The sequence below is a fragment of the Cryptomeria japonica genome, chromosome 9 (genome assembly GCF_030272615.1).
Source record: "Cryptomeria japonica chromosome 9, Sugi_1.0, whole genome shotgun sequence".
Lineage (NCBI taxonomy): Eukaryota > Viridiplantae > Streptophyta > Pinopsida > Cupressales > Cupressaceae > Cryptomeria > Cryptomeria japonica.
The window spans coordinates 727884385-727956473 of record NC_081413.1 but is presented as its reverse complement, the minus strand read 5'-3'; positions in this window follow the sequence as shown (position 1 = coordinate 727956473).

The following is a 72089-nucleotide window of genomic DNA, read 5'->3' as shown; positions in this document are numbered from 1 at the left end:
GACCCCTTAAAACATAATATGACCCATAAGGACACCAAAGGGGTCATACAGTGTCCTAAGGGGTCACAGGATACCATATGACTGCTAGGGACAACATATGTCCCATAACAACACCTTATGGTGTCGTAAGGGGTGATATGGTGTCCTAAGGGGTCATAGGACATAATATGACCCCTAACAACACCTAAGGGGTCATACGATGTCCTAAGGGGTTATAAGATACCATATGACCCCTAAAGACACCATACGAATCATAACGACACCATATGGTGTCCTAAGGGGTCATAGGACACAATATGACCCCTAACAACACCATATAACCCTAATGTGGTTCTTTAAGGGTTCATGTGGCATAAGGGGTCTCTCTCTCTCTCTCTCTCTCTCTCTCTCTCTCTCTCTCTCTCTCTCTCTCTCTCCCACATAACACCACATGACCTTTTAGGAGCATATGATGTCCTAAGGGGTCAAGATGGAAAGATGGCATTATGGTTTCATAAGGTGGCAAGATGAACCATTGTTACAATATAAAAAACAGTTTCAATACTACTTACAAGAATAACAAACCAACATTCTCACCCTCTCTCCCTTCCTCCATACCCCATCCCTCTCTCTCTCTCTTCTTCTCTCCCTCTCCACTCTTTCTCTCTCCCTACCCCCTTTATCTCTCTCTCTCTCTCTCTCTCTCTCTCTGGACCCCACATAACACCTAATGACATCATGTGACCCCTTAGCACACCACATGTGTTAATCTTATAGGATCCAGTTAATACTAAGAGTGTGGGTTAATCAGTATTAACAAAAAAATCAAATCTAAAACTCAACCTTATAAAACTTTCACCAAATCAAACAATAACCAACAACAAAACCACATACCAGTACTGGTATCTGCTCATAATCATTTGCTAATCTGATTTATCAAGTTTGCACATTAAGTGTGATGAATAATGATGAATAGAAAGTACTCAACAGATACTGAGGTGGGGGGGGGTGAATCATTATAGACAAAAAAATTTCTCAACAACTCAAACAACAGAGACTATACTAATCGGTAAATAGTATCACCGATCTAAATCAGGGTACTACCGGTAAAACACAGAATGACTATGAAAGACATAAACCAGTAACACTTAGATCTTCACCACACCTAATATCTCCTTTCCACTTCACCCATATGCATAAACAAGTAATACATCAGAAATATAAAAACCACTAGATCAACATGCATTTAACAGAGAATACTAATCATCACATGAAAAGGCATCACACATGACACACTAATTTTTCACGTGGAAACCCAACTGGGAAAAACCACAGTGGGGATGAATACCCACAAGTTGTTCTTTGAACTCTTTTGAAGTCTGCTATGTTAGGAGCCTAATCTGGTTAAGGACTTTACAATAGGTTCTGCAAGGAACCGATCCCACTAGGGATCACTCGGTTAAGGGATGGCTAAATACCTGGTTAAAGGTTACAACCTTCTTAAAGGTTAAGTCAAATTTCACATATACCGGTTCACATCTTCATACTGGTTCTCTTGCTAATTTGCTTACTTCAATATATTGGTTCATACTTCAGCATATTGACATCACTGACAACATACAATATCATCATGTCATCAAACTTCTGCACGTATGCCAACAATCTCCCCCTTTGGCATTGATGGAAATATACAAAGATATCTCTTTGCTTCACATCTTCTCTGCTTCATATCTTCTCCCCCTTTGACAATAATGCCAAAGTGGAGGCACAAACATCTATCATCCACTATGTTGCTCCCCCTAAGGAGTAGCATCCTTCAACACACCAACCTTGAAAATATTTGATAATGCAATACCTGACTGATGTGGAGCACAATCCTTTAGTTCACCTCTTGAAGGGGTAATACCCCTAATTCACCTCTCAAATAGGTAAATGTAGCCTTTGGTAGAGGCTTGGTGAATATATCTGCTAATTGCTCCTTATTGGAAACATGTTCCAATACAACTTCTTTGTTTTGAACCTTCTCCCTCAAGAAATGATACTTGAGCTCGAAGTGCTTGGTTCTAGCATGCAAAATCGGATTCTTGGAAATATTAAGTGCACTTGTGTTGTCACAAAATATACTCACCAATTCAAATATAGGGACTTTGAAACCACTTAATACATGCTTCATCCAAATTGTCTGAGTGCAGTTCATAAATGCTGCTACATATTCTTCTTCTGCTGTAGACTAAGAGATACAACTCTACTTCTTACTCATCCATGAAACTACTCTACCACCAAGAAAGAATGCACCACCGGTTGTGCTCTTCCGGTCATCCACATTACGAGCTCAGTCGGCATCTGTAAACACTTTGAGATTAAAATCATTGTTGTATGGATACCACAATCCATAGTCAATAGTAACCTTCACATATACAAGAATTCGCTTGACTGCTACCAAGTGAGATTCTCTTGGACTTTTCTGCAAATGTGCAGTTATGCCCACTGCATGTGCAATGCCTGGTTTGTTGTGTACTACATAGTGCAACTTACCAATCATTGATCGGTATTCCTTCTCATTCACCAATGCTGAGTCATCTTCTTTTGACAATTTACAACCGGTTTGTTGTCTTCGATGCCAAAGGTCTTCAACACCTCTTTGACATACTTGGACTGAGTGATAAAGATACCATCTTTCATTTGTTGAACCTGTAGTCTAATGAAGAACTTAATCTCTCCAATTAGTGACATTTCAAATTCCTTCTTCATCTCATCTGCAAATGCATAACTCATCTTGTCATCTCCACCAAAAATTATGTCATCAACAAACACTTCACAGATCAGGATATGATCTCCTTCTGACTTTAGATAGATATTGCTATCTTCACTTGTTCTTTCAAATCCAATCTTTAAAAGATGTGAGTGTAAGCATTCATACCATCCTCTAGGTGCCTGCTTCAATCCATACAAGGCTTTATGTAGCCTACACACCATATCACTATCTTTTGATAGGGCAAACCCATCTGTTTGTTCTATATACACTTCCTCTTCAAGTATTCCATTCAGAAATGCAGATTTTACATCCATTTGATACACTTTGAATCCCTTGAAGGCTGCATATGCAAGAAGCATTCAAACTCCTTCCAATCTGGCTATTGGAGAAAAGGTTTCTCCATAGTCTTCTCCTTCTTCTTGAGCATATCCCTTACACACCAGTCTGGCTTTGTTTCTTACCACTGTGCCATCTTCATTCAACTTTTTTCTGAAAACCCATTTGGCGCCAATAACATTTTTATGCTCAGGTTTGGGTACCAAAGACCATGTACCATTATTTTCTATTTGGTCAAGCTCCTCTTCCATATCCTTGATCCATTCTTCATCTTTATGTGCCTCTCTAAATGTTTTAGGCTCAAATTCAGAGATCATGCAAGAATTTTCTTTGACCTTACTTCTTGTAAGAACTCCTGCATCCTTATCTCCTATGATTTACTTTGGATCATGATTCAGATTTATATACCTAGGAATGATCTTAGCTATTTCCTCTTGCTTTTCCTCTTCATCCTCATTTTCATCAGCATCAACATCTATCGTTATAGGAGCACAGTTACCGGTACTAGGCTATTTTGCAACCGGTTCCCAGAAGGTTACAACCGGTTCATCTAACACTTGCTCACTGTCAATTTCCTTAGGTTTCTCAGAGGTTTCATCAACTCTGACATTGATGCTTTAAACAATTCTCGGAGTCCTATTGTTGAAACACTTGAGAGCTTTGCTCTTGGTGGAATATCCTAGGAATATTCCCTCATCACATTTTGCATCAAACTTGCTCTGGTGTTCACTCCTCTTGATATAACACTTGCTACCAAACACTCTAAAGTAGCTTACTATAGGAGTCTTACCAGTCCAGTACTCATAAGGTGTGTTATCCTTTCCTTTCTTGATGAGTACCTAGTTCATAGTGTAGACTGCAGTGCTCACCGCTTCTCTCCAAAAAGTGTGAGCAACCTTTCCTTGAATTAGCATTGTTCTCGCTACTTCAACTACAGTCAAGTTGTTCCTTTCTGCTAGGCCATTCTGCTGTGCAGTCTGGGGGGCAGACAGTTGCCTCTTAATGCCATTTTCTTCACAGTATTTACTGAATTCTCCAAAGGTGAACTCACCTCCTTGATTGGTTCTAAGGCATTTGATTCTCTTACCACTTTCTTTTTCAACAAGTGCTCTGAAGGCTTTAAACTTTCCAAAAGATTCACACTTGTCTTTCAAGAATGTGACCCACATCATTCTTGATAAATCATTAGTAAGAATCATAAAGTACCTATCTCCTTGAACACTACTAGTTTTCATAGGACCACACAAATCAATATGCCCAAGATCAAGTAAATTATCTACTAAGAAAGATTTACCTTTGAAGGTTGAGGAAGACATTTTCGCTAGTTGACATTCTCTGCACAAGGGATTCTCTAGTTTGTTTAGCATAGGAAATCCTCTAACTTCCTTGATCTAACTAGCCTTCACAATGTTATAAAAATTTACATGGTAGAGTCTCCTATGCCATATCCAACTGTCATCATACTTAGCCATTAGACATTGGTTGATATTTGCATTTAGCTGAAATAGGTTACCTTTGGTCTGCATACCGGTGGCCATCGGTTCACCATTCTTTCCCTTTATTTTGCATACTCCATCTTTGGATTCCAGAGTGAGTCCATTATCATTCAGCTGAGCAACACTCAAAAGGTTATTCTTGAGACCTTCTACCCAATACATATTATCAACACTGCTTTTTCCATTTAGAGAGATGGACCCTTTTCCTTTTACCATACAAGGTGCATCATTACCAAATCAGACTACACCTCCATCATACTCTTCCAAAGACAAAAACTTTCTTCGGTCACCAGTCATGTGGTGATAACAACCACTATCAATAATCCATTCATTAGAATTATCAAGGTGGGAGACAAGAGCCTTCTTGTCTGACACATCTTCCTTGACAGCTACAAATACTATGTCTTCACTTTCTTCATCTTCCGATTCATCATCAGTGACACCTTCATCAAATGCAACAAGACAGTTTCTCCTATTTCCTCCTTTGAACTTTTTGAACCTCTCTGGTTTGTCCTTGTTATCACTATTAGGATAGTTAATAGCAATGTGTCCTATCCTATTGCAAGAAAAGCATTTCAAAGGGAGCTTACCTCTGTATTTACCAATTCCCTTAGGAAGTCTCTTGGCTAGAAGAGCTTCAAATTTCATCAGGATTTCCTCATCATCCATATCTCTGCTTTGTCTAGGTTCACTACTGGTACTAACTTCTTTACCCTTTCTAGATAGTCTAGTAGATGCTTTAAAGATTGAATCAGTCTTCTAAACACTGCTATCATAACTGTTTACTTCATAAGCGGTCAACTTAACAATGATAGAATCAAGGGACACCTTTGTCTTGTCAATAGATCTCAACTCCTGAATAGCGGCAACCCTTATTGTATAGACCAATAACAAGGTTCCCAAAACTTTTCTATCAATGGTGGAATCATCCATTGTGCCTCCTGCACTCTTCATGTCTCCAACAATAGTTTTTATCCTTATCCCATATTTTTGAATGGTCTCTCCTTCAACCGTCTGCATGTCTTCAAACTTTCCTCTAAGGCTTTCTTCCTTAGCCTACTTCACAAGCTCATCATTGCCATAGATAGACTCCAAAGTATCCCATACATCTTTGGGATTGCTTTTTCTTTAACATCAATAAACTCAACATCACATAGGTTGCTAATAAGAGCTTCCATGACTTGTCCATTCTCCTAAATTTCTCTTCTTTGATCATTGGTGAGAGTATCAGTAAGGACAACATAAGTATTCTCAACATAGCTCCAGTATTCAGCACCCATGCTTTTAATGTATATCTTCATTCTATCCTTCCATATCTTAAAGTTATCTCTGTTAAACTTAGGACCTTCCCTCTTCATCATTAGAGTAGGATATTTTCCTCAAGTGGTTAAGCTTTCAACACAGAGGACCTAGAGGTTGCTCTGATACCAATTGATGAATAATGATGAATAGAAAGTAGTCAACAGATACTGAGAGGGGGGGTGAATTAGTACAGACAAAAACTTTTCTCAACAACTCAAACAATAGAGACTGCATTAACCGATAAACAATATCACCGATCTAAATTAGGGTAATACTGGTAAAACAAAAAATGATTATGAAAGACATAAACCAGTAACACTTAGATCTTCACCACACCTAATATCTCCTTTCTACTCCACCCATATGCATAAGCAAGTAATACATCAGAAATATAAAGACCACTGGATCAACATGCATTTAATAGAGAATACTAATCATCACATGAAAAGGCATCACACATGACACGCTGATTTTTCACGTGGAAACCCAACTAGGAAAAACCATGATGGGGATCAATACCCACAAGTTGTTCTTTGAACTCTTTTGAAGTCTGCTCTGTTAGGAGCCTAATTTGGTTAAAGACTTTACAATAGGTTCTACTAGGAACCAATCCTTCTAGGGATCACCCAGTTAAGGGATGGCTAAATACCCGGTTACAGGTTAGAACCCTGTTAAAGGTTACCTTGCAAGAGGATTTGAAGAACTCATTGAATTGAGTCACCCTGTTAATGGATTTGCACAAAGCCTATTAAAGCTACCCAGTTAAAGGATTTTCTAACTGCTGAAATGGTTAGAAGTCAATAGGTAATACACTAATCTGATAACAGCACTCAATGCCAAGGAAGATCCACTTTAGCTCCTTTACTTCTGTAATCACACTTTGTAGGTAAAACACACTTCTCCAGTCCAGCAAGAATCAAGTATCTCTTCACTTGGATACACACATAACATTTGCCAACAACTTCACAATGCAAATCATCATCGACCTTATAGAAAATAGATAGGCCGGTAGCATAAACCCTAAACCCTAAACATTTAGGTTATCAATTTATTCGGTCCAATCCTAACCATTCAAACACATTGCATTCAATAAAACAGTCTTGAACAAATCTCAAGACGTTCTCCATCGTTCATTCTTTGCCGCTTCTGGGAGCTAATAACCCATCACACACTCTCCACCATTTACTGAGACTTTGCACATTCCTGAGGTAGATAGGATCAATCTTCTTCATGAAAGATCCTCAAGGAAATCCTTCACGCGCATAAGGTTGACATGGCAACACGATCTAATCTCCATTTCAATGCTAACCCATCACAGGATATCGTCAATCGAGTCACACAAACTTGGAATGCATTAACCAGAAACCCCGATACAAACTTTCCATATACCAATTCACATACCAGTTAACTTTCTGCATATACTAGTTCATTCCATCAAACTGGTTCACACTTCATCATAACGCTTCACTTTTTCACATATACCGGTTCACATCTTCATACTGGTTCTCTTGCCAGTTTGCTTACTTTAATATACCGGTTCATACTTCAGCATATTGACATCAATGACAACATACAATATCATCATGTCATCAAACTTCTGCACATATGCCAACAAAGTGTTCATTAAACATGCATTAACTAAAAATAAAACATTCACCATATGAACATCATGTTTTTCACATGGAAACCCAAATAGGGAAAAAACATAGTGGGAATTGGTACCCACAAAAATTGTGTACTCTTTCAAAATGCACCTTGTTAGGAGCCTAGCCTGGTTAGGAGCTTACAAAGATGCCCTATTAGGAGCAGACCCTATTAGGAGTCACCTAGTTAAGGGATTTAGATGATTATCCATGTTAGGATCAACCTCGCAAGAGGATTTAACACTCAAATGTTGAGCTACCCAATTAAGGGATTTACAATGTAAGGCCTATTAGGACCTACTCGGTTAAGGGATTTTGACTATTGCAACTATTAGGGAGCAACACTGAATGATCTAGGTAGAGCACTTAATTTCTTGCTTGATCAGATCCAATTCTGCTCCAAATCTACTACATTCTAGAAGATCTCTCACACTCTGGTTCGGCTTCACACTCTTCTCAAAAACCACTAACACAACAAACATCAACTATACCAACCTAAATAACCTTTACAACTTACTATGTTACAAAACCCTAAGACTTACAACATAGATCATCACAGATCTTTACAACTCATTATTGATCATCACCTGGATCATTACTATCAATTACAGTTGTTGAATGATCACCGCACCTCGATCTGATACTCTTTCAAACCCTTAGCTCATTCCACTAAGCACTTTGCACATTCCCAAAAAATTTGCTCTTGATCATGCCAAAACATCATTCAAACACTTCACACAGTTCCAACCACGTCATCACCAACATTCAAACTTGATGTAGATCACCTCCAAACCAAAAATCATTACCAGTTAAGAGAATTCTTTACCAGTCCTTAAACCCTAGCAAAAATACAACAAAAATCATAAACATGACTTTTGATAACCAAAACATGATTCGGTTCTGGTCAAATACATATTACAATGATACAAACTCATATTCCAAACTGCAACACTTCAATCATCACCAATCGCCATATCTAATCAGAACATTTCCTCATTTACCAGTTAAGGTCCTAATTCCCAGTTTCATGTTTCTTTACCGATAAGATCTTTCTAGTAGACCAAAAAGACTAAGATGACAAAATACAACATAGTAAACATCAGTTGCCATCAATGACAACACAAATAACTGATCAAAGTCATCCAATCATGCAATCTCAATCTCTTCATCATAATCTCATTACAAACAGTCCTTTGTTGGTTCAGTCATCATTCTTAATCTGCATCAGTTATGCCAGTCATGCCAACAACATGACCCTTTAGGAGCATATGTTGTCCTAAGAGGTCATATGGTGTCCTAAGGTGGCAAGATTAACCATTATTAAAATATGGAAAAAAAAGTACCAATACTGCTTACAAAAATAACAAACCAACATGCTCCCCCTCTTACCCCATCCACACACAAATTCAACTTGGTAAACAACTTCTTTATATGAAAATTGGTTGTAAGCCTCGCAAGTTGTTTATAATTGGCAAAAATTTCATTATCACCCACTTTTCTTGTTAGAGAAAATTCATAAACACTTTCAATCTTTCTCCTCCCACCTCCTCCACTATCACTTCTACTCTTTCGTTGTCCATGAAATCCACAACCTGAAACACAATACTTTATCCTCCCACCTCTTTCATCACTATATTATGTTTACCCATCTCATTAAATACCACTCAAAACATAAAAATATTATCTCCCACCTCCATTATCACAATCGCTCCTTTCTTTTGAACCATCAGATCCCCTTCAAACATGGCCCAAAAAACATCTGACCTGTTCACCTGCCAATATATTATAAAATAAAAGACAATAGAATGTCCTTAATCTGAAATCTCTCTCTCTCTCCCACCCCTTTATCTCTCTCCCTTTCCCTCTCTCTCTCCCCCCTCTCTCTCTCCATCCCTCTCTCTCCCTCTCCCCCTTTCTCTCCCTCTCCCTCCCTCTCCCTCTCCCTCTCTCTCTCTCTCTCTCTCTCTCTCTCTCTCTCTCTCTCTCTCTCTCTCTCTCTCTCTCTCTCCATTTTCCTTCATTTTCTTTACTACAAGTAATGTGTACGAGGTTTTGATAAGTTAAAAGCATGTATAGGGTATTGGGAATATGGGCATTGCTCTGCTGAGAATTTTTAGAGACTAAAAGTGTGCACGGGGTTACTGAACATACTGCATACATGGTTCTTGGACATACTTTTACTTGCCCAACATCCTTAACCACCTCAAAAGAAGTTTTTGAGGTCGTTGAAGAACCCACTGCAACTGTTACTATGCTTTTGTGATAGTTTTATATGTAGAAGTATGTGAATTTTTTGTTTTGCATGATTTCAAATGATTGAATTGTTGTTCTTATTAGTTTGCTCAATGTTATTGTGATTGTTTAATAGTTTTGATTTTAAAAAATAACGATAATGCTCAATTTTATGGTTATTTGATTGTTTAAGAACTTTTGTTTACATATATATGTAATATGATTCTATTTAGGACAACCGGTATTAACGATGGGAAAGACAAGAGAGGAACGGTGGAACAATGAGAGGTTGAAAAGGAAAGACAAAGGCAGCATATGAATAAATTACGTGACATAAGAACAATGGGAAAAGAAGGTACGCCATCCTCAACATCTCAATTCGATTGACTAAATGAACATAATTCAATTGAAGAAGAGATCACAATGAATAATCAAACAAACGATAAAGATGCACCAACAAAATTTGATTTATCATATGAACCTAATGCATGCAATGATGAACATACACCAGCTCTATTTAATGTGATGAATATACCTAATACACTCAATGCACCAATTTTAACACCTCCTAGAATCATTTGTAGGAAACCAAAGTATCTAAATGACATCAATGAGAATATTTTGAAGCGAATGCCCGATAAAATGAATGAACAAACTTGTAGGAGAATGATTAAAAGAGTATGGCAAAACTATTTTGAAAATTTAAATCAAGCTAGAAGATGCCAATTAATTGTTGAAATGATTAAAAATTTGAATTTTAGAGAGACAATGAAAATTCTAGGCCTAAGATTATCTAAAAGGAATAGCGAAAGAGCTATTGTGACACATCTATTTGATGCATATCAAGCTATTGGTTTAAAATAACGTACTAAAGATTCTAATGTTACTCAAAGTGTTATTACATCAACCATAATGAGCAAGAAAATAAAAAAAGATTGTTTGATAAGAAAAACAAGTAAGTCATTAAACATAACTAGAACAACATTATGTAAGGCATTAGATAGGCGGGAGAAAATAGAGGATCCTAACAATAATTCTCTTTGGCCATTCTCGGGTAGACTACCACGCAAAGACAAGGTTGTTGTTGATGCACTAAGAACATTAATTGAAACTTTTTGGCATGAAAACTCAAGGATCTTGATGGTATGATGAAACAATAAGAATCCAATCAACTGCTGAGGAGGGGGTGAATCAGTAGATAGAAAAACTGATACAAACTTTACCAATCTCAAAATAAATCTCTCAAAGTAAACTTAGAACTATCAATGTAATACCACTGTCAAGATAAAAACTCATAAGATAAACTGGTTGACTGTTACAATAGATTAAGAGTACACAACTTCAAACTCATAAACATCCAAATGCTTTTTCACATGTCAACAAACTTCATTTCTCAATGCTTTCGATTAACATGACTTATCAAAGTAGTTAAGTAGTTAAGTAAATCAACCATAATAACATAACCACAAAAATATTTACCGCCTAACACAAATATTTTTGATGTGGAAACCCAAATGGGAAAAACCACGGTGAGATGAGACTCACAAGATAACTATCTGAACTCTTCTGAAGTTCACCTTGTTAGGAGCCTGGCCTGTTAAAGCTTTACAAAAGTCCTGTTAAGAATAGATCCTGTTAGGGACCATCTAGTTCAGGGATTGACTACAATGCCTTGTTAGAAGTAATACCCTATAAGGAGTAACCTCGGTTGAGAATTTTATAATCCAATCTAATGGATCACCTTATTAGAGGATTTGAATAGCACCAAGCTTGTTAGAGCTTACCCTGTTAGGGGATTTCAATTTTGTTGTAATTGTTAGAAAACAACATGAGTTTGTTGATCTATTTGAATAATACTACACTTGCTTGTTCAAATTCTTTTCATGCTCCCATCTTCCTTTACTCAAACTGTAGATACATCATCCAGTTCAACAACCACACACTCAACTGATCTTTGCCAACACTGAAACTAAACAACTTCATCGAACTTATAAATAAATCAATTAGGTCGGTAACACAACAAAAACCTAATTCTCATAGAGATTACAAACAAGTCGGTTCAAGTATGACCATTGGATTACATAGAAATCTCTACACATCAATCAAGAAAACCTCAATCGCTCCTTGATCACCACTTCAACAAACTTAGTAACTCATCATAGGCTTTGCATTATATGCAGTATACTTGCTTATTCCCTAGAGAAAAACCATTACATCAACATGCCAAAATCACTTGAAATTGTCTTCATACAATAATCATGCGTGTCATAATCATTACCGCTCATCATTAGATCATAAACCAATATAACCAATTCACCAAACTTAATCGGTTAGGGTTTATCAAAAAAAACAAGTAGGGTTTACCAGTTACCTATTCAACTCTCCAATTTATAGCAATACTAGTTCACTCCACAAATTCTTCCTACTGGTTATAGTTTCCTTCACTAGTTCATCCTACCGGTTACAAAATAATATTACAACAATATCATTACTGGTTAATTGACATCAATGACAACATAACATATCATTAATGCAATCTTCATGCAAATGCCAACAATCTCCCCCTTTGACATTGATAGCAATATAAATATCAATACCATTGATTGTTGATGTGATTGTGAATAGGAATCCTAGTTTACATTACCAAGTATTCACCATGCTCTTCATTTCTTCAGCTTGTCACTAGTTATTCTCCCCATAATCACATAATTTTTATCCCCCTTTGACAGCAATGCCAATTTGAAAGTAAAAACATGTAATGTCAAATTTCACTGTGCAGCATCAACAACCTGCAACTTGATGCTCCCCCTATGGAGTTACTCCACTTCTACACCAATCCTTCTGTAAAATTCTACAAGTAGCTCCAGGACTGGTGTAATCTACATCATTCTTAACTGACCTCATGAAGGGGTACAACCCCTAGTTGAATTCTAAGATACTCATAAGTAGTCTTAGGTAGAGGTTTAGTAAAGATATATGCAAGTTGCTCCTTGGTAGAAACATGCTCCAAGATCACATCTTTACTCTGCACTTTTTCCCTTAAGAAATGATACTTCAATTCAATATGCTTGGTTCATGCATGCAAAACAGGGTTCTTGAAAATATTTATAGCACTTGTATTATCACATAAGATCTTTACAGGTTCTGAAATCTTCATCTGAAAACCTTCCAAAATGTGCCTCATCTAGATAGCTTGAGTACAATTCATGTAAGTTGCAACATACTTAGCTTCAATAGTAGATTGTGATGTACAACTCTGCTTCTTACTACTCCATGAAACACGTCTTTCTCCAAGAAAAAATGCTCCACTGGTTGTGCTTTTCTGGTCATCAACATTTCTTGCCCAATCTGCATCTGTGTACACCTTTAAGTCAAAATTTCCTCCATATGGATATGATAATCCATAGTCAACAGTACCTTTCAAGTATCTAAAAATCCTCTTGGTTGCTATCATATGTGTTTCCTTAGGATTCTTCTGGAATCTAGCAACTATGCCAACTGCATGAACTATGTCCGGTTTGCTGTGAACAACATAGTGCAATTTTCCAATCATTGACCTGTATTCCTTCTCATCAACAGATGTGGATTCATATTCCTTAGAAAACTTACAACCTATAACCATTGGTGTCCCAACTGGTTTACAGTCACTCATACCAAATGTCTTCAAAACCTCTTTCACATACTTAGACTGTGTGATGAAAATAACAATCTTCATTTGCTATATTTGCAAGCCTATGAAAATTTTTATTTCTCCCACTAGAGACATTTCAAACTCATTGTTCATTTCATCTGCAAAATCATTGCTCATGTCATCATTACCTCCAAATATGATATCATCTACAAATACTTCACTGACTAGTATTTTATCTCATTCAAATTTGAGATATATGTTACTATCATCACTAGTTCTCTGAAAGCCTATCTTCATCAGATGTGTATGAAGCCTTTCATACCATGCTCTTAGTGCCTACTTTAATCCGTATAAAGCCTTATGCAATCTGCATACCATGTCTTTCTCATCAGTCAAAGCATAACCATCTGGCTGCTCAATGTATACTTCTTCTTCCAGTATCTCATTCAAAAATGTTGACTTAACATCCATCTAGTATACCTTGAATTTCTTATGTGCTACAACTGCAAGTAAAGTTTTGACACCTTCCATTCTTTCCACTAGTGCAAAAGTGTCACCATAATCTTCTCCTTCCTCTTGTGCATAACCTTTGCAAACCAACCTAGCTTTGTTATGAACTACAACACCATCTTCATTCAATATGTTCCTGAATACCCACTTAGTACCTATTACATTTTTATTTACTGTTCGAGGCACTAGGGTCCATATGTTGTTCTTCTCAATTTGATCTAATTCCTCCTCCATAGCTTTAACCCAATGATCATCACCAAATGCTTCCTTAGCAGTTCTGGTTCAACTCTAGCATCCTTATCCCCAATAATCTATTCAGGATTATGATTCAGTCTCACATATCTTGGAATAACATGAACATTATCTTCAGGTTCATCTTCTTCATTATCATCATCTTCTTCTGAATTTATTTGTTCCAGTTGAACTGGTACATCAGTATTTGCTCTGTCGGTTTCATATTTCATAGTTTTTGGCTCCAAAAACAAAATGCAAGGATCTTCATACTTTTTTTCCAAACTGGTTTCCTCTAAGACTTCAGGATATTCATCCACTCGAACATCAACACTCTAAATAATTCTCTATGTCCGGTTGTTAAAACACTTGTAGGCCTTACTCTTGGTGGAATAGCTAAGAAATATACCTTCATCACTTTTAGCCTCAAATTTGATAATATAATCACCTCTCTTAATAAAACATTTGCTACCAAATATCTTGAAATAACTAACATTAGGTGATCTTCCATACTAGTATTCATAAGGAGTCTTGTCCTTACCTCTCTTTACCAGAATCTGATTCATAGTGTAGATAGTTGTGCTGATAGCTTCTCTCCAAAAAAAAATCGCTACACCTCCTTGTATCAACATCATCCTAGAAGCTTCAACAACTGACCAATTGTTTCTCATTGCGATACCATTCTTCTGTGGTGTCCTCAGTGCAGAAAGATGTCATTTGATACCATTTTCTTCACAATACCTAGTGAATTCCTCAGAAGTAAATTCACCACCTTGATCTATCCTCAGACACTTTATCTTCTTATCACTCTCCTTCTCAGCTAAGGCCCTAAATGCCTTGAACTTACCAAAAGCTTCAGTCTTATCTTTCAAGAATGTGACCCACATCATCCTTGAGCAATCATCAATGAAGATCATAAAATATCTATCACCTTGAATACTTTTTATCCTTGTTGGTCTACAAAGATCTGTATGAACCAAATCTAACAAATGTTCTGCTGAAAAATATTTGCTCTTGAAAGTTGAGGATGTCATCTTTCCCAACTAACATTCCTCACATAGAGCATTAACCGGTTTGTCCAAATGAGGCAAACCTCTCATTGTCTTGGACTTACTCACTTTAATAATGTTATCAAAGTTTATATGATAAAATCTCATATGCCAAAGCCAACTATCATCTATCTTTGCAATTAAACAATTGTTGACTTTAGGATTAAGGTGAAACAAGTTACCTTTAGTTTTCTTCCCGGTTGCAATCAGTTCACCTTTGCTGCCATAGATTTTGCACATACCATTATTAAACGCCAATGGGTATCCTCTGTCATTGAGTTGTGCCACACTCAAAAGATTGTGCTTTAAACCTTCAACCCAATAGACATCATCTACACTGCTCTTTCCATTAAGATAAATAGTTCCCTTACCTTTCACCATGCAGGGTGAGTCATTACCAACTCTTACAACTCTGCCATCAAATTCCTTCAAAGAAAGAAATTTGCTCTGATCACCGGTCATGTGATGTGAACAACCACTATCAATTATCCAATCATTAGAGTTATCCATCCCAGATACTAATGTCTTCTGGTATGATATCTCTTCTTTAATAGCTACAAACACAATGTCTTCATTAGCATCACCATCAGATTCCTCATCAGTGATACCACCATCAACAGCAATAAGACAATCTCTTTTTCTTTTACCCTTATACTTCTTGAATTTCTCTCGTTTGTGCTCATTATCACCATTAGGACATTTAGCAGCTATGTGTCCAATCTTGTTGCATGCAAAACATTTCAAAGGTAATTTACCTCTATATTTACTAGTGCCTCCGGGCAACTACTTGGCCAACAATGCTTCAAGCTTAACTAAATTTTCTTCATCATCACCTTCTTTGTTGGATCTAGATTCATAACTGTGATTGGTGTCTCTACTTTTTCTCATAGATGGGTTAGAAACATAAGCTCTAAATGCAGACTCAAATTTATGTACACTACCATCATAACCATTTAATTCAAATGTAGTTTGCTTGCCAATGATGGAGTCAAGAGTTACCTTAGTTTTGTCAATATACTTTAGCTCCTGAATGACTACAACTCGGATAGCGTAGACTGGTAGCAAGGTTCTCAGTACCTTACTGATCACTATGGCATCTTCCACTTTACCTCCTGCACTCTTAATTTTACCGACTATCTCTTTTAAGCTTTGACAATACTGTTGGATATTCTCACCTTCAACCATCCGCATGTCATCAAACTTTCCTCTTAGACTCTCTTCTTTAGCAATCTTAACATGTTCATCACCGCTATAAATATCTTCAAGTTTTTTCCATACCTCATATGCAATCTCTAGACCATGAACGTCTACATACTTTGCATCAAACAAAGAACTTATAATAGCCTCTAATGCTTGATAATTTTCTTGTTGCTCTTTCTTCGATCATCACTCAAAATCCCAGTAGGTGTAACATATTGAGTATTGACACGTTCCCAATACTAGCTTCCCAGACTCTTGATATAAATTTTCATTTTGTCACTCCATATCCTATAGTTCTCTCTATTAAACTTCAGACCTTCCTTCTTCATCATGATTTGCAAGATCTTTACCTCAAGTTGTTAGGTTTAGACCTTAGAGCACCTGATAAGCTTTGATACCAATTGATGGTATGATGAAAGAATAAGAATCTAGTCAACTACTGAGAGGTGGGGTGAATCAGTAGATAGAAAAACTGATACAAACTTCACCAATCTCAAAATCAATCTCTCAAAGTAAACTTAGAACTATCAATGTAATACCACTATCAAGATAAAAAAAAATTAAGATAAACTTGTTGACTATTACAACAAATTAACAGTAAACAACTTCAAACTCATAAACATCCAAATGCTTTTTCATATGTCAACAGACTTCATTTCATAATGCTTCTATTTATCATGACTTATCAAAGTAGCTAAGTATTTAAGTAAATCAACCATAAGAACATAACCACAAAAACATTCAACACTTGACACAAATATTTTTGACATGGAAACCCAAATGGGAAAAACCACAGTGAGATGAGACTCACAAGATAACTATTTGAACTCTTATGAAGTTCGCCCTGTTAGGAGCCTAGCTTGTTAAAGATTTACAAAAGTCATATTAAGAACAAATCATGTTAGGGACCACCCGATTAAGGGATTGACTACAATGCCTTGTTAGAAACAATACCTTGTAAGGAGTAACGTCGGTAGAGGATTTGAAAATCCAAGCTAATGGTTCACCTTGTTAGAGGATTTGAATAGCACCAAGCTTGTTAGAGCTTACCCGGTTAGGGGATTTCAATTCTGCTGTAATTGTTAGAAAACAACAGGAGTTTGTTGATCTATTTCAATAGCACTACACTTTCTTCTTCAGATCCTTTTCATGCTCTTATCTGCCTTTACTCAAATTGCAAATACATCATCCAGTTTGGCAACTACACACTTAACTCATCTTTGCCAACACTAAAACTAAACAAATTCATCGACCTTATAAAAAAATCAATTAGGTTGATAACACAACAAAAAACTAATTCTCATAGAGATTACAAACAAGTCGGTTCAAGTATGACCATTGGATTACATAGAAATCTCTGCACATCAATCAAGAAAACCTCAATCACTCCTTGATCACCGCTTCATTGAACTTAGTAACTCGTCACGTGCTTTGCATTATATGTAGTATACTTGCTCATTCCCTAGACAAAAACCGTTACATCAACGCACCAAAATCACTTGAAATTGTCTTCATACAATAATCATACATGTCATAATAATACCAGTTCACTCCACAAATTCTTCCTACCAATTACTGTTTCCTTCACTAGTTCATCCTACCTATTATAAAAATCATCACGCGCTTTGCATTATATGCAGTATACTTGTTCATTCCCTAGACAAAAACCATTACATCAACGTGCCAAAATCACTTGAAAATGTCTTCATTAGTTCATCTAACTTAGTAACTCATCACAGGCTTTGCATTATAAGTAGTATACTTGCTCATTCTCTAGACAAAAACCATTACATCCTTCACTAGTTTATCGAACTTAGTAACTCATCACACACTTTTCATTATATGTAGTATACTTGCTCATTCCCTAGACATAAACCGTTACATCAACGCACCAAAATCACTTGAAATTGTCTTCATACAATAATCATACATGTCATAATCATTACCACTCATCGTCAGATCATAAACCAATATAACCAATTCACCAAACTTAATCTATTAGGGTTTATCAAAAACAACAAGTAGGGTTTATCGGTTACCGGTTCAACTCTCCAATATATAGCAATACTTTTTCACTCCACAAATTCTTCCTACCGATTACAGTTTCCTTCACTAGTTCATCATACCAATTACAAAACAATATTACAATATTAAAACAATATCATTACTAGTTAATTGACATCAATGACAACATAACACATCATTAATGCAACCTTCATGCAAATTCCAATAGATTTTTCCTAACCAAAGAGATGTTTTTAGAAGGCGAATTGGATATAGAAATCTTGAGCCACATGCCAAACACTATTTGGATATGACTCAAACAAAAAATTTTGAAAGATTCCTTCCAAAGTTTCCTCAAATAATAATTAGTCAAATATTTTTTGAAATGGCAAAACCTTTTTTTGTTAAGATTAATCATGTATGCACCACGTGTTGTTTTAGGATGCATATTGAATTTTCCATGCACTATGATATTTATCGTCATATATGTTGTACTTTGCACACTAACAATGTTTTCGAGGAATGCAATATACAACCACCTCATAAGTCACCAAGAGAATTTATTTCAAGTGTGTTATGTAAAAGAGATGATGGTTGAATTTAATATAAGATGATGTGTTTGAAACGATCTTGTGCTACATGTGGTAGTTTGCAACATTTGCCAAGATGTCTACATTTGGATAGCACACATGAAATTCATAAGAAACTAGTATCTTTTGGAAAGTACAAGACAGTGACATATGGGGTTAAAGATGGAAAATAATTGAAGAGATGTGAGTTAGTGAAAAACGATATATGTGTAGCTGATTTTATGAGAACGTTTAAAGATAAACTAGTTTATGACTACATAATGCATACACATAGAGCTTGGTGGTTAGATGAGCAATTCAAGTTATGAAAGGACACATTTCCTCTTGGTACCATTGTCTCTATAGTTTATTTTGCTGAAAATTATACACTACACCCTCAAAATGAAGTACAATCTATGTATTACCATTCTACACAAGTTTCTATTTTTGTACACATAGCATTCATGCATGTAGATGATAGCATAGAGGAGGATAGAAAGGTTGTAAGAGAGTATCACTTCTAAAGAAGTGACAATCATACACATTCATCCGAGTTTGTACAAGGATGCTTTAAAGTTTTCTATGATAGTTTAAGGGAAAGGAACATACGATACAAGGAACACATAATATGGTCAAATAATTGCACCTCTTAATTCAAAAATACAAGGATATTCTATTGGTTGAGTAGGATGCATGTGACAAGCGGTGTATAATATTTTTAGAATTTCACTGAGGCTGGGTATGGAAAGGGAGAGCACAATGGTGCAGGAGCATGCATAAAAAGAGCCCTAGCTAGAGAAGAATTGAAGTACGAAGGTGGTGTTGAGTTGACAGGTGCAACAACATTTGTGTGATTACAATAGGACCAAGTAATGCAAGTATGTCAATGGTTCACAGATATTTTTGGTTGATCACTAAATCTGACATTGAAAACTATCAAGATTATTGTATAGTTGCAAGATCCAGTGACATGCACTCATTTTGAAATTCAAATGCATGTTCACGACTAATTTATACTAGACAAATTGTATGTTTTTTCTCTTCATGTTGTTAGGATTGATGATAATCCCAAAGATACTGAGAGGGAGGGGTGAATCAGTATCTAACCGGTTAGGAGATTCTTTGACCTTATTAAGTATTTTGCATTCCAAAACAGTGTACCGGTAAACAAGAATTAATGTAGTAAATAAGAACAGTAAAGACAACATAGAAAGCACACCATAACACAAGATGTTTAACGAGGAAACCTAGTGTGGGAAAAACCTCAGTGGGATTTGTGACCCACAATATTCACTCACTGGCCAATGAATGGATATTACTTACAAGAGGGGCCTGCACATGCAGGAAGGCCAATTGCCTAGAGCTCACTGCTCAATCACAAAAGGGAAGTCTCACTGACTTACAAAATGGATTATGAAAAATCCAATATAATGTACTGCTATAATTCAACATCTTCTATCCCAGGTTCAATACCAGTTTAATCTCATACAATAACCATAAACATTATACAAAATCTACCTCAATATTCGCTTATCACTTCTACCATCATATGTCCATCCATCACTTATGACAAATAATTTACAAGACCTCATACATATATGAGTCTTATTACAATATGCGTTTTCGGCTTTACAAAAGATATTTACAATTAAATACAATAAATAGAACTTTATTCTTGTCAGCTGGGATGCCGGTGAACATTGTTGTCGCTACGAATGAAGTGTCTGTCGGTGCCGGTGACGGTGCTTGAAGATATCCACAAGGTTGCCGGTAAGTTTCTATCAATAACAACACCATCATTTCTCACTAGAGTGTAGAATGCCAACAATCTCCCCCTTTGGCATTGATGGCAACACTCATGAGAAAAATCCAAAAATCATATCCGAAAATGGTCTAAAATTTTACCAAAAATGTGTGCTCCCCCTGAGCAAATGATCTCCTCTGATAATCATTTTTCTCTATCCTACTACTCCCCCTTTGACATCAATGACAAAGGTTGTCAAAATTGCCAAATGAGTGCAGTCTTCAATTTGAACCTTGTAACCAATTGGTTACAATCTAGAATAAGTCAACTAAAACCAAATTCAAGCTCTGAGTGAACTTGTTACTGTCCTTCAAAGTTACCTCTATTCTCTGAATAGTACCGGTGAGATGATGCATTTGCTCTTTCGGTGTCTTTTGTCCTTGAATTAGTGCCTCAGAGATCTCTTTCCTTAGATAGATGAGGTTATCTAACTTTGGACTGAGTCTACATTTTAGGTCTTTGGCTTTTCCCTTTAACCTTTCCTTCTCTTTCTCTAACTTCTCCATTTTTTCCTCAAATCCAACAATTTCTTCTTCAATAACTGATATAGGTTTAGATGAACCAATGATATTATCATCTATGTCATTAATCTACTTTTGAACTTTGTTGATTTCCTTGTCAATGTCCACTGTCAAAAGATTTGTCTTACAAGTGTCTTTGTACAGTTCCTTGAACTCCGTAATTATTTTATTCAATGTCGGTAAAAGAGTGTCAATGTGTTTCGTGCACTTCTTTATTGTTCCTTCAAAGAATTTCTCTTTTTCCTTCTCCATTTTCTCCTTAAATGTTTCTTCATTTATTTGATCTACAGTCAGTATATTACCAATAATGTATTTAGACAATGTGTCTAACTGACCTAAATAATCCTTTACCTAATCTAAATTGCATTTTGGTGCAATCAACTTAAGAATAGGAATTGTATCATCTATTGCCTTATAGGCCAATGCATTACAATCTATAATTTTCTTTATTGAATCCAAGAGTACTTCAGTCACATTGGTGGGTCTAAATTCTATCATTGAAGTACTGGATGTCTGGCCAACTACCTTCACAATCTCTATGTTGTCAGTGGGAGTAACCAATTTGCCTAAATCGACCTCTGGTGGGTTAGTCTATGTCTGCGTTTCCACTAGCAAAGGTTTTGACTTTTCAGTTGTTGTCGGTGGTACTATCTTAGTGTGTACCTATGGATCAACTTGTTTCTTTACTTGGTTTATAGTGTTATCTGCTGGTATCTCTGTATGTTTTTTTGCATTGTCCACTACCGGTATCTTGGTTGTTGTCTTTGTTGGTTTCTCAATGATTGCATCAATGTTATCAGTAACCATGCCACTAGCTAAGGGATCAACTGAATGTTCAGTTTGCTCAGACCTCTCTATTTGAGTCTCAATCCCAATCTCAATGTTTTCAGCCAGTTTCTCAATAGCAACATCATTTTTCTTTTCCTCAGTGCTTTCCTTATCGACTACAGTATTAACCTCCTGAGTGTCTATGTTCATCGTGTACAAAATTTCAAACTCGGGGTTTGTATCCTCATGTGGTGTTTCCACATTCTCAATAGCTGGTGTACTATCAGTCTATACCAGTGGAGTAACCAAAGGTGGAGGTAGGTTATCAGTCACTTTTATATTGGGTAGTCCACCTACCTTTCCTTTTCCCTTGTCCTTGTCCTTTTGATACACTTTAAAAGTTTTAGGTCAGTTCAGTTCTTCTTGTTTTTCTCTCTCAACAAAGAAAATGTCCCATTTGTCAGTTGTCTCTTCTGAAATTTCATTAACTCTGTCAGCCATTAGGCTCACATGCCGGTGTCCACTTGAAAAGACTATTCTATTTGCTTCACTAATTAGTTCATCAATTTCTTCAACATATTTTACCAGATGTACAACTAGCAATTTCTCAATTTTAATTTTCTTGTCAAGCTCCATAATTGCTAACCTCTTAGCATCTAACCGCCTATATGAATCACTAAGCAAATCATCTACAACTTCTATTAATACTTTCTTATAAATGTCAAGGTGTAGAGTGATGCTATTCTCTATACTTTCTTTTTCCTCATTTGTGAATGTATCATATAATTTGATTACATTGGATAAATTGCCATCATCTGTTATTTCATTCAGCAAGTTATCCAGTGGTGTTATGACCTATTTTTGCTTTCTCCTTTTAGGTGTCAGCTTCTTAGCTGTGGGCCTCATTGTCTGTTGCTTCTGCCTTGTTGTCCTAGTTTTCTTGGGTGGAGGAGAGGGTATTGGTGAGGGTTTTCTCTTCCTATCAACTCTTCTAAACTCAGCATGAATTTCACTGTCAGAGGATGTACCAACTGGTGAGAGATGTGCCTCTGGTTTTAATCCTTCCAGATCACTTTCCTTTATACTAGTTATGTTCATGATATTTTCTTTTATTTCCTTAACTTGTTTAGATGCACTCCTTATGTATTTTTCTCTTCTCTTTCTTTGTTTCAAAGTTTGTACGCCACTTTCTATTGTTTCTGCACTACCAAAAACTTTTTCTTCCAATTCTCTAGGGGATTCTAGTAGGGCTTTACCATAAGTTTCAATTATGTTTACATCTACCTCATATCCCATTTCTGTTACCCATACAGTTCTAGGAAGAACAACCTCCATCCAGATTTCATCCTTCTTAATTACAAAACAAATTTCCTTTTCATATTTATCTACAATTCTTTGTGGTAATCTTTCTCTTGTTTTCATTTTTGCTTTGAATGTTTTGAAGTACTAAGTGATATTGTTATCCTTATCTGTACCCATACTGGTGAGGATATCTAACAGTTGTCTGCCTACCAATATATCATAACCAAAGTCTTTCTTACCGATACCGGGAACCTCTTTTGTAAGATACAACATCAAACATACCAAGAGATTGCCAAAATGAAAAGTACCTTTCTTGTCTCCTTTTATCTTCTTTAGATTATCAATAAACTCATCTTTTAACCACTCACATATATCTATCTTTGCATCACTGTTAACCATATCATATGCGCTTTTAATACAAAGACTGGAAACAGAGTTGAGCCAGTTTGCATGGGTGGCCTTATAACCTAAAATCATACTTATAAATCTGACATTCTCATCTTTAACATCATTAAATCTCAGGGATCTGCTATCATAGGTTTCTCATGTTAATGTCATCACTAAGTTATTAGGAACCTTTTTTAGTTTTATCTGGTCTACTATCGGTGGAGGGTAAGCCAGTCACTGCCCTAACTGCTTCCTTAGTGATTTTGTGAATGGAGTCTAGCCAAAAGACTTCACCATGAACTCTGCTAAGCACAATCCTTACTACCTCCTTAGTAAATTTTGGGATGTCAAGAATTTCCACAAAACCTAAAGTTTCAATAACCTTATGTTCGAGTTTTGCAATTCCACTTTCATCACAGATAACATTTTTATACATTTTCAATATTTCTTCTGAACTGAATTCCTCAATATGGAAATGAATATATATTCTAGGGTCTTTTACATATGCAACACCTTTTGGGAATTTTGAAAAAGATCCTAGGGAATCATCTTGTTTTGCTATCTCAAGGATAATCTTGAAAACGGGCCTAAGACATTTAACTACCTCTATAATAGTAGGTTTTGCAATAAATTTTAGAGCAGAGGAGGAAGCCATTGATAAATACCTTAATCTGCCTGATAGGTTTGGATGCTTGAAAGAATTCGCTTCACTTCTCGCTATGGATGCCTTCACTTAGATTTTTTGTGCTCTCTGAAAGTTTGAATGCTCGGTGAATGAAAAAGAGGGAAAATCACTGATTTATAATATATTTTCCTCCAACAACCGCAATAAATGCTTTCCGGTTAAGTGAAACTTAACACATCTGCCGATAGAGAAGAAGTCCATCTTCTCACCATCAACCGAGGGTAAAATCGCATGGTTTTCAATTTGCTACAATACCCCCAAGGGTTACTTTTCAGTTGGATGAAGAGTCTCCTGCCAATGGAGTAATACTCTATTCTACCGCTGAAGGAATAGTCTCAGCAACATTTTGATCTGTCTTTCTAATCCATTGTCTTGAAAATTCTTTCTTTACCTCATCAACTTTCTCTTTGCCTTTCAAATTGGATCCTTTATTATTTATCGGTCAAGTCTTGCTTCTACAAAATTTTGCAATATGTCCAATCTTGTTACAAGCATAACAAGTCACATTGTTTTTCTGAATAGCCTTTCCATATCCTATGCCGGTTTATGTTCTGCATTGATTAGATAAGTGCCCAAATCTTTCACAAACATAACATCTTACATTCATTCTGTAGTTTTCTGAATTGTGACCAATTTTGTTGCATTTGGAACATTGACCGATAGGTGCATTAATGTTCTGGTTGTTTCTAGATCTATACTGATTTTCTCTATGACCATACTTGTTCTAGCTCAAGCATTTCCCATTAAATTTGTAGGCATTAGGTTGTCTTACCGGTTTACTGTGATCATGATTGTTTGCAGTACTGGAACTTTCACCAACTTCAAATCCAAGTCCATTAGTGTCTCCATTAGGTTTCTGACTTTTCAGCATACCATCAAGTTCTTTTGAACTTTTCTTGAATTTCTCTTTATGTTGATTTGTAGTAGCCAACTCATTTTCCAAAAATTCCTTCTGTCTCATAAGTTCAATTTTATCATGTTCCATGTGAATCAAATCTATCTTCAACGTATCATTTTCATGATTGAGTCTTAGATTTTCATTTCCAGCATTATTGAGTATCATAGTCATGCCATCTTCATTCTTCTTTTTGTCTTCAATGTCTTTACAAAATCTCATAGTCATGTCTTGCATTTCATTCCTCAAGGTCATGTTTTCTTGCCTCATCTTGCTTAGAAGCTCATTAAGAGTTTCCTTTTCATCATCATTATTCTGCATCTTCTCATGAAGTTATTTTCTCTTATTTCTAGCAATAGTGATATTCTCCTGAAGTCCTTGAATGAAATCTTGTGCAGTCCTTAGATCATCTTCAAGTTTGATATTCTTCAACTTCTCTACATCATAGTCCACAAGAGCTCCTTCTAATTGCTTTCTTAAATTCTCCATCTGTACCAGTGTCAAAATCTTCCTCAAGCTGTTAGACTTTTGAAAATAGAGGACCAGGCTCTGATACCAATTGTTAGGATTGATGATATTCCCAAAGATACTGAGGGGGGGGGGGGGGGGTGAATCAGTATCTAACCGGTTAGGAGATTCTTTGACCTTATTAAGTATTTTGCATTCTAAAACAGTGTACCGATAAACAAGAATTAATGCAGTAAATAAGAACAATAAAGACAACATAGAAAGCACACCATAACACAAGATGTTTAACGAGGAAACCCGATATGGGAAAAACCTCAGTGGGATGTTATTTCGAGCAGGATATGATTTTTGGATTTTTCTCATGAGTGTTGCCATCAATGCCAAAGGGGGAGATTGTTGGCATTCTACACTATAGTGAGAATGCCAACACATGTATGTATTTTTTGTGGGAAGAATATGACTCACAAGAGTGGGTTGACAAATGGTCTTGTAGACCATTGCTTCCCATTGATATCTATCAAATTCCCAAAATAGTGTAGTTTAACCAAATGGAAGCATCAGTTGATTTTGATCATGTGTCCGACCTAGTGGAACCAAGTGATTTTTTGGGTAAATTTTATTGCAAGAATTCTTTTTTTGCTCATTTTGTTACATCAAACATTATTTTTGGTATTAATTATCATCTATAATATGCAAGTCATGTGTATGGAGTTGTTGCAGAAGAGAACAATGAAGAAGGAATGGATTACTTTGTGTGTCATTGTATTGAGCCTAAGAGAAAATTGACAACTGCAATCATTGATGGAGAGGGTATTGAGTATCTAGTAGGGTCTATTGTGTTAAGAGGCACATGGCTTAGGAGATAACCTATCAAGAATTTTGATGTTTGGTTATTCGAGGACTTTCAAACACACAGACATATTCTTCATTTCTCCAACCTTGTTGTTGCAACAAATATTCATTTGATTAAGTATCGTGGTAGACCTCATAACTTTTTTTTATGGAAAGTTCATGAATCTAACCATGAGGTAATACTTGACACAATACGGATTTGAGCCGATCCAAAAGGCTCAGTTGATTGAGTCTATGGTTCAAGGTAGAATGGTTTTGAGAATTTTGTATATATCATCGGCGAATTGTTCTATATTCATTTTTTGGACATATAAATGCCCATGAGCTAATTTGTACATATTTAGGGGCATAATTTTGTATATTTAAATGGACATGAGTTGATTTGTACATATTTAGATGCCAAATTTTGTATAATTAAATGGCGAAGAGCTGATTTGCATATATTTAAATGCCAAATTTTTTATAAAAGCCCATGAGATGATTTGTAAAACATTTTTTAATATACGTGACTATGTTTTGTGACTATTTTTTGAATATATGTGAATATATGTGACTATGTTTTAAATACCTTAAGGGTTTTGAGTTTATGTGATGTGATAAGTCGGGTTGGTTCTGGCATTAAGATAAGCCACGGTTGGAAGTGGGAGTTTTGTCTTTTCCTGTGGTGGGTTTGCAGTTACAGAGATTGGGAAGGAAGACTTTTAGAGGTGTATAGGCCACGACTCTGACATTAGCCCTAAAAATTGTGAATGCACATCAATTGATGATGCCATTTGCATGAATTTATCCAATTGGGGATAGGTAGGAGAGAAAAAATAGGCATTTGGATTGTTTGAATAAGGCCAGAAGAGAAAAAGGCCTCTTTTTGGCTTGGATGAGAGAAAACACCCTTTGGAGAGACAGAGTGAGAATGGAGGAGAGCTAGTAATTTTTTTCTTTCCTTCCTTCTCCCTCTTTCTATCTATTCCATTTCACCCTCATATTAGAATAGCTTTTTAGGAATGGGCTTGCAGGAGAGCCATGATAGCAGCAAGATTAGAACTGACTGACAAGCATTTTGGGATGACCAGGAAGATAATTGAGATAGGTCATTGTAGACGAGCCTCATGTGACCCTATAGGTTCAAACAGATAGATCATATGTGTCCTGGATTGTGAGAAGTAGTCCATCAAAGTTTGACAATTTTTTGGACATAGGGCACTTCAGAGATCACGTTGGTAGGGTATGGCTCTCGACATTCTGGCACATTGGGAGGTGCAACAGGAGTATGCCTAACGTAAACCTGCCCACCTGGACACGCTCGTGATGTTGGTTTGTGCCCACAATGAACGGAATCAAATCTATCCTATCTTGCAACTTTGCATTGCATGCCACTGACGCTTTTTGTAACAGGTGAAAAAATGCTCCCATTTTAAAATGGCTCCGAGTCGTCAGAAACCAAGATAGATTATTGTAGATGAGTATCATGTGACCCTATACATTCAAACTAATTGATCATATTCATCCTGGATTGCAAGAAACTGTCTGTCAAAGTTTGACACTTTTTTAGACTTAGGGCACTTGAGAGATCGCGTCGGTAGGGTATGGCTCTCGACATTTTGGCGCATTGGAAGGCACAAAAGGAGTATGCCTACCATAAAATTCCCCACCTAGATGCACTCATGATGTTGGTCTGTGCACACGATGTATGGAATCAATTCTAGCATATCTTGCAACTTTGCATTGCATGCCACTAATGGTTTTTGTAGTAGGTGAAAAAATGCTACCATTTAAAAATGGCTCCGAGTCATCAGAAACCAAGATAGGTCATTTTAGAAGAGTCTCACATGACCCTATAGGTTCAAACATATTGATCACATGCATCCTGGATTGCAAGAAAATGTTCGTCAAAGTTTGACAATTTTTTGGACTCAGGGCACTTGAGAGATCATGTCGGTAGGATATGGCTCTTGATGTTTCAGCGCATTGGGAGGCACAACACAGGCATGCCTAGTGTAAACCTGCCCACCCAAACACACTCATGATGTTGGTTTGTGCCCATGATGAAAAGAAACAAATCTAGCCTATCTTGCAACTTTGCATTGTAGCCACTAACAGTTTTTGCAACAGGTGAAAAAATGCTACCATTTTCAAATGGCTCTAAGTCGTCAGAAAATAAGATAGGTCATTGTAGATGGTCCTCACATGACCCTATAGGTTCAAACAAATTGATCATATGGATCCTGGATTGCAAGAAATTGTCCGTCAAAGTTTGACATTTTTTTGGACTCAAGGCATGAAAGATCGCACATGTAGGATATGAGTCTCGATGTTCCGATGCATTGGGAGGAACAACAGGAGCATACCTAGCATAAACCTTCCCACCCAGACGCTCTCATGATGTTGGTTTGTGCCCACAATGAATGGAATCAAATCTAGCCTATCTTGCAACTTTGCATTGCATGCCACTGATGGTTTTTGCAGCAAGTGAAAAAATGCTACCATTTGAAAATGGCTCTGAGTCATCAGAAATTGAGATAGGTCATTGTAGAAGAGCCTCACATGACCCTATATTTTTAAACGGATCGATCATCTGCATCCTGGATTGCGAGAAAATGTTCGTCAAAGTTTGATAATTTTTTGGACTCAAGGCACTTGAGAGATCTCATCGTAGGGTATGGCTCCCGACGTTCTAATCCATTGGGAGGCACAATGGGAGAATTCCTAGAATAAACCTACCCACTCGAACACACTTGTGATTTTGGTTTGTGTCAACGACAAACAGAATCAAATCTAGTCTATTGTGCAACTTTGCATTGCATGTCACTGACGGTTTTTGTAGCAAGTGAAAAAATGCTACCATTTGAAAATGGCTTCGAGTCATCAAAATTGAGATAGGTCATTTTAGACAACCCTCACATGACCCTATAGGTTCAAATAGATTGATCATATGCATCTTGGATTGCGAGAAACTATGTGTCAAAGTTTGACATTTTTTTGGACTTAGGGCACTTGAGAGATCGCGCTAGTAGGGTATGGCTCTCGATGTTCCAGCGCATTGGGAGGCACAATAGGAGCATACCTAGTGTAAACCTACCCACCCAGATGCACTCATGATGTTGGTTTGTGCCCATGATAAATGAAATAAAATCTAGCCTATCTTGCAACTTTGCATTGCATGACACTGACAGTTTTTGCAGAAAGTGAAAAAATGCTACCATTTGAAAATAGCTCTGAGTCAAAAATGGAGATAGGTCATTGTATACAAGGCTCACATGACCCTATAGTTTCAAACCAATCGATCATATGCATCCTAGATTGCGAGAAACTATCCATCAAATTTTGACATTTTTTTGGACTCGGGGCACTTGAGAGATCATGCTGGTAGGGTATGGATCTCAACGTTCCAATGCATTGGGAGGCACAATAGGAGCATGCCTATCATAAACCTTCCCACACAGACGTTCTCATGATGTTGGTTTGTGCCCATGATGAAACTTTGACAACAACTGAACAACTTTTACATCTTTTATCCAAATGACCCCAAACTTTCACAAATGACTTCAAATGATCATTAATGGTCCCAAATCACCTTATTTAGATAAAACAAATGGAAAAAAAGACAAAAACCAAAATTTGACAAAAGGAATCAAAAACATCTAGTGATCATTACCACGGATCAAATCTGACCATAACCATTGAATCATTTTGATTGAGACAAGGAGTTTTGTAGGGTTAATTCAATATTTTAGAAAGCTTATCAAATCATATTCCACAATTGCAATGCTTTATATCATAGATTTTTTATGTTTATATTCATATTTTTTATTACATAGGCAAATATTCATTTAACTTTATAAAAGGGCAGCCACCAAAGACACCTAATAGTTTGAGCAAAAATTAACTGTATCAATTATAAATAATCATTTATATATATCAAAATCCACACTAATCAATACAATGAACAAATTTTGTATGTATCGAATATTCCTATCAATATCAACAAAATGCACAATAATGAACACAGTACACATTTATTTGATCGAATATCAACATTTATATATATCAAAAAAGGCATATATGCCAAGTCAATACAAGTTTTACAAAAATGTGGCATATGCCATGTCCAAATCAATATACAATAAAAATGTAGAATACATCTACATATATTGGTCATTCAATGACCAAAACTAACACTATATGATCCTATACTTGTAGTGGATCATCAAAATCAAGCCTCTTTGATGCAATGCGTGGCTCTGTAGATGGCTACACAATCACAATTCAAAAGCCAAGTTAAAATCCTTGTGTAGAAATTAGTTCACAATTATCAACATAACTATGCATTTAACCATAATTTCTTTACACTTGAAATTTAGATTACCTCATCTGCTAATCTAGGATCTACTGTCTTCTTCTTCTTCTTCTCCTTCTCAATCTTAGGAGTTTTCTTGAACACAAACTTCAAAGGATCCAAGTTATGGTTGAACCGCGAAGGGGCCTATTATATATTAAATACAATTAATACAATGTACTAACATATATAGATCAAAAACACTAAAAATCTACAATATACAAAACAAAAGTGTATCGAAGCCTCAGATGCTTCTCTAGTAGTCTGAGGAGTTCTCACCATTGATGGAGCAGTTGTGGCTATTAACTATACCAAAAATGATTAAATATTAAATACAATTAATATAATGATAAGTATTGTAGATTAAATACAATTAATGCAATATATAAAACAAAAGTGTACCGAAGCCTGTGATGCTTCTCCAATACACAAAGGAGGGCTCGACACTGATGAAGCAGCTATAGATATTTCCTGTATGAAAAATAATAAGATTATAATTTATCACAAGTTCACATGTACAATAATCATCAAATCAAGAAAATAAAGTAGAGATACATACCTCTGACCTTTCTTGATCCTCAGGTGTATCAGGTGCATTCAACAATTCTACAAAGCCCAATGGCCATTGTATATAAAACAGACAAAAACACTAATCAATCTACAAATTCCAACTAAGACAATTTCAACTGTTTCAAACAATTGTACAATTAAAAATGTGTTCAATTACCTTCTTCCCACATTTAGGCATTGTCAAGGATTTCTTTCACTGAGGATGAAGCCTAGACACGAAGGGGGTACCCTAAAACAAATAAAATTAACACAAGAGATATTAATAGATAATATTAAACATTATTTAACAAATCTAAAATTAAATGACTTGCATATTTCATCAAAAGAATACATAAAATAAGGTTTACAAAATATGATACCGCATAGCTTTGTAGGCCAAAATCGATCGCTGAGAGCATGACATCATCAATGTGGGACATTTAGTCCCCTGTCAACACCTACAAAACAAAAAATTGTCAAGCATTAAAGAGAGTTAGTATATCTTATATTTTTTTTGAATTCAATTTACTATTCTATTTTATCATGTTACAAAATTTATACCTCAGGTGTTGAAGTTGCAGCTGCAATAACTGTGGGAGGAATATCAGATGGTGTATTAACACCCACTGCTACATCCTGAAATGCATATTTTTTGTATCAATTTAAATCAATCTATAAATGAAAATTCATTTACAATTACAAATTTTAAGTGACTGATAAATAAAATGTTATGAATTCAAATCAACGCACCTATGTTTGTGGCTGACTAGGAAACAACATGGCCATCAATTCATCTATTAGCGCCACATCCTTAGTCATGCAGGTCTAACATCTACTCCCGCAAATTATGCGCTATGGGATATGGAACCATCTGCACTGGCCTCGACATCCATCCTTGTTCATATGCCTAACCAAGTGGGAGACACATGCTCAATAGAATATTTTAACTTTGCCAAAGACTGTTCACAAACACTGCAAACAAGCCTTCTCCACATCATGTCAAAAGTAATAATTCTCTTGTCAAAACCATCATCAAATGCTACCTTTCCAAGCACAAACTTGTGCAATATTCCATAGTGAGAAACATCACTTTCTGCAGGTGTAAAATACACTTTATCAACATCTCCTACTCTTGTGCTCCCCCATAAAGGATCACCATTTTTGGAGTCTAATACCCAACCATAAGACTCTCATATCAATTTATTGTTCCTACGACTTTCAATGTCCTTATTATCCTCAACCGAAAGGATTTTATCCATAGTGACACAATCATCGAAGGAACCAGCCAAAATTCCTCCGTTACAAATAAAATGGTCCACTCCTCCCTTTGTCTGCCATCTCCGCCTATTGTTTTCCTCCAGCCAAGCCACAAGATCTATCTCGTGCTCACTCCTACTAGCTATCTTAACACATTTTGACCACCTCTATAAATGCATCCATACTAGCACGTTTTATTTATGCCAGAAGAGGAAAGACTGAGGCAGTAATGGGAACGAAAAGAGAAGTGTCCAAAATACTCTGCAATGATTTTTCCATTGCTAGAAGCACCGCCATTCCACCATTGATCCTTATATAATTCACGCCTTCTACAACCCTTTTTAAATCCTTCACTACTCTCAAGCTCTATTGCCATTGATCTTCTCTATCAGGAAGGTCTTCTTTAACTAGAAAATTTCTAAAAACGTCTTCTTCTTTCACAGTTTGCTATGTTTGTTCGCTGGGCAAAATGTACAAATTTGCTAGTTTCTTTACATCAAGAGGTACGATGGTATGATCTTCATCATTTTAAGAATCCGGACAATCACCATCCACCATGACCATGCCGCTACTGTCATTTTCGTCCTGTAGCTCCATCATTGCAAACTCTAAAGCATGCTCAACTGCACGTAATTCTTCCTTATCAACCAATTCTCTAGCTTGGAGGTCTTTGTCAGCTGTAGCATTTCCCACCATCTGATTTAGATGGTGTAATTCATCCTAAGAAGGAGATGATTCTTTATCCACACCTTCAACTTCCTAGTCTCCAACATCAAACTCATTGACAACCTCCGGGTAAAGTGTCGCCTCTCTATCTTCTCCAGTGGCGACATCTTCCTTTATCATGTCCCTTTCATCTTCCAACTTAGGCTTAGCTAAGGATGAAATGATTTTGTGATGTTCATCAATTAACTCCTCTAGATACTCTAAATTTCTCTTATGGTCTTGTTCATCAATGCCCATGACTCGATTTTCCCTTAGCAGGCTTTATAGCCTCTTCAACTACCATGATTGCTCATCTCCACAAAGGGTCCTGTGAATCATTTGTTGACCAACATAGTGTCGAACCAACTTCTTTGTTCTAGTCAATGGTGATGATTTACGCAACCATCATTTGGACACCTCACCAGGCTCTAGCACCATTTTCATTGTTGAAATGTTTCTCACACCCACTATATGGAATGGTCTCTCTAGAGAAACTTGACACAACGCCACTCCATTTGAAAATCTCTCCAAAGCCTCAATTACTTCTGGGCTTTGTGGCTTTTCTCCCTCACTCCAATCTGCATCCTCCTCCTTACCCTGGGAGGCAAAATCAACAGCAAATTCAATTTGGGTCTCTGATGGTGTACAGTCTTCTTCTTCAGCTGAATTTTCTTCATTTCTCCAGCCATCCCACCAATGTACACGATGTTTCTTTTTAGCCTTCACTTGCATAATTTTCCTCTCCACCGAGTATAAATTTGTAAGAAATTCCTCAATGGCTGAATCAGTGTCTACATCTTTCGATTGCCTTTCAACCTTCTTGAAAGACCAACAATTTATTTTGACATGGCCTCGCTTGCTACAATACCAACAACTAGTTTCTCTAACTTTGAACTTCTGCATTTCTCGAGAATTTTCAATCCTCTATCTATCTACCTTTCTATCTCTACTCAACCTAACTTTGACTAAGCTATGATACCAATTGTAAGTATTAAAGACAAGCACAGAAATGAAAACAAAACAAAATAAGAAATAGCAAGAGATGAAACACGATTTACAATGGTTCGGCAATTGCCTACATCCACTCTCAAGCAAGGAAATCATATATTAACCGTATCCAAAATTACCTTTAGTACATAGACTGCACACATATTTATACATTCATACAAAGGTATAAATTGAATAATTGAGGGAGCCAAAAGGTCATGTGACCATTGGGCTTCACATCCCAACAATAACATTAAACAACAACTAATAGGAAACAATCCATGAACTTGTACCACGGATCCCTCATTCTCCAACTTTTCTTCAACTCTGTTCCACAACTTTTAACATTCTCCCTCGTTTCTTTTTGTTTGTCTCTCTTGTGACACAAGTAAAAGTTATAGCAAGCCAAGTTCTCCATTTTGTCATTGTAATCTAAATCTGCCATAAAAATTCAATTATTAGAATCTCACATCTTTTGTTAAAAAAAATGAATAAGCAGAGTGATCATATGGACCTTATAGTCAAATGTAAATTGGTAATAATGCAAGTGAAAAGAGAGTGGATCAGAACCCAGAGATGGGCTTCGGCCTTCCTTGGCATACAAATCTAGCATTTCTTTAATCATTTCTACCATCGTCACATCATTTGAAATGAACACACGCAGATGCCTAATGCTCTACGTAATGCTCACATTAGCCACAAACTTAGCGCAACCCTCATTATTATTAGCGGAATCCCATTGAGTTTCTATTTTTCTCAAATCTAGAGGTGCCTCCAAAATTATCTAGGAAGCAAATTTATCCCAAGAAAACCTCCTACTATAGCTGGAGAATCTAGGAAAGCCTCCATGGACATTACAAGCATAAGAATTCTTGTGTTTCCTTCTTCCTTATAGAAAATTCATAAACACTTTCAAGCTTTCTCCTCCTACCTCATCCACTATCACTTCTACTCTTTCGTTCTCCATGAAACCTACAACCTGAAACACAATACTTTCTCCTCCCACCTCTTTCGTCACCATATTTTGTCTACCCATCTCATTATATACCACTTGGAAAATAATAATCTTATCTCCCACCTCCTTTATCACAATCACTCCTTTCTTTTGAACCATCAAATCCCTTTCAAACATGGCCCGAAAAACATCTGACCTATTCACCTGCCAATATATTATAAAACAAAACTCTCTCTCTCACTCTCTCTCTCCCTCCCTCTCCTCTCCATCCTCTCTCCCACCCCTTTCTCTCTCCCTCTTTGTCTATCTCCCTCTCTCTCTCTCTCCCCCTCCCTCTCTCTCTCCATCCCTCTCTCTACCTCCCCCCTCTCTCTCTCTCTCTCTCTCTCTCTCTCTCTCTCTCTCTCTCTCTCTCTCTCTCCCTTTTCCTTCACATTTTCTTTACTACAAGTAATGTATATAGGGTTTTGATAAGTTAAAAGCGCGTACAGGATACTAGGAATATGGACATTGGTCTGCTAAGAATTTTTAGGTACTAAAAGTGTGAACGAGGTTACTGAACATACTGGGTACGCGGTTCTTGGACATACTTTTAGTTGCTCAATAGCCTTAACTACCTCAAAAGAAGTTTTTGAGGTCGTTGAAGGCCCCACTACAACTGTTATTGTGCTTTTGTGATCGTTTTATATGTAGAAGTACGTGAAATTTTTGTTTTGCATGATTTTAAATGATTGAATTGTTGTTCTTATTAGTTTGGTCAATGTTATTATGATTTTTTAATAGTTTTGATTTTGAAAAATAATGATAATGCTCAATTTCATGGTTATTTAATTGTTTAAGAACTTTTGTTTACATATATATGTAATATGATTCTATTTAGGACAACCGGTATCAACGATGGGAAAGAACAAGTGAGGAATGGTGGAACAACAAGAGGCTGAAAAGGAAAGCCAAAGATGACATATGAAGAAATTACGTGAAATAAGAACAATGGGACAAGAAGGTACGTCATCCTCAACATCTCAATTTGATTTACCAAATGAACATAATGCAATTGAAGAAGAGATTACAATGAATAATCAAACAAATGATGAAGATGCACCAACAACATTTGATTTACCATATGAACCTAATGCAATGAATGTATCTAATGCACACAAAGATGAACATACACCGACTCTATTTGATGTGATGAATGTACCTGATACACGCAATGCACCGATGTTAACACCTCCTAGAATCATTCATAGGAAACCAAAGTATCTAATTGAAATCGATGAGAATATTTTGAAGCCAATGCCCGATAAAATGAATGAATGAACTTGTAGGAGAATGGTTAAAAGAATATGGCAAAACTATTTTGAAAACTTAAATCAAGCAACAAGATGCCAATTAATTGTTGAAATGATTAAAAATTTGAATTTTAGAGAGAATAAAAATTCTAGGCCTAAGATCATCTGAAAGTAATAGCGAAAGAACTAATGTGAGAAATCTATTTGATGCATATCAAGCTATTGGTTCAAAATCATGTATTAAATATTCTAATGTTACTCGATGTGTTATTACATTAACCATAATGAGCAAGAAAATAAAAAAAGATTGTTTGATAAGAAAAACAAGTAAGTCATTAGACATAAGTAGAACAACATTACGTAAAGTATTAGATAGGCAAGAGAAAATAGAGGATCCTAAAAATAATTCTCTTTGGTTGTTCTCGGGTAGACTACCACGCAAAGACAAGGTTGTTGTTGATGCACTAAGAATATTAATTGAAACTTTTTAGCACGACAACACAAGGGTTTCCCCTAAATAAAGAGATGTTGTTAGAAGGTGAATTGGATCTAGAAATCATGAGCCACATGCCAAACACTATTTGGATATGACTCAAACAAAATTTTCTGAAAGATTCCTTCAAAAGTTTCCTCAAATAAGAATTCGACAAAGATTTTTTGAAATGGCAAAACCTTTTTATGTTAAGATTAATCATGTACATACCACGTGTTGTTGTAGGATGCATGTTGAATTTTCCATGCACTATGATATTTATTGTCATATATGTTGTACTTTGCACACTAATGATGTTTTGTAGGAATGCAATATAGAACCACCTCCTAAGTCACCAAGAGAATTTATTTCAAGTGTGTTATGTAAAAGAGATGATGGTTGCATTTATTATAAGATGGTGTGTTTCAAAGGTTCTTGTGCTACATGTGGTAGTTTGCAACATTTGCCAAGATGTATACATTTGGATAGCACACATGAAATTTGTAACAAACTAGTATCTTTTGGAAAGTACAAGATAGTGACATATGGGGTTAAAGATGGAAAAGAATTGAAGAGATCTAAATTAGTGAAAAATGATATATGTGTAGCCGATTTTATGAGACCGTTTAAAGAGAAACTAGTTTATGAGTACATAATGCATACACATAGAGATTGGTGGTTAGATGAGAAATTCAAGTTATGAAAGGACACATTTCCTCTTGGTACCATTGTCTCTATAGTTGATTTTGCTAAAATTATACACTACAACCTCAAAATAAAGTACAATCTATGTATTACCATTCTACACAAGTTTGTATTTTTGTCAACATAACATGCATGCATGCAGATGATAGCATAGAGGAGGATAGAAAGGTTGTAAGAGAGTATCACCTCTACATAAGTGACAATCATAAACATTTGTTAGATTTTGTACAAGGATGATTTAACATTTTCTATGATAGTTTAAGGGAAAGGAACATACAATACAAGCAACATATAATATGATCAGATAATTGCACCTCGCAATTCAAAAATGCAAGGATGTTCTATTGGTTGTGTAGGATGCATGTGACAATCGGTGTACAACATTTTTAGAATTTCACTGAGGCTGGACATGGAAAGCGAGAGCACGATGGTGCATGAGCATGCATAAAATGATCCCTAGCTAAAGAAGAATTGAAGTACGAATGTGGTGTTGAGTTTATAGATGCAGCAACATTTGTGTGATGGTGTAACTCTACAATGGGACTAGTTAATGCAAGTACGTCAATGGTTCATAGATATTTTTGGTTGATCATTGAATCTAACATTGAAAACTATCAAGATTGTTGTACAGTTGCGGGATCCAATGACATACACTCATTTTGAAGTTCAAATGCAAGTTCATCAGTAATCTATACTAAATAGATTACATGTTTTTGCTCTTCATATATGTATTTTTTGTGGGAAGAATATGAATCACAAGAGTGGGTTGACAAATGGTCTTGTAGACCGTTGCTTCACATTAGTACCTATCAAATTACCAGAGCACTGCAGCTGAACCATATGGAAGCATTAGTTGATCTTGATCATGTATTCAACCTAGTGGAACCAGGTGAATTTTTGGGTAAATTTTATTGCAAGAAATGTTTTTGGCTCATTTTGTTACATCAAACATTATTTTTGGTATTAATTATCATTCTATAATATGCAGGTCATGTGTAAGGAGTTGTTGCAGAAGAGAACAATGAAGAAGGAATGAATTACTTTTTGTGTTGTTGTATTGAGCCTACGATAAAATTGACAACTACAATCATTGATGGAGAGGGTATTGAGTATCTAGTAGGGTCTATTGTCATAACATGCACATGGCTTAGGAGATACCCTATCAAGAATTCTGATGTTTGGTTGTTTAGGGACTTTGAAACACAGAGACATATTCTTCATTTCTCCAACCTTGTTGTTGCAAGAAATATTCATTTGATTAAGTATCGTGGTAGACCTCATAACTTTGTTTTATGGAAAGTTCATGAATCTGACCACGAGGACAATACTTGACACAATATGGATTTGAGCTGATCTAGAAGGCTCACTTGATTGATTCTATGGTTGAAGGTAGAATGATTTTGAGAATTTTGTATATATCTTCGGCGAATTGTTCTATATTCATTTTTTGTATATATAAATGCCCATGAGCTGATTTGTACATATTTAGGTGCATAATTTTATATATTTTTATGGACATGAGCTTATTTGTACATATTTAGATGCCAAATTTTGTATATTTAAATGGCAATGTGCTGATTTGCATATATTTAAATGCAATTTTTTTTATAAAAGCCCAAGAGATGATTTTTAAAATATTTTTTAATACATGTGACTATGTTCTATAACTAGTTTTTCAATATATGTGACTATGTTTTGAATATCTTAAGGGTTTTGAGTTTATGTGATGTGATAAGTCGGGTTGGTTTTGGCATTGAGATAAGCCACGGTTGGAAATGGGAGTTTTGTCTTTTCCTATGGTGGGTTTGCAGTTAGAGAGCTTGGGAAGGAAGAATTTTAGAAGTGTACGGGCCATGGCTCTGGCATTAGCACTAAAACTTGTGAATGCACATCAACTACTGATGCCATTTGCATGAATTTATCCTATTGGGGATAACTAGGAGAGAAAAAATTAGGCATTTGGATTGTTTGAAGAAGGACAGAAGAGAAAAAGGCCACTTTTTGGCTCGGACGAGAGAAAAAACCCTTTGGAGAGAAAAAGTGAGAATGGAGGAGAGCTAGCAATTTGTTGCTTGCCTTCCTTCTCCCTCTTTCTCTCGGTTCCATTTCGCCCTCATATTAGAATAGTTTGTTAGGAATGGGCTTGTAGGAGAGCCATGATAGGAGCAGGATTAGAAACAACTGACAAGCGTTTTGGGATGACCAAGAAGATAACCAAGATAGGTCATTGTAGAAGAGCCTCACATGACCATATAGGTTCAAATGAATTGATCATATGTGTTCTAGATTACGAGAAGCAGACCATCAAAATTTGATAGTTTTTTGTACATAGGGCACTTTAGAGATCGCATTGGTAGGGTATGGCTCACGACATTTTGGTGCATTGGGAGGTGCAACAAGAGCCTTCCCGGCATAAAATTTCCCACGCGGATGCACTCATGATGTTGGTTTGTGCCCATGATGAACAAAATCAAATCTAGCCTATCTTGCAACTTTGCATTGCATGCGGCTGATGGTTTTTCTAGCAGGTGAAAAAATGCTACCATTTGAAAATGGCTCCGATTCGTCAGAAAATGAGATAGGTCATTGTAGAAGTGCCTCATGTGACCCTATAGGTTCAAACAGATCAATCATATGCATCCTTTATTACAAGAAACTATTTGTCAAAGTTTGATAATTTTTTGGACTTAGGGCACTTGAGAGATCGTGCCAGTAGGGTATGGCTCTCGATGTTCTGGGGCATTGGGAGGCACAATAGGAGCATGCCTAGTATAAACTTTCCCACCCAGATGTGCTCATGATGTTGGTTTGTACCAATGATAAATAGAATCAAATCTAGCCTATCTTGCAACTTTGCATTACATGCCACTAACGGTTTTTGTAGCAGATGAAAAAATGCTACCATTTTAAAATGGCTTTGATTCTTCAAGAACTAAGATAGGTCATGGTAGAAGAGCCTCATGTGACCCTATAGGTTCAAACGGATCTATCATATACATCCTAGATTGCAAGAAACTGTCCGTCAAAGTTTGACAATTTTTAGACTTAGGGTACTTGAGAGATCATGTCGGTAGGGTATGGCTCTCGACATTTCAATGCATTGGGAGTCACAAAAGGAGCATGCCTAGCGTAAACCTACCCACACGGATGCACTCATGATGTTGGTTTGTGCCCACAATGAACGAAATCAAATCTAGCCTATCTTGCAACTTTGCATTACAGGTGAAAAAATGCTACCATTTGAAAATGGCTCTGAGTCGTCAAAATAGGTCATTGTAGATGAGCCTCACGTAAACCTATAGGTTCAAATGAATCAATCATATGCATCCTAGATTGCGAGAAACTATCCGTCAAAGTTTGACAATTTTTTGGAATCAGGGCACTTGAGAGATCGCATCAGTAGGGTATGTGTCTCGATGTTTTGGCACATTGGGAGGCACAACAGGAGCATGCCTAGTGTAAACCTACCCACCTAGACACACTCGTGATGTTTTTTTTTGCCCACGACAAATGGAAAAAATCTAGCCTATCTTGCAACTTTGCATTGCATGTCATTGACGGTTTTTGCAGCAAGTGAAAAAATGCTACCATTTGAAAATGGCTCTGAGTCATCAAAAATTGAGATAATTAATTGTAGATGAGCCTCACATGACCCTATAGTTTCAAATGGATCGATCATATGCATCCTGGATTGCGATAAAATTTTCATCAAAGTTTGACAACTTTTTGGACTAGTTTGACAAGTTTGACAAGTTCATGTGGGTAGGGTATGGGTCTCGATGTTTTGGCGCATTCGGAGGCACAAAAAGAGCATTCCTAGAATAAACCTACCCACTTGGACATTCTCATGATGTTGGTTTGTGTCCATGATGAACAGATTCAAATCTAGGCTATCTTGCAACTTTGCATTGCATCTTAGTGACGTTTTTACAGTATGTGAAAAAATACTAGCATTTGAAAATGGCTCTGAGTCATCAGAAACCAAGATAGGTCATTTTAGATGAGCCTCACATGACCCTATAGGTTCAAATGGATCGATCATATGCATCCTGGATTGCGAGAAATTGTCTGTCAAAGTTTGACAATTTTTTGGACTCAGGGCACTTGAGAGACCACGTCGGTAGGGTATGGCTCTCGATGTTTCGATGCATTAGGAGGCACAAAAGGAGCATGCCTAGCATAAAATTTCCCACTTGAATGCACTCATGATTTTGGTTTGTTCTCATGATGAACGAAATCAAATCTAGCCTATCTTGCAACTTTGCATTGCATGCCACTGACAGTTTTTGTAGTAGGTGAAAAAACGTTGCCATTTAAAAATGGCTCTAAGTCATCAGAAACTAAGATAGTTCATTATAGATGAGCCTCACATGACCCTATAGGTTCAAATAGATCGATCATATACATCTTGGATTGTGAGAAACTATTTGTCAAAGTTTGACATTTTTTTGGACTCAGGGCACTTGATAGATCGCGCTGGTAGGGTATGGCTCTCGACGTTCTAACACATTGGGAAGCACAACAGGAGCATGCCTAGCATAAACCTACCCACCTAGATGTGCTCGTGCTGTTGGTTTGTACCGACGATAAAACTTTGACAACATTGACAACTTTGACAACAACTAAACAACTTTGACAACAACTAAGCAACTTTAATATATTTTATCCAAATGACCCCAAACTTTCACAAATGACTTCAAATGATCATTAATGGTCCCAAATCACCTTATTTAGATAAAACCAATGGAAAAAAAGACAAAAACTAAAATTTGACGAAAGGAATCAAAAGCATCCAGTGATCATTACCACAGATCAAATCTGACCATTACCATTGAATCATTTTGATTGAGGAAAGGAGTTTTGTAGGGTTAATTCAATATTTTAGAAAGCTTATCAAATCATATTCCACAATTGCAATGCTTTATATCATATATTTTGTTGTTTATATTCATATTGTTGACTACATAGGCAAATATTCATTTAACTTTATAAAAGGGCAGACACCAAATACACTGAATAGTTTGAGAAAAAAATAATCGTGTCAATTATAAATAATCATTTATATATAACAAAATCCACAATAATCAACATAATGAACAAATTTTGTATGTATCGAATATGCCTATCAATATCAATGAAATGCACAATAATGAACACAATACACATTTATTGGATCGAATATCAACATTTATATATATCAAAAAAGGCATATATGCCAAGTCAATACAAGTTTTACAAAAATGTGGCATATGCCATGTCCAAATCGATATACAATAAAAATGTAGAATATATCTACATGTATTGGTCATTCAATGACCACAACTAACACTATATGATCCTATACTTGTGGTGGATCATCAAAATCGAGCCTCTTTGATGCAATACATGGCTCCGTAGATGGCTACACAATCACAATTCAAAAGCCAATTTAAAATCCTTGTGTAGAAAATAGTTCACAATTATCAACATAACTATGCATTTAACCATAATTTCTTTGCAATTGAAATGTAGATTACCTCATCTGTTGATCTAGGATCTAATGTCTTCTTCTTCTTCTCCTTGTCAGTCTTATAAGTTTTCTTGAACACAAACTTCAAAGGATCCAAGTTATCATTGAACCACGAAGGGGCCTATTGTAGATTAAATATAATTAATACAATGTACTAACATATACAGATCAAAAACAATAAAAATCTACAATATAGAGAACAAAAGTGTACCGGAGCCTTAGATGCTTCTCCAGTAGTCTAAGGATTGCTCGCCATTGATGGAGAAGTTGTGGCTATTACCCATACGAAAAATGATTAAAGATTAAATACAATTAATATAATGATAAGTATTGTAGGTTAAATATGATAGTTATGATACTTAATGTAAGTACATATCCAATAGCCAACAAGATGAGAGGGGGGGGGTGAATCATACAAACTTAATCTTCCATAAAAACATCAAATTCAACCTTGGTAACATATATTTCAATAATATAACCAAAACTACTAAACATGCAAACTCAAAACCATATAAACATCATAACACTCATAACACCAGATTTAACGTGGAAACCCAAATAGGGAAAAAACCACTATGGGATTTCGGACCCACTAAGAAATATACTCTTCTAGAGTATGCTCGGTTAAAAGAAAATCCTATTAAAGATTACAAACACATTGCTAGATGTGACTTGGTTAAGGGATTTCCCTTAGATCTATTAGGATATTCACTTTGTTAGAAGTGACCTTGTTAAAGGATTTCAAACACTCAATCAGAATGTCAACTTGCTAGAGGGTTTTACAAATAAGACTGTTAAGTCCACTCGATTAAGAGATTTTCTATCACTTCACAAAATAATAGTAATAAAAAATCTATCTACAACTTCACATCTAAAATGCTAAAGCACATTCTTATTTGCTCAATACAATATAGACATAGATCTAATCTTGTCCATCTGCTGGGCTCTATACTCTGTTATTCAAAACAAGTCTTTAAGATTCTATGCTCGGTAATCATTGGGTAGCATCCATGTGCATACACTTGCCCGCATACATTGTTTATCAATAGTTCCCTATTTATAAACAATTCGCCAACTGCTTAATCTCCTTGATCACATTTCCCATGATCAATCATAGCCATCAGATCTTCAAACTTAGAACAAGTTCAATGTATCCTTCGATTTGAAAATGTTTTACCCCGCCTTGGAACTTGTATACATTTCTTGGAACTTGTGCTAGGGTATTGTGGTTCAATCTGAGCTGTAGATCTTCCTGCTGATTTTCCTTTGCCATAGATTCTTTAACAAACTTCATTCATGACATACCAATCATTTAATCATAGCCATCTCATCAACTTCCTTCATTAATTAGTGAATGTAATCATTTAATGCATTTTGTTATTACTTAGTTGCAACTCGGTAAATACTAAACTTCACTCGGTAGACATTATACCTTCATTAACCGATAGCAATAACCTTAGGGTTTACCGACTAGGTTCCTTAGGGTTTACTGACTAGGTTCTTTGCTCAGTAACATAGTATAGTATTAACCTTTCAATCAATAGCATATGTATGATATCAAAACAATCTAAACATCATGATCTCATCATTGTCTAACTTGGTAATAACTGCCCATTGAATAACTTATTCCTCCCCTTATTCATCATATTCTTTCTGTGTATTTTACCGACATCTTTACACTCATCAAATCATACTTCTTAAGATATGGCAACATCATACTAAATTAGAAAATCAATTTCTTGACATCAATGACAAAATAATAATATTAAGACAATAAACATCCTTAACAGTTATATCCATAATCATCAACAACCTTCTCAATATCCTTATTGAAATGCCAACAATCTCTTATTGTCTGTTTAAATGCCAAATGCCAACAATCTCCCCCTTTGGCATTGATGGCAAACCAATTGATTTGACCTAATTGATTCGGATTGCTATGAGATTCTAAGATGCTGAAATGCTCTCCTTCTGTCATCAGAATTCTCCCCCATACATTAGTCTTCTCCTCTTCTTCAGTCTTCTCCCCCTTCGACAACAATGCCAAAAAGTAAAGAAATAAAACATAATTTCTTCCTGTATGAAGTGATTTCCTGCTATTATGTGTCAACTTAGTCTCGGTCAGAGCATTTATGTCTTCAATTCCTACATAGTTTCTTGCACACCTTTAGAAAACATCCTAAAGTGTGTAAATCAACATCAACTCCTAAAAGATATTCCGTAGAGTCATCGAAATGATGCTTTCCCTGAACTCGGTCAGTGAGTAGAAGATAGGGGTAGGACCCCTAACTTACTTCTGAGATACTCAAACGTGTCCCTTGGCAGTGGCTTGGTGAAGATATCTGCTATTTGTTCCTTTGATCTAACATACTCCAACACCACTTTCTTCTCTTGAGCTTCTTCTTTAAGATAATGATATTTGATAGAGATGTGCTTTGTCTTAGAGTGCATAATAGGATTCTTTGAAATGTTAATGGCACTAGTATTGTCACAGAATATAGTTACTGGCTCAGTAACTTTCTCATTTATATCTTCCAACTGTTGTTTGATCCATGCTATGTTGGTACAATTCAGTGTTGCAGCAACGTATTCAGCTTTTGTTGTTGATTGTGAAACACATCCTTGTTTCTTGCTAAGCCAGCTCACTAGTCTTTCTCCTAAAAAGAAAGCTCCTCCACTTGTGCTTTTCTTGTCATCAATGTTGCCTGCCCAATTAGCATTAGTATAAACTTCTAAATCAAAATCATTTCTTTTCTGATATACTAAGCCATAATCTTCAGTGTCGTTCAAGTATCTGAAAATTCTCTTGATTGTTGTCATGTGTGTTTCTTTAGGATCTATAGAGAATCTTGCAACTATACCTACTGCATGTGCTATGTCTGGCCTATTGTGAACAACATATTGTAGCTTTCCAATCATGGATTGGTAAAGTGTCTCATCAATAGATGCAGATTCATCATTCTTTGATAGTTTACAATTAGTAGTCATAGGAGTACTTACTGGTTTTGAATCCTCCATTCCAAATTTCTTCAAGATTTCCTTTATGTATTTGGATTGAGTAATGAAAATCTCATTTTTCATTTGTAGTATCTATAAACCTATAAAATACTTTATCTCACCAATTAATGACATCTCAAATTCTTTGCTCATTTCATTTCCAAAGTTCTTACATAGAGAGTCATTTCTACAAAATATAATATCATCAACAAATATGGCTGAGATCAGTATTCCATTTTTATCATTCTTCATGTAAATATTGTTGTTTTCACTTGTTCTTATAAAATCAATCTTGATTAAATAAGAGTGCAATCTTTCATACCATGCTCTAGGTGCTTGTTTCAGACCATATAAAGCTTTGTTCAATTTACATACCTGATCTTTATTCTTGTCTTCAACAAATCCTTCAGGTTGTTCAATAAAAACTTATTCTTCTAATACTTCATTCAGAAATGCAGATTTGACATCCATTTGATATACCTTGAAATTCTTGTAAGCAGCATATGCCAACAATGTTCTTACTCCTTCAAGTCTAGCCACAGGTGCAAAAGTCTCACCATAATCAATTCCTTCTTCTTGGGCATAACATTTGCAAACTAGTCTTGCTTTATTTCGAATGACCTCTCCTTTTCCATTCAGCTTGTTTCTGAAAATCCACTTTGTACCAATTACATTTTTGTCCTTCGGTCTTGGGATTAGTGTCCATGTGTCATTCTTCTTGATTTGATCAATCTCTTCTGTCATAGCATTTATCCAATATTCACTGTTAAATGCCTCTTTCACTATTCTCGGTTCAAATTCAGATATCAGACATGTGTTCTATCTCAGTTTGTTCCTTGTCATTACTAGATCATCCTTATCTCCTATAATCTGACTTGGTGCATGATGTATTCTAACATACTTGGCTAATACAGGCTCGGTAGGCTCTGTATGATCTTCTTCATCACTCGGTAACTGGATATACTCTTCATTTCCTTCAACAGTTCTCTCGGTAAGACTTGTCGGTTGAACATAGACAAATTCATCATAATCTTCTGGTTCCTTGGAATTTACTTCATCATTTCTTTCTGCAAATTCATCAATTTTCACATTTTCACTTTCTACTATTTTGTTAGATGATTTGATCAAACATTTAAATGCTTTACTTCTAGAAGAGTAACCAAGAAATGTTCCTTCTTCACTTTTCTGATCAAACTTGCCATTTTTATCATCCTTGTGTACATAGCATCTACTTCCAAAGATTTTGAAATAACTTACATTAGGTTTCTTGTCATACCAAATTTCATAAGGTGTCTTCAAAGTACCTTTCTTCAGTTGTACTCGGTTCAGGGTGTAAATTGTTGTGCTTATTGCTTCTCTCCAAAATGTTTGTGGCACTTTCTTTTCAATCAGCAGGGTTCTGGCACAATCCACAATAGATTTGTTTCTTCTTTCAGCAATTCCATTTTGTTGTGGAGTTCTCAGTGCAGAGACTTGTCTTTTAATACCATGATCATTGCAGAATAAGTTGAACTCATCAGATGTGAACTCTCCTCTATCTGATCTAAGACATTTTAGTTTTCTTCCTATTTCTTTTTCAACTCTTTCCTTGTACCATTTAAACATTTGAAAAGCTTTTGATTTTTCTTTTAAAAACATAACTGACATCATCCTTGAGTAATCATCCACAAATAATATGAAAATTTACATGAAAAACCTTTTATGCCATAACCAGGTATCATCTATCTTTGCATACAAACACCTATTCCAAGTTGAATCAAGATGAAATGTATTACCTTTTGTTTGTGTCCCAGTAGCAGCTAGCTTTCCATGCTTGTCATGAACTTTGACAGTTCCTTTCTGAAATTCTATTTAGTATCCTGTATTGTTTAGCTATGCTACACTCAACAAATTGTATTTCAAACCTTCAACCCAATAAACATCATTGCATCTTGCATTCTCAAGAAGTGTTATGGATCCTTTACCTCTTACCGAACATGGTGCATCATTACCAAATCTTACATAGCCTCCATCATAGTCTTCTAACATAAAAAACTTGTGTTTATCACCTGTCATGTGATGTGAGCATCCACTATCTATGATCCAAGAATCATTAGTATTTATGTGAGATATTGGGGCTTTTTCTTCATACCTTTCTTCATCTGATCCATCTTTGATAGCCACATAAACTACTTCCTCTGTATCAGTTTCATCTGATTTATCATCATTGGATTCCTCATTGGCTATTAAGCATGTCTTTCTATCTTTTCTTCTGAAGTCTCAGTGTCCTCTGTAATGATTATCTTTTTGTCTATCATCTCGGTAATCTCTCTTTCAGTAGAATCTTTGTCAGGACGGTTAGAAGCCATATGTCCTATCTTATCACAATTGAAACATTTCAAAGGTACTTTTCCTTTATACTTACCTTTGCCTCTCGGTAACCTTCTAGCTAATAGTGCTTCAAATTCTTCTTGCTTTCTGATTTCTTCATACAGTTTGTGTACTTCCTCCATGTTCTTGTGAAATCTTTCACTTGCTCCACTATGATCTCCTTCGGAGTACTTATATTTTCTTTTATTGTAATCATTAGATTCATCAAGATGAAAGGAACTAAATGCATAAGCCAGTACAAGGGTTCTTAACAACTTACTTGTTATATCCTTTTCTTCAATAGTTCCACCTGCTCCTTTGATTTGATTGACAATCTCCTTTAGTCTTGTACTATACTGGGTTATGTTTTCACCTTCATTCATCCTCATACATTCAAAGTTGTCCTCTTAGACTATCCACTTTTGCTCTTTGAACATGTTCATCTCCTCCATACACAGATATGAGCTTGTCCCACATTGCCTTTGCATCATTGCAGCCTTCTAGATCATTAAACTCTAAATCGGTCAATGCAAATGTTATTTCAATCATTGCTTGGATATGTTCTTGCTTTGCCTTTATTTCTCTCCCTCCCTCTCTCACCCTCTCTCTCCCTCTCTCTCTCTCCCCTTCTCCCTTCCTCCATACCCCATCCCTCTCTCTCTGCCTCCCTCTCTCCCCTTCTCCCTTCCTCCATACCCCATCCCTCCCTCTCTACCCTTATCCATTCCTCCATACCCCATCCCTCCCTCTCTCGCTCTCTCCCCTTCTCCCTTCCTCCATACCCCATCCCTCTTTCTCTTCTTCTCTCCCTACCTCCCTCCATACCCCACAACAACTGTGTTTGCACTTAAATAGAAGTAAGTTAATTTATTTCTTGTCTGCAACTTCCTCTTTTATTTTTATTATCGTGCTCTGTGAAGTGTACTTGTACTTGCAACCGCAATGCACTCAATAAATCATTACAAGCAATGGTTAGAAGATATAATCAATGAAAAGAAAAACCATAGCTAATCGACTTATTGCCTCCTAGTAAATGCGAGTATGAATTTTGCTCTCAGATCTTAGTATGCAAAATCAAGGATGGAAAATGGTATATTATCAACCAATCTAGATTGGAGACTACAAGTGGTACTCAGACTAAAGGTAATATCTTTCATTTGAATTTTGGTGAGAAGACATGTTTGATTGCACAAATTGATGAGAGTTGGTTATGGCATAAGCAGCTATGTCATGTGAATTTTGATTGCAATGTAAAGATCAGTTCTACTAAAGCAGTTAGAGATATACCTAAGATTTCACGGTTGAGTGGGCTAGTAAGGTGGAGAACATATTTCTTCCATTGTTGGTTCTCTTCCTCAACCTTCTTTCTCCTTTCCCGTTCATAAGCTAGCCTCATCTTTAGAACATTGCAAGAGTCATCAAAATATTGGACCTCTTGGTCGTGGGTAGGTTTGCCCAGCTCTATGGTGATAACTCAACTTTTTTATATTGCGATGTTTCCTGCAAGCCATTTCTTCAACAGCTGGAAAACTCAGTTTTGTTCATTTCATGAGTCAAAAACACTATTTTTGGATGAGGGTAGTAGCCGCCGTAATATATAACAATTAAGTCAATTCAGTCTGACTCACCTTAATGACTTAATTTAGGATTGAATCATTCAATTTATTTATTTTTTAAAGGCATTTATACTCATCTTCAATTAAATAATTATTATTTATTTATTTAGATAAATTTAATAGTATGTTTTGTACTATTGAATTATAATAATTAATAAATTTAAAGAATTAAAATTTATAAATTAATTATATGGTTTTATTTTTCTTTTTGAATATCTAATTTTTTTCTAATATTTTGCCCCCAACAACACACTAGTTTAGATGAATGCAATTACATATGAAATGGAAGCATGCTAATTCGAATACACAGGTAGAAAAGCCAACCTAATCAACACCTCTTTGGTAGACTATGTATGCAATGCAAAAGCACTAGCAGAATTTCTAAGCTTGACTAAAACCAAAACAATAGATAATGTCAGCTTGGTCATGCCAAAACAGGCTAAATGTGCTATAATTGTTGGCAGAAAATCATCGAACTTACAATACATATTCTCCAACTCTTGATAGGTGCAGCTTCATCCTTTTCTGCTATGTAGAGAAATTTCTTTGGATCTTTGCCTCAAGTACCTTTAAACTTTTCTTCCAGAGTCTAAAGCTCTGATACCAATTGATAGTTCTAATACTTAATGTAAGTACAAATCCAATAGCCAACAAGATGAGAGGGGGTGGGGTGAATCATACAAACTTAATCTTCCATAAAAACATTAGATTCAACCTCAGTGACATATATTTCAGTAATATAACCAAAACTGCTAAACATGCAAACTCAAAAGCATATAAACATCATAACACTCATAACACCAGATTTAACATGGAAACCCAAATAGGGAAAAAACCATTGTGGGATTTCGGACCCACTAAGAAATATACTCTTCTAGAGTATGCTTGGTTAAAAGAAAATCCTGTTAAAGATTACAAACACATTGCTAGATGTGACCAGGTTAAGGGATTTCCCTCAGATCTGTTAGGATCTTCACCTTGTTAGAAGTGACCTTATTAAAGGATTTCAAACACTCAATCAGAATGTCACCTTGCTAGAGGGTTTTACAAATAAGACTGTTAAGTCCACTCGATTAAGAGATTTTCTGTCACTTCATAAAATAATAGTAATAAAAAATCTATTTGCAACTTCACATCTAAAATGCTAAAGCACATTCTTATTTACTCAATACAATATAGACATAGAACTAATCTTGTCCATCTGCTGGGCTCTATACTATGTTATTCAAAACAGGTCTTCAAGCTTCTATGCTTGGTAATCACTGTGTAGCATCCCTGTACATAAACTTGCCCGCATACATTGTTTATCAACAGTTCCCTATTTATAAACAATTCACCAAACGCTTAATCTCCTTGATCACATTTTCCATGATCAATCATAACCATCAGATCTTCAAACTTAGACTAGGTTCAATGTATCCTTTGATCTAAAAATGTTTTACCCCGCCTTGGAAATTGTATACATTTCTTGGAACTTGTGGTAGGGTATTGCGGTTCAATCTAAGTTGTAGATCTTCCTGCCGATTTTCCTTTTCCATAGATTCTTTAACAAACTTCATTCATGGCATACCAATCATTTAATCATAGCCAACTCATCAGCTTTCTTCATTAAATAATGCAAGTAATCATTTAATGCATTATGTTATTACTCGGTTGCAACTCGATAAATACTAAAATTCACTCGATAGACATTCTACCTTCATTAACCGATAGCGATAACCTTAGGGTTTACCGACTAGGTTCCTTAGGGTTTACCGACTAGGTTCTTTGCTCAATAACATAGTATAGTATTAACCTTTCAATCAATAACATATGTATGATATCAAAACAATCTAAACATCATGATCTCATCATTGTCTAACTCGGTAATAATGGCCCATTGAATAACTTATTCCTCCCCTTATTCATCATATTGTTTTTGTCTTTTATCAACATCTTTATACTCATCAAATCATAATTCTTAAGATATGGCAACATCATACTGAATTAGAAAATCAATTTCTTGACATCAATGACAAAATAATAATATTAAGACAGTAAACATCCTTGATCAGTTATATCCATAATCATCAACAACCTTCTCAATATCCTTATTGAAATGCCAACAATCTCTTATTGTCTGTTATAATGCCAAATGCCAACAAAATACAATTCATGCAATATATAAAACAAAAGTGTACCGGAGCCTGAGATGCTTCTCCAATACATGGAGGAGGGCTCGCCATTGATGAAGCGGCTATGGATATTTCCTGTATGAAAAATGATATGATTATAATTTATCACAATTTCACATGTACACTTGCATATAACCATCAAATCAATAAAATAAATTAGAGATACATACCTCTGCCCTCTCTCGATACTCAAGTGTATCAAGTGCATTCAACAATTCTACAAAGCCAAATGGTCGTTGTATATAAAGAAGACAAAAAACACTAATCAATCTACAAATTCCAACTAAGACAATTTCAATCTTTTCAAAGAATTGTACAATTAAAAATGTGTTCAATAACCTTCTTCCCACGTTTAGGCGTTGTCAAGGATTTCTTTCACTAAGGACGAGGCCTAGACACAAAGGGGTACCCTAAAACAAACACAATTAACACAAGAGATATTAGTAGATAATATTAAACATTATTTAACAAATCTAAAATTAAATGACTTGCATATTCCATCAAAAGAATACATAAAATAAGGTTTACAAGATATGATACCACATACCTTTGTAGGCCAAAATCGATCCCTGAGAGGGTGACATCATCAATGTGTGACATTTGGTCCCCTATCAACACCTACAAAACAAAAACTTGTCAAGCATTAAAGAGAGTTAGTATATCTTATAATTTTTTTGAATTCAAAGTACTATTCTATTTTAACATGTTACAAAATTTATACCTCGGGCATTGAAGTTGCAACTGCAATAACTGTGGGAGGAATATCAGATGGTGTATTAACACCCGCTGCTACATCCTAAAATGCATATTGTTTGTATCAATTTAAATCAATCTATAAATGAAAATTCATTTACAATTATAAATTTTAAGTGACTGATAAGTAAAATGTTATGAATTCAAATCAACACACCTATGTTTGTGGCTGACTAGCAAACCACATGTCCATCAATTCATCTATTAGCGTCACATCCTCAGTCGTGTGGGTCTGACATCCACTCCTGCAAATTATGCATAGATGGGACATGTAACCATCTGCATTGGCCTTGACATCCATCCCTGTGCATATGCCTGAGCAAGTAGGACACACATGCTCAATGGGCTGACTAGCGCCAGCTGCCTCAGCTAATCGATCATCATCCGAGCCAAGAGTGTGTGCTAACTGTGTCCCATGCTGGATGATCACATCAGTCAATGTTGTGGCCTCCTGAAGAGTCTGTAGCTCGATAGAATCTTTCAGGGTTACTCGAACCGTCCCATGCACCTTGGGTTTGGGTGCTAGGATGTGACAACTTTGCGAGTCTATTACCCTATGGGATCCAGGTCTATCTTGAGCAGAGCCACCACCTCTACCATGGAACTCTCTCATATCAAAATAATTAGACCACTCATTAAGGACAAACTCACAATATACTTTCCTCAAAAAATATAATGGAGCCTCAAAATTATTACAAGGTGGTTTGTCAAAGACCATCCACCACCTATTCCAAAAAAGATTCTTCATCTGCACATTGGTACACCAATGTATGGGAAACCTCTTTGCATTAAGAGGTAAGGACTCACCAGTTCTAGGATCAACAAAAAGAGCACATATTTGTGATTTACTTATGTTTTTATTTTTCCTACATCATATGATAACCCATCAACATAATAAGTGTGACACCTATCCCTATAGTTTCCCCATTTTGTAATCTGACTCGAAACTATTGTGGCACCACTAGCCAATGTTTCTAGGCAAGTGGCAACAGATAAATGATGCTCAAGCTCAGATGTTTTCAATCTATTAATCAGTCTAGTTATTTTAGTAGTGTTTTGCCCTAACTGATTAAGCAAATCCTCCTATGTAGCTCTTGTATAGTCTAAAGGAGGAGCTGGAGGTGTATCCTGAGCGTTTTAATGTGGGTTTTGTTGTGGGTTTTGAGGTGTGTCTTTTTGTGGTTCTATATTTTCAAAATTTGATATTGATAACAAAAAATAAAAATAAACTAATCAAAATCAACAAATTTAAATTAAAAATGTAAATAAAATTTATCAAATGTGAAAAAAAAAAAAAAGCGTAATTGGCCTCTTTCCATGGCATCTAGGTGTGAAAATATGTAGCCCATGCATGGTTAACAACCCAAAAACCCTTCGAACTTGCTTTCAACCTCGGAAAGAAATAATAGCAGTCGACTATCAAAAAAAAAATTGAGAGGGACCGCGTACATGGTCCTTTAGGAACTATAACCACATACGTGGTCTTATTTCTTAAAGGACCGCATACGCAATCTTATTTCCTAAAGGACCGCTTATGTGGTTTTGTCCTTTTAGGCTTAGGCACAATGAACCTAACCGCATACAGGGTTTTTTTTAATTTTAAAACCACGAATGCGGTTGCTATTTTTTCAACTTTTTTTTGGTGTGTCCACGTTTTTGCACACCATCTTGGTGCACACACCCAATTCCACATTATATCATTTTTCTCACTTTTTCCTAACTCTCCTTTGACATTTTTACTGATTCATGTAGATGAGGTGACTTGCTTGTGGCATCAATGGTTTGGCCACTTGAACTACCATTATTTGCAACAACTCAATCAATAGGACATGGTTTCAAGGTTGCCGTCTATGAAGAATTTTCTTATGGAGGTTGTCAAGGATGCATTCTTGGTAAGCATCCTAAGGAGAAGTATGATAAAGGTAAAGCATGGAGAGCTACACAACTATTGGAGTTGGTACATGGTGACTTGGTAAGACCATTTCCACAACCATGTTTTAGCAAGGCTAGATATGTCTTGACATTTATTGATGACTTTTTCATATATACATGGGTTTACTTTCTCAAACAAAAGTCTAAGGTATTTGAGAACTTTCTATATTTCAAAGCTTTTGCAAAGAAACAATCTGGGAAGTTCGTCAAGATTTTGCGTACAGAAATGGGGGTGAATATGTTAACAATCAGTTCGAATGATTTTGTGCTTCAAAAGGTATCAACATGCAACACACAATTCCATACAGTCCTTAGTAGAATGGTGTCACAAAACACAAGAACAAGTCTTTGAAGGAAATGGAGTGAATTCACTCCAAGTCTTTGGCACCTTGATATTAGGTAGAGGCCATCAATTGTGCAATGTTACATCCAGAACGGAGTTCCTCAAAAATTTGTGAAGGGGTAATTCCTTTTCAAGCTTGGAGTGGTTAGAAACCTACAGTTAAGAACTCCAGAGTGTTTGGTTCTCATGAATGGGCCCACATTATAGTAAAGAAATGCAAGGCTATGGATCCATATAGAAAGCCTTGTATATTTGTTGAATATCCAGATGATGTCAAAGGGTTTAGAATTCTCCATCCCACTACTCATGAGTTGTTCATTGAGAGAAGTGTTCATTTTGAGGAGAGGTCTTCTAGTTCTTCTCATACCAATTCTCCTGATAGTTCTGATACTTAATGTAAAGTACAGATGCCAATAGCTAACAAGATGAGAGGCGGGGGGTGAATCATAAAAACTTAAACTTCCATAAAATCAACAGATTCAACCTTAGTAACTTATACTTCAGTAATATAACCAAAACTGCTAAACATGCAAACTCATAAACACATAATCATCATAACACTCATAACACCAGATTTAATGTGGAAACCCAAATAGGGAAAAACCACTGTGGGATTTTGGACCCACTAAGAAATATACTCTTCTAGAGTATGCTTGGTTAAAAGCAAATCCTATTAAAGATTACAAACACATTGCTAGATGTGACCCGGTTAAGAGATTTCCCTCAAATCTGTTAGGATCTTCACTTTGTTAGAAGTGACCTTGTTAAAGGATTTCAAACACTCAACTAGAATGTTACCTTGCTAGAGGGTTTATAAATAAGACAATTAAGTCCACTCGGTTAAGAGATTTTCTGTTACTTACAAAATAACAGTAGTAAAAATCTATCTACAACTTCACATCTGAAATGCTAAAGTAGATTCTTATTTTCTCAAAACAATCTAGTCATAAGACTTATCTTGTCCCTCTGCTAGGCTCTCTACTCTATTATTCAAACAGGTCTTCAAGCTTTTGTGCTCAGAAATCACTGTGTAGCATCCCTATGCATACACTTGCCCGCATACATTGTTTATCAACAATTCCTTATTTATAACTTAATCTCCTTGATCACATTTCCCATGATCAATCTTAGCCATCAGATTTTCAAACTTGACCAAGTTCAATGTATCCTTTTGATCTGAAAATGTTTTACCTTGCCTCGGGACTTGCAGTCCTTTCTTGGAACTTGCACAAGGTTATTGTGGTTCAATCTGCATTGTAGATCTTCCTGTTGATTTTCCTGTCATAGATCCTTAACAAACTTCATGCATGACATACCAATCATTTATACATCTCCAGCTAATCATTGTCCTTCATTAAATAATGTTTTTATCCATCCAATGCACACTTGTCATTGTATGTGGGAAAATTTTATATGTCTACAGTCATAACTCAGTTGCAACTCGGTAAATACTAAACTTTACTCGATAGACATTTCGCCTTCATTAACCGATATCGATAACCTTAGGGTTTATCGACTAGGTTCCTTAGGGTTTACCGACTAGGTTCTTTTCTTGGTGACATATTATAGTATTAACCTTACAATCAACAACATATGTAGGATATCAAAACAATCTAAACATCATGATCTCATCATTGTCTAACTCGGTAATAGTTGCCCATTGAATAACTTATTCCTCCTCTTATTCATCTCATTCTTTCTGTGTCTTTTACCGACATCTTAATTTTCTTCTAATCAATTTTCTCTAGATATGGCAACATCATACTGAATCAGATAATCAATTTCTTGACATCAATGACAAAATAATGTTATAAAGATAGTTATCATCCTTCTTCAATTATATCAATAATCTTCAACAACCTTCTCAATATCCTTAATGAATATCAACAATCTCCTGATATTGAAATGCCAACAATCTTTCTTACTGTAATGCCAACAATCTCCCCCTTTGGCATTGATGGCAAAACCAACAATTAAATGGTAATACCAACAAGATATTCAAATTGATTCAGATTCAGCTTGTTGTTAGACTTCTGTTATCCTTGAGCTGTTAAAATCTTCTTTGTTTTTGCAGTCTTCTCCCCCTGTCATTAGTCTCCTTTTATTCATCATTCAGGGCTTTATCATTCAGCTAACCATTTAGTCTTCCAACCATTTACTCTTCTCCCCCTTTGACAACAATGCCAAAAAGTAAAATAACTAAATCATGATTTCTTCCTCTGAGAAGTGATTTGCCTTGTTGTGTATCATCTCATCCTCGGTCAGAGCAACTTATCTCTTTTCACTATTTCCTACACAACTTTAGAAAACCTTCTAAAGTGTGTAAATCAGCATCAATCCACACATAATATTCTATAGATTTATCAAATTCATACTTTCACTGAACTCAGTTAGTGAGTAGAAGATAGGGGTAGGACCCCTAACTTGCTTCTGAGATACTCAAAAGTGTCCCTTGGCAATGGTTTTGTGAAGATATCTGCTAATTGCTCCTTTGAACTGATATATTCTAGCACACCTTTCTTCCTTGAACTTCTTCTCTAAGATAATGATACTTTATAGATATATGCTTTGTCTTAGAGTGCATTAATGGATTCTTTGAAATGTTAATGGCACTAGTATTATCACATAATATAGTTACTAGCTCGATAACTTTATCATTGATACCTTCCAACAGTTGTTTGATCCATGCTATATTGGTACAATTCAATGCTGCAGCAACATATTCAGCTTCTACTGTTGACTGTGAGATACATCCTTGTTTCTTGCTAAGCCAACTTACTAGTCTTTCTCCCAAAAAGAAAGCTCCACCACTCGTGCTTTTCCTGTCATCAATGTTGCCTGCCCAATCAACATCAGTATAAACTTTTAAATCAAAATCATATCTCTTTTCATATACTAAGGCATAATCTTCAGTGCCTCTCAGGTATCTGAAAATTCTCTTGATTGTTGTCATATGTGTTTCCTTGGGATCTACAGAGAATCTTGCTACAATACCTACTGCATGTGCTATATCTGGTCTACTATGCACAACATATTGCAATTTTTCAATCATAGATCGGTAAAGTGCCTCATCAACATATGTAGATTCATCATTCTTTGATAGTTTACAGTTAGTAGTCATAGGAGTACTTGCTAGTTTAGAATCCTCCATTCCAAATTTCTTCAAGATTTCCTTTATGTACTTGGATTGAGTAATGAAAATCTCATCTTTCATTTGCAGTATCTGTAAACCTATAAAATACTTTATCTCACCGATTAGTGACATCTCAAATTCTTTGCACATTTCATTACCAAAATTCTTGCATAAGGAGTCATTACCACAAAAAATAATATCATCAACAAATATGGTTGAGATCAATATTCCATTGTCCTCATCCTTTTTCATGTACATATTGTTGTTTTCACTTGTCCTTATAAAACCAATCTTAATTAAGTAAGAGTGCAATTTTTTATACCATGCTCTAGGTGCTTGTTTCAAACCATATAAAGCTTTGTTCAGTTTACATACCTGATCTTTACTCTTTTCTTCAACAAATCCTTCAAGTTGTTCTATATAAACTTCTTCTTCTAGTATACCATTCAAAAATGTAGATTTAACATCCATTTGATATACCTTGAAATTTTTGAAAGTAGCATATGCCAACAATGTTCTTACTCCCTCAAGTCTAGCCATAAGTACAAAAGTCTCACCATAATCTATTCCTTCTTGAAAATAACCTTTGCAAACTAGTCTTGCTTTGTTGCGAATGACTTCACCTTTCTCGTTTAGCTTGTTTCTGAAAATCCACTTAGTACTGATTACATTTTTGTCCTTTGGTCTTGGGATCAGTGTCCATGTGTCATTCTTCTTGATTTGATCAATCTCTTCTGTCACAGCATTTACCCAATCTTCACTGTTAAATGCCTCTTTCACTATTCTCAGTTCAAATTCAGATATTAGACATGTGTTTTGTCTCAGTTTGTTCCTTGTCATCACTAGATCATCCTTATCTCCTATAATTTGACTTGATGCATGATGTCTTCTGACATATTTGGCTAATATAGGCTCAGTAGGTTCTGTATGATCTTCTTCATCACTCGGTAACTGGACATTATCTTCATTTTCTTTAGCATCTTTCTCGGTAGGACTTCTCGGTTGAACATAAACAAATTCTTCATAATCTTCTGGTTCTTTGGAATTCCCTTCATCATTTCTTTCTGTAAATTCATCAATTTTCACATTTGCACTTTCCACCATTTTGCTAGATGATTTGATCAGACATTTAAATGCTTTACTTCTAGAAGAATAACCAAGAAATGTTCCTTCTTCACTTTTCTGATCAAACTTTCCATTTTTGTCATCTTTGTGAACATAGCATCTACTTCCAAAGATTTTAAAATAGCTTACATTAGGTTTCTTGTCATACCAGATCTCACATGGTGTCTTCATAGTTCCTTTCTTCAATTGAACTCAGTTCAGGGTGTAAACTGCAGTGTTGATTGCTTCTCTCCAAAATGTTTGAGGTACCCTCTTTTCTATCATCAGGGTTCTGGCACAATCCACAATTGATCTATTTCTTATCTTGGCTATCCCATTTTGCTGAAGTGTTCTTGGTGCAAATACTTGTCTCTTTATACCATGATCATTGCAGAATAAGTTAAATTCATCAGAAGTGAACTCTCCTCCTCTATCAGATCTAAGACATTTCAGTTGTCTTCCTATTTCATTTTCAACTCTTGCCTTGTACCATTTAAACATTTGAAAAGCTTTTGATTTTTCTTTTAAAAACATAACTGACATCATCCTTGAGTAATCATCCACAAATAATATGAAATACTTATCACCATAATAACTTTGAACTTTCATAGGACCACAAAGATTAGTGTGTACTAGATCTAAAATTCCTTTAGAAGTGTAGGACTTACTTGTAAAGCTTGATCTTGTCATCTTACCCATCTGACATCCTCGGCACATAGCATTCTCGGGTTTTTCAAGACTCAATAGACCTCTTACTCGATGCTTCTTACTTATTTTGATCAGATTATCAAAATTTACATGACAAAACCTTTTATGCCATAACTAGGTATCATCTATCTTAGCATAAAGATACTTGTTCTGAGTTGAGTCAAGATGAAATGTATTACCTTTTGTTTGTGTCCCGGTAGCAGCTAACTTTCCAATCTTATCATGAACTTTGACAATTCCTTTCTAAAATTCTATTCGGTATCCTGTATTATTTAGTTGTGCTACACTCAACAAATTGTATTTTAATCCTTCAACCCAGTATACATCATTACATTTAGCATTGTCAAGAAGTGTTATATATCCTTTACCTTTCACAGGACATGGTGCATCATTACCAAATCTTACATAGCCTCCATCATAGTCTTCTAATTTAACAAACTTGTGTTTATCACCTGTCATATGATGTGAGCATCCACTGTCTATGATCCAAGAATCATTATTATTTATGTGAGATATGAGGGTTTTTTCTTCATACCTTTCTTCATCAGATCCATCTTTAATAGCCACATAAACAACTTCCTCTGTATCAGTTTCATCAGATTTGTCATCATTGGATTCCTCATTAGCTATTAGACATGTCTTTCTATCTCTCCTTCTGAAGTCTTGGTGTCCTCTATATTGGTTGTCTTTTTGCCTATTATCTCGGTATTCTCTCTTTTCACTAGATTCCTTGTCAAGGCAGTTAGAAGCCATATGTCCTATTTTATCACAATTGAAACATTTTAAAGGTAGCTTTCCTTTATACTTACCTTTGCCTCTCAGTAACCTTCTAGCTAATAATGCTTCAAACTCTTCTTGCTTCTTGATTTCCTCATACAGTTTGTGCACTTCTTCCATGTTCTTACGAAATCTTTCACTTGCTCCACTGTGATTCCCTTCAGAGTACTTACTCATTCTATCATTGTAATCATCAGATTCACTAATATGAAAAGAATTGAATGCAGATTCAACTTTATTTACCAAAGACCCATTGTTATCAAAATTACTTAACTCAAATGCATGTAGCTTACCAATAGTAGCATCCAAAGAAACTAGCATGTTAGGTACATACCTCAATTCATTGATTGCAGAGACTTGAATAGCATAAGCTGGTAGAAGGGTTCTCAACAACTTACTTGTTATATCCTTTTCTTCAATAGTTCCACCTACTCCTTTAATTTGATTGACAATCTCCTTTTGTCTTGTACTGTATTAGGTTATGTTCTCACCTTCATTCATTCTCATGGATTCAAGTTGTCCTCTTAGACTATCTACTTTTTCTCTTTGAACATGTTCATCACCTCCATACATAGATATGAGCTTAGTCCATATTGTTTTTGCATCATTATAGCCTTCTAGATCATTAAACTTTGGGTCGGTCAATGCTGATGTTATTTCAATCATAGCTTGAATGTGTTCTTTCTTGGCCTTTATCTCTTCCAAGGTCATAGGGTTGGTGCTCGATGCAATGTAATCATTCTCCAGATAATATGTTGCATATTCTCCAATTCCTAATAAATGCAGCTTCATCCTTTTCTACCATGTGGAGAAACTTGACTTGTTCAACTTCGGTGCATCCCTTTTATACATCTTCGGATCTTTGCCTCAAGTACCTTTAAACTTTTCTTTCGGAGTCCAAAGCTCTGATACCAATTGATAGTTCTGATACTTAATGTAAAGTATAGATGCCAATAGCTAACAAGATGAGAGGGGGGGGGTGAACCAAACAAACTTAAACTTCCATAAAATCAACAGATTCAACCTCAGTAACTTATACTTCAGTAATATAACCAAAACTGCTAAACATGCAAACTCATAAACACATAATCATCATAACACTCATAACACCAGATTTAATGTGGCAACCCAAATATGGAAAAACCACTGTGGGATTTCGGACCCACTAAGAAATATACTCTTCTAGAGTATGCTCAGTTAAAAGCAAATCCTGTTAAAGATTACAAACACATTGCTAGATGTGACCTGGTTAATGGATTTCCCTCAAATCTGTTAAGATCTTCACTTTGTTAGAAGTGACCTTGTTAAAGGATTTCAAACACTCAACTAGAATGTTACCTTGCTAGAGGGTTTACAAATAAGATTGTTAAGTCCACTCGGTTAAGAGATTTTCTGTTACTTACAAAATAATAGTAGTAAAAATCTATCTACAACTTCACATCTGAAATGCTAAAGCAGATTCTTATTTTCTCAAAACAATCTAGTCATAAGACTTATCTTGTCCCTCTGTTGGGCTCTCTACTCTGTTATTCAAACAGGTCTTCAAGCTTCTATGCTCGGTAATCACTGTGTAGCTTCCTTGTGCATACACTTGCCCACATACATTGTTTATCAATAGTTCCTTATTTATAAACGATTGCTAACCGCTTAATCTCCTTGATCACATTTCCCATGATCAATCTTAGCCATCAGATCTTCAAACTTGACCAGGTTCAATGTATCCTTTCGATCTGAAAAACATTTTACCTTGCCTCGGGACTTGCAGTCCTTTCTTGGAACTTGCACAAGGTTATTGCGGTTCAATCTGCGTTGTAGATCTTCCTGCCGATTTTCCTTTGTCATAGATCCTTAACAAACTTCATGCATGACATACCAATCATTTATACATCTCCAGCTAATCATTGTCCTTCATTAAATAATGCTTTTATCCATCCAATGCGCACTTGTCATAACTCGGTTGCAACTCGGTAAATACTAAACTTTACTCAGTAGACATTTTGCCTTTATTAACTGATATCGATAACCTTAGGGTTTACCAACTAGGTTCCTTAGGGTTTACCGACTAGGTTCTTTTCTCGGTGACATAATATAGTATTAACCTTACAATCGACAACATATGTAGGATATCAAAACAATCTAAACATCATGATCTCATCATTGTCTAACTCGGTAATAGTTGCCCATTGAATAACTTATTCCTCCTCTTATTCATCTCATTCTTTCTATGTCTTTTACCGACATCTTAATTCTCTTATAATCAATCTTCTCAAGATATGGCAACATCATACTAAATTAGATAATCAATTTCTCGACATCAATGACAAAATAATGTTATAAAGATAGTTATCATCCTTCTTCAGTTATATCAATAATTTTCAACAACCATCTCAATATCTTTAATGAATATCAACAATCTCCTGATATTGAAATGCCAACAATCTTTCTTACTGCAATGCCAACATTCTCCATCCACTATCATATTGGAGACATTACATCATGGCAATAATTATTCAGAGGACATTGATCCTCCTAATCTTGATGAGGAGTCTTCTTCCTCCACACTAGATTGCAATAGTGATGATAAGGATTCACATTCCCCTCATAGGCATCATTCAGAGGTTGATGATTCTCCCCCAAACTCTCTAGCCTTAGTGCCTCTTTGGGCTCAAAAAGTATTTGAGTTAGTAGGAGATTGGCTTGGTGATCCATGAAATACTAGAAGAACAAGGCCACAACTTTAGAAATCTCCACATCTCTTCATTTCTTTGTCTTTTGATACACGGTCTTTTTAAGAAGCTTCAGGTGTTCCTGAGTGGGATGCTGCAATGCAAGAAGAGTTCAATTCCTTGGAAAGGAATCACACATGGGATTTAGTTCCTCTTCCTAAGGGAAGGAAACTTGTTCGTTGCAAGTGGATATATCGAACAAAACTTGCAGCAGATGGGTCAGTTGATAAGTATAAGGCTCGCTTGTTAGCAAAAGGATTTTCCCAAGTTCTAGGGATTGATTACTCTAAGACTTTTGCTCCAATTTCTAAAAGGGAATTCCATTCAACTTGTCCTTGCTATAGTTGCATCCCATCATCAGGAAGTTCACTAGATGGATGTGAAGAGTGTATTTCTTTATGGTGACCTTCAAGAGGAAATCCACATGGAGCAGCCACAAGGGTTTGTTCAGGATCCTTCACCTGTGTGTTGACTTTGAAAGTCTCTTTATGGTCTCAAATAGGCTCCTCGATCTTGGTATGCCAAGATGGACTCATTCTTTCTAGCAATTAGTTTCAATCGATTCCATTCTGATTCGAATGTATACATTCTATAGCAGGATGATAATCTCATATTTTTGGTTCTCTATGTTGATGACTTGTTGATCATAAGGAGTCACTCATCCACCATCAAGGAAGTGAAAACTTCTCTACACAATAGATTAATGATGTCAGACTTCGGTCTTCTACATTACTTCTTGGGGATTGAGATCACTTAGTCTTCTTCAAGTATCTTCCTTGGACAAAATAAGTATGCACTTAATATGCTCTCCAGATTTTGCATGGCTAATTGTAAGCCTACACCTCCTCCATTTTTGTCAAGGTTCAAACTTGAGGCTAAGTGCTCTTCACCCTTGGTTGATGGCACTTTATACTAATAGCTTGTTGGGAGTCTTATCTAATTGACTCATATGAGACTTGGAATTTCATATGTTGTGGGCATGGTCTTTAGATTCATGTAGGAGCCACATGAGTTGCATTGGAAAGTAGCTAAGCGAATCCTCCACCACATTTTAGGTACTCACAATTCTAGAATTCAATATACATTAGGCATGGATATTAAATTGATGGGATATAAAGATTTAGAATGGGCATGTGATTCTCAAGATTACAAGTCTACTTTAAGGTATTACTTCTCACTTAGTTCCTGTCTAAGTTTTTGGTCGAGAAAGAAGCAATCTGTCATTTCTCTTTCATCGATAGAGGTTGGGTATCAAGGAGCAGTCAATGCCACCACTGAGGTCATTTGGCTTCAGAATATTCTCATAGTTTGGTATTCCAATCAGAAAGCCTACCATCATCTTTTGTGATAATCAAAGTGTTATACAGATCTCAAGAAATCAATTTCATCACCAGAGGATGAAACACATTAAGATACATATGCACTACATCCAAGAGCTGATTCAAGAAGGCAATATTGATCTTAAGTATTGTTCTACATTGAAGAAGACTACGAACATCTTCACCAAACCATTCACCGAAAGCAAGTTCCTTCATTTGCGATCTTTGTTTGGGATGTGACAAGTGTCTACTTCAGGGGGGGCTTCTTAGTCCTTCATTCTTTCTCTCCCTATGTAAGGGGAGGCTATTCCTCTTATGGGGGTGCTTCTTTTTTTTTTTTTTGGGGGGGGGGGGGGATATCTATGTACATAGGTACCTAATATGGCCTCATTTACCAGGACCCATCTTTTCACCCACCTAAGTTACACTTAATGGGGGGTGTTAGTGTAGGTTTTTTATTTTTCCTTATGTTAGGGGGTATTATTTTTCCTACACCTATTATTTAAGCTTGCTTAGGTTATTAGGAGTGGTCAATATGAGGACACATGGTGAAATACTTTAGCTACATATGTAAATTTCCACCTCACATGGATAGTTAAGTTACACACCCTCTTTGGCTTGTTGTGCCACCTCTCATAACCACTATTTTTCCATTTCCTAAGTGGGTTATAGGGTAGTCAGGTTTCTCACCCTCTTTTGGCCTTCTGTGCCAACTTTCTCAACTCATTTACTGTCTTCATGTAAGGAGGCTATACCACATGTTTTGGCATTCATCAAGAAGGTAAAACCTTCCACCTTTTATGGGGAATAGGATTTAATGTACCCCTTGGATGTATATGCTATTATTTTTCTATTTAATAAGCACTATAGTCTCACGTTCACTAGTTCAGTGATAGCTCAATCAGAGTCTTCTCCAAATTTTCTTATGTCTCTAATTTTTCTCTCATATTAGATTTATCTTCATTCAACTATTTTGATCTTCAATCATTTGTTTCTTGGAGTTGCATGTGATATGTGAACGACATCAGATCCTATCGCGGTTCTCTCTTCTCGTAAAATCTAACAAAAAGAATCAAATAATTCCTCCCCTAGTTATTGTAGTGATTTATAATCTCTATTAATCTTCTAAGAAATGTTTTTATATTCTCCTCATGTTGCATTTGAAGATAGTGTAAATAACATTAAAAAAGGAAATTTTGATTCTGAATTTTTCCCTCATATACTATCTTAAGATGATCTCAAACATCTTTTGTAGTGTTGGTTGTTCTAATGTGAGTTTGAGCTTAAACAAGCACTCCCAAAATGATCAATTTGGCCTTGTCAAATCTATTTTGGTATGCACCAACATGTTTGGGTTTAGTGATGTCCTTGAAAACTATATCCCTAAGGTATTCAAACCCCAACTAGGTTTGGACTTTAGTTTTTCAAGTGGCATAATTATCACTTCTCAAAATTTGAGATTCAAGGAGCATGACTTTAGGTGTATTATTAGCCATTTTTTAAAGTTTTAGATCATGATTTATCAAAAATAAATAAAACCTCCTAATGTTTAGTTTTAAAAGAGTTTTTCAAAACTACTAATGGCTTTCTTGGAAAAAAAATGTGGGTAAAAGCACAATGTTGTGTCACACTTTTATAAAGGCATTGGCCAACAGAACTAAAACTATTTAACATCAACCGCAAAAAAGTGACATTTCTAAATTGAATTTTGAAATGATGTAAACTGACCAAATGTAGAAATATTAATAAAATTTATGTCTGTTATTTTTTAATTTTTTTAGGAAAAAACTTGATATTTTTTCTATAATTTCAAAGACAGATTTTTCATTGTTGAAACATGTTGAAAATCAGGGGTTTAAGTCGGTTCCACACAAGAAAATGAAAATGGACTTTTTTTTTTTTTTTTTTTTTTCCAAGTAGAAAACATATATATCCAGTGTTAAATAAAAAAAATTAAAATTTTGATCTATATTTTTCTCGTTATAATATTTTGAAGTCTAGCATAGCTAAATTTGACAGTTTTTGGTTGGCGCCATGTCTTGACTAGTAAATTTATCATTAACCAAAAACAAAAAATACCCTTTTCGAGAAGATTCTCTCATCTAGTGAAAAATTATTTTTTTAATTTCAAATCAACCTCTTTTTTTACTTTAAAAACCTACTCGCAATGTTTAATTAATAAAAAATATTCAAAATTATCAAAATAGTAAAAAAATATATGACCGAATTCATGACTTCGAGATTTGCAAAAGGGTATTTTTTGTTTTTTCAAAAAAAAAAATCAAATTGATGAAAAATTAGCCCAAAGTTGAATCTGGCAAAAATGTACAAAAAGTGGCGTTTTTGGTGCCACATGGCAGGCCACATAGGATAGTTCAGTTCGGCCGAACTACCCTTAGTTTCAACATTTTAAAAAAAATTGATTTTTTTTTATGGTGGCTTTTCAACTAAGGTAGTTCGGTGAACTTAATTCGACTGAACTCCTAGTGCCATTTTGGTGCTATGTGGCGCCACACAGCCGAGGAGTAGTTCAATTGAACTAAGTTTGGTCGAACTCAGTTCGACCGGACTACCCTTCGTTGGCCAAAGTGTGACACGGCTCATGCTTTTGCCCATGTACACTTTATCCCAAATTTAAAAAATGAGTTTTGCAAATGTTTATCTCTATTGTAATATTTGGTTATGAAGGTAGCCACCCAAGATCTAGGGGCCTAATGGAAAGCAAAATTTAACAAGAGAGAATCAATATGACAAGAATAAAACTGTATTCCTATCAATAATGCAATAGAATGGATGAAAGTACATAGGAGGCCCCCTTTGGTCAAATAGGCCAAGGTGAAACTTAGGAAGGCATAAGATTGGGATAAATTTCTTAATCTTATGACATACATGATAAACCCACAAAAGGTGAAAGTTCCACATGAGTTGGAAAGTGATAACATGATAAGTCCACTAATGGTGGAAATGTCCTATGTGGTCCCTAAGTAAGCTTAAGTGAAATATGTAATTAAAACCTAAGTGAAGAACAACCAAGGTACAACACCTTAATTACACCAACATATATTTGTAAAATATAAACTAGAGAGATTAAAACTTATAAAAATGCACCTTTTATTTTTTCCTCCTTTATCACCCAAATTGATATGCTATGACACCTAATGCTTTTGTTGAATCAATTTATTTGAAGATGTATTGTAAATATTCATGCCAAAAAAATTAGCTTTTCCTATCTTTAAATCACCCCTTTAATGATTATATTTAACTTAGATATCTTTTGTAATGATTATTATAGGTGATTCCAAGCTTCAATGAATTTTCCACAACAAACTTCATAATCATAGTTTAATCTCTATGTATAGCAAAATCACATTGAAAACATACGATAAGGGAATGGTTAACTTCCATGCATAACCTCTTTCACACATGACCTTTCTTATTGGATTTTCCTCCTTTATTGTAGCTCTTGTGCTCAACAAACACTATAAATACCATTATTGATGTTTATTAGCTTCAAGATGACTTTTGTAATTAGTCTCACACCCAACAATATGTTTTATCAAGCCCAACAAGGTGTTAGCACCCTCAAATTTTTACATGTTAAATGTCCAACAATCAAATGTGTAGCAACCAAATATCTTCTCATTAGTATATGTTAGGTCCCAGAAACAACTGAGAGGGAGGAGGGTGAATCAGTTGTCCAATAAATTCAACCAAAATTAACTTAACCAAAACTTAATGCTTAATACCGGTAAACCAAATTTTATGTCGGTAGACAGTCTTAATAGTTAATTGCAATACTGGTAAAGATTAATGCATGAAACAGAAAGACAATAACATCCACAACACATAACTCAAATATTTGTACGTGGAAATCCTGTAAGGGGAAAAACCATGGTGGGAAGCCTTACCCACAATCAAATGTTACTACTGCAGATAGTATGTGTGTACAATATGGATTCTACACATAAAGAAAGGCCAGCTGCCTAGAGCTCACCACTCAATCACAAAATGAGAGTCACACTGACTACAATTGGATGGTTAAATCCAATGATAATGTACAACACAAAATAGCATCTTCATATGATGGATTCAGTACCGGTTTAGTTCTAATTGCCTTCACAAAACCCTTCCTTCAACCTTCAAATGATGTCTACGTGTATAGCTCTTCTTATTTTCGCATATACCTTATTGTAATCCTTTCTTGCACTCCCCATTTCAATCTCACAAATGAGAACTTACATTTATACCATAACCTAAGACCAATTGAATAGATCGGCTCACTAAAAGATATTACGATAAAATCAATTACAAATAAATCAATATTTGATGCATGATGTCGGCTCAATGCATTTACAATAATAATAAATCATCTCCATAATGTGTCGTGTTGATCTGGAATAGGTATGCCCGTCGATGCTTATCTTGGACCTATTTGTCGGTAACAACAAATATGCAAACCCGAATAAACAAATAACCAAATCACCAAAACCAAGTGATTGAATAATGTCTTTGACATAACCAAGTAGTCTCCAAGTCATTCCAAGTGTCAATGAACAATATAATCTGCCGGTGAACCAAATACCAGTGATTGTGCATAAGTCTTTGTCTTGCCGGTGAACATTACCAAAATCTCCAAGTGCTAATAAGTGTTGACAAGCAATGACAGGTGTTGACATCAATGACAAAACCATATCAATATATCCAAAATGTCAACAATCTCCCCCTTTGGCATTGATGGCAACACAAGATGGAAAAATCATCAAAGTGCCAAAACAGAAATGCGAAAAAACCAAAAATCAATAATCTCCCAAAGAGATCATTAACCAAAAATCAAAATATAGATACAGAGAGTAATCAATCTCTCCAATAATCTCTCCCCAAAGTAACAATCTCTCCCCCAAGGGATAATGTGTTTTTCCATATCAATCTCTCGCCCTTTGACATCAAATGCCAAAGCAATACAAAACCAAATAAAAAATACCAGCTTATTTAGTATACCAACTACTCCCCCTGAGAAGTAGCTCTCCTCATCAAAGACAGAATAAAAGATTTCTCTGTTAATTCTTCTAGTTGATGACAAACAACAACTGTCTAAGTCTCTACCGGTGGGGTAGGACTCCACGTTGCTCTCTGAGATACTCAAATGTTTCCTTAGGCAAAGGCTTTGCAAAAATATCTGCAATCTGCTCTTTAGTATTCACATAAACCAATTTCACTTCTTTTGCTTCAACATTCCCCTTTAGAAAATTGAATTTGATAGAAATATGTTTAGTCTTAGAGTGAAATACTGGGTTCTTTGATATATCAATTGTTGCCATATTATCATAGTAGATAGTTATAGGTTCCTTGCATTTTACCTTTATGTCCTTTAACATTTTCTTGATCCATAATGCCTATGTACAATTAGTTGTTGTTGCAACATATTCTGATTTTGTTGTTGATAGACTTGTACAACTCTGTTTCTTCCTCAACCATGAAATTAGTCTGCTGCCAAGAAAAAATGCTTCATCGGTGGTTCTTTTTCTGTCATCCACATCTCCTACCCAATTAGCATCTGTGTATGCACACAAGTCAAAATTTTCATCTCTGGGATACCATAAACCAAGATTTGTACTGCCTTGTAGGTACCGGAAAATCTTTTTCACTACTGATTCATGATTTTCTTTAGGATTACTCTGAAATCTTGAAACAATGCATACTACATTCATAATATCAGGTCTTATTTGTGGTAAACCTCCTATCATAGACTTGTATCTAGTCAGATTAACAGGTGTAGATTCATCCTTCAAAGATAGTTTATCAATTGTAGTCATAGGTGTGCTTACCGGTTTACAGTTTTTCATGCCAAATTTCTTTAGTAATTCCTTCAAGTACTTAGATTGACATAGGAATATACCTTTATCAGTCTATGAAATCTGCAATCCTATAAAGAATTTTATCTCTCCAATCATAGACATTTCAAATTCTTGCTGCATTTTGTTAGAAAAATCTTTACACAAACCATCTTCTCCTCCAAAGATTATATCATCAACAAAAACTTCAATAACCAAGATGTCATCATTAGTCACTTTGTAGTATAGATTGCTGTCAGCATTACCTTTAGTGTATCCAAGCTTCAAAATATATTTGTCCAATCTAGCATACCAAGCTCTAGGAGCTTGTTTCAATCCATATAAAGCCTTCTGTAACCTACAAACCATGTCTTTGTTATTTGTCAAAGAGAATCCATCAGGTTGTTCAACATAAACTTCTTCTTCAAGATCTCCATTCAGAAATGCACATTTAACATCCATTTGATATACTTTATAGTTCTTGTGTGTTGCAAAAGCCAATAAAAGTCTGATTGCCTCAATTCTAGCTACCAGTGCAAAGGTTTCATTGTAATCGATTCCTTCTTTCTGTGAATATCCCTTACACACCAGTCTTGCTTTGTTTTTGATTACCATGCCATCTTCATTAAGTATATTTATGAAAACCCATTTAGTTCCAATTACATTTTTGCCTTTAGGCTGAGGAACTAATGACCAAGTGTTATTCCTTTCAATTTGTTCCAATTCATCTTCCATAGCTCTACTCCAATATTTATCTTCACATGCCTCATTAATTGATGTAGGTTCAATTTGAGAAATAAGACATACCTCTTCATTTGCCAATCTTCCTCTAGTCATAACTCCTTGAAATTTGTTTCCAATTATCTGATCTTCAGAATAATTCAATCTTACATACCGGGATGTTTTTACTTGTTGTTGTTCTTCAGTGACTATTGAATCTCTAG